Genomic DNA, 71,449 nt, shown 5'->3' on the forward strand with positions numbered 1-71,449 from the left:
CACTCAATGAATGTACTAATATTGGAAAGAGCAGGTGACTTACAGAAACCAAATAAGGTAATACACTGTCTACTTAAATTACATGTTTTGTTGTTGTATATGAACAAAACTTGGTGCTTTCCTTCTGTTTAAAGAATAATAAAGTTTCTGAAACCTTTCCATCACATCAAAGCTTTAGTGCTATATTTTTCTGCCAGGCCAAGAGGGCTGGAATTTCCTTCATTTGACAATGCTGAAATATTCACATAGGCACAAAGCTTCAGGAGCTGGAGTACTCTTAAATTTCAGCAATATATGTTAATAATACAGGTATAAGATATAAATACTACAGGTATTAGAGGTGGCAGAACTGTACTTCTGGGATTACGTGCCAAAGGGAATGATACAGTCTCTTAACTTCATTCCAAGAAACTTTAAAGGATTTAGGAATTAGTTGCTTTTCTTGTTTTTAAAAGAAAAAAAAATAGAGCTCCCTGCAGCTCCATACTGTGACTTGCTCTATCTGCAGTTCACCCTAACAGAATTCTTCATTTGGTTAAAGAACAGAGCTATATGTAACAGCTCCAGCTCATTGCTTTATGATAACGGGGAGAAATAAGCTACTGTCAGGTGCAGCAACACAATGAAAAAGTGCTGCTTTGATTTCTCTGAATCTCACTTTGCATATACTGTTTTGTATTTTTGTATTTTCCCTGGTTTTAAATCAAAGCTGTAAGAACCATTGGGACAAGTCTTATATCTCTTCTTCAGGCCAAGCCCGCACAGATTTGGCTTGAGTTTTAATGGAATAGATTACGAGATAGCAGTCCAGTTCCCAACACCCCTGGTCCAAGCTCTCCCCTAGCTGGGAAGATCTCAATACAGTTCGGCACAAAAAGAAGCACCTCATCTGCAGGAGTACAACTGGGTCATGTTCTGGAGTGGCATTTTTCCATAGAGGGGGTTGCTTTCATGCTTAGAAAGGCCACAGATTTATTACATAGCCCTAAAAGGAAAAAATATTTTTTGTTCTGATTCTGGCTCATGTATCACCTACTCTTTTCATAGCTGTTCACAATGAGAGATGAGAATTTGCTCCATGATGTTCTAGTGTCTTGATGTCTAGGGTCTTGAGCTATTCTATATATCTGGATAAGTCCCATATTTAATCTTTAGTAAAAGTGGACATGTTTGAAATTTTACAAACTGTTTGAGGAACTAAAGAGTGTGTATAGAGGTGTTGTTGAGGGGAGGAGGAGTCCAAGAGTGGCTAACATCTTGAAGCAGCAGTATGCTGATCACTGGGTATTGTGTTTCTTCTCATGCAGTTTTAGTGAGCTTTCACTGAGGCAAAAATAGGCCTGATATGTAAAACCATGAGGGAATCAGGCCATATAATAGAGGAAAGGCTACTGGCATGTAGCTAGGAAGGCTTGTGTGGAATCCAGCTGTAAACTGCTTAATGTGGTTTCACTAGCCATGGTTTGAGAATCACGAAGGTAACGTGGCCTTTTTCAAACAGTTACGGACGGACTTACTGTGATTATATGATGTGCACATCAAAGTATGTTCAATTTATAAGTGTATATGATAGTTTTCAAGGATGTACCTTATAGTTAACATCTTTTGCAAAGAAAAAAAGTAATGATTGCATGTCTCCAGTGAGCCCCGTTAAAGACAAAAACAGGTTCAACTGGGGTTGAACCTCAGTTCCCCAGAACCCTAATAAGGGTTCTTCAGTTAAGCTTTCTCTCACCCTTTTTTTTTTCTTTTAATGTGGATTGTTTTGCAGGTGTTAAATAGGCAGACTAACAAGTCCTCAGATTCATTAATTTGCCTCTTAAATGTCAAAGACTTTTCAGCTGATCAGCTAAAACAAGTCAGCTGATCGAAAACTGCATCTTGCTGCCACCAAGAAATGATCAGTGACTGGCAAATGTTCAGTGTACTGAATAGTGACAAATTTTAAATAAGCCTGTTATAAACAACGTATGTCAGAGCAGAGCACCTAAACACGTGACTTAAATGTTACATAGATGTAAATACTCTGAATAATGTTTTGCCTTCCTGGAGGATGTTTTTCTAACATATGAAAGAATGACACATAGTTACTTAAAGTGGCATATTTTGCAGTAAACTGCTTCTTTCCCTTCCATTTGGAAGGAGATTTAAGTCAGACTAGAGAAATGGCAGTGTTTTAAGTAAGAGCTATACTAGTGTAACTGCTTTCTCCGTTAAGCAAGAGCTAGGAAAATCTTGCTTTGTCTGTGGATGAGGCACACCCTGGTCTTCCGATTACCTGCTCCCCCCTCTCCCTTCCCCTTCAGAGGCTGAAAGATTTTATGGTCTAAGAAATTTTCAAAGTTACCTTCATCCCAAAAGGCCCCACTATCTCACACTTCTGCGTCCTTTGCACAGTTCTATGCCCTTTTCCCCTGCCGCCATGTGAATGCTGAAGTTTAGTAAACTATCCCTGTAGGCTAACCAGCCTTAGCGCAACATCCTTCCTGCTTTTCCCAACAGGATGTCGATTCCTGCGCTCTTGTCCTTCAATGTATCCACCCTTAGCCAAAAGTAAACTCCAATTTTCAATTCTCTCTTATTTTTAGTACAGAGAGAAAATGTGTAACGGCTCTTCAATATAAAAACCAAGTTTTATTAGCTCCGGAACATCTGATGAGTAAGTGGTCTGTCTTTAATTGTAGTGTTCATAAGGACCAGCTAACCAGCTCTTTCACTGAGAAGTTTCACAGACCGGCTTTACATGGAGTTAGCGTAGCCTTTGAGTAGGTCTGTGTTGAGCACAGGGCTGTGCAACACAGTGTGTTGCTGTAGGCTGGGCTGTGCTGCCATACGGTCCTGAGGGCTAGAGGAAGGGTGGGAGATGTTACAAAGTCATCTTGCTCCTGTTTTATGATGTGAGAGATTCCTCAACCTTTTATTTTCAATTTTTTTTAAAGACACCAGGCCTTGTCTGTAAGCTGTGTTATTCCAGTATAAACTAAACCAGACAGGATGCAGATCGGCCACTTGAAGTTTGTATCACGAAGCTAGTCCTATGCAAGCCAACTCTTGATAAGTCTGTGGGGTTTATTTTTTGTTTTGGAGGGCTTTTTTTTGACGGTTACACGGGTGACATTTTTCACACGCAGACCAGACCTTCAGAAACGACAGAGCAGCGCAAGCAGGTGCCTCTACTGCGGAACGCGTCGCACCTGCTCTCACCCCGCCAGTGAGGCGAGCGCGGGCCGGGCCGCGGCGGTGCGCGCCCGGTAACGGCGCAGGGGGGCCGAGATCCCAGCGCCGGCCCCTTCCCGCCTCCTCCCGTCGCGCGGCCGGGGGCGCGGCTCCCGTCCCCTCCCCTCCCGTCCCCGCCCCCGCCGTCGCCTCTGCGGGCGCGCGTCGCCTCGCGGCCGCCGTAGCCCCTGCGAGTGGAGCCCGTGGCTGGCGCTGAAAGGAAGAGAAAGGCAGCGAGAGTCGGGTTACAAGATGGCGGCCGCGCTCTGGTAGTGGCCGAGGCGGCGGAGCGGCGCCAGCCAGGGGCCGAGCCGGGGCGCAGCGTCGCCCTCTCGCCGTCGCGGAGCCATGAAAAGCGGCGCGTTAAAGGCCGCACGCTGTCCGTGAGTGGCCCGGCTCCGCGCCCGCCGTCTCGCCCTCCCTCGCTCCATCGCCCCCCGGAGGCGGAGCGGGCCCGGGGCCGCGGCCGCGGCCGGGGCCGGCGCGGAGGCCCGAGGCCGGGGCTGCACCATGTCGGACACCCGCCGGCGGGTGAAGGTCTACACGCTCAACGAGGATCGGCAATGGGACGACAGGGGCACGGGGCACGTCTCCTCCACCTACGTGGAGCGGCTCAAGGGGATGTCGCTGCTGGTGCGCGCCGAGTCGGACGGTGAGAGTGTGGCCGCGGCCGCGCGGAGGCCTAGGCCGCCCCGCCGCGGCGGTGGCCGCCGTGGGCCCGCCCCGCGGCCGTGGGGCTGGGCTGGGGCCGGGCCCGGTGGAGGCCGCGGCGCCCCGCTCTGCTTCCCGGGTCCCGCGAGCGCGGCCCCTGCCGCGCAGCCCAGCGCGCTCCGCCGCGCTGCTCGCCAGCGCTGACACGGGCTGCGGCGGCAGCTGCGCCGGTGGTGTCTTCCCCGGCGCGTTTATTAGAGAAGACCCAGGAGGATTTTTTTCCTTTTCCTTTCTATGGCCTGTGCCTTCCTTCAAAGTTACCTTCTCCTGATAAGTTGCAGCGGCGTTGATGAGTGTAACCCTAGGCCTTTTGCCCTTACGGCTACCCTAGCTGCAGCTACGTTTGTCTTGACTGGTAGAGACAAAGCTGTTATACGCGACGACATCTTGCTCAGTTTCAGAATAATTTTGTTCTGTTCTGAAGTGCTCTTTCTTTCCACTTCTTGGTACTACAAAGTTTCTTATAAGAAATTCACTCATCATGTTCTGAAACGATCAATTTGTGTTACATTCTCTGTCTTTTATTGCACTTTGAAGCCGTCTTAGGGGTCTTGGGTGGTGGTGGGGAGAGAGACACTCGCCACTTTGTCAGCCAACAGGTGCTAATGTGCTAAATAAACCACTTAAGACTGGTATAAATTACTCTGGAGCTGTTGTCAGGCTACATACACTACTTGTATACACAGAGTCTTTGGGTTTATAGCATCTAGATGATTCAGTTCTGAAGGACAGTTCAAGGAAATAATAGCAGAAGGACCACATGTTTTTTGTGGACAAATACATTTTTACACTGTGCAGCATGTTACCTGGTGCAAGCTTGTATAGAACTATTAAATGGCCTTCAAAGATATTAGTTGTCACACCAAGTTTCAGGAGAAAAAAAACAGTGCTATAGAGAATTTTGGTCTAAAGCAGCAGAAGAAAATACATCTTAAACTTAATTTGGATGTTTTTGTTGAATTTGGTGTTTTGCCTGGCTTATTTGGAGAGAATTATGTTTAAAAATCTTGGGCTTTCTGGAGGATGTGGACTAAAGTGAGCATATGTTGGCTGGCACGTGGGCAGTTGTAAGATCGATGGAGACGTGTATTGTATTTCACTTGACGAATTTGTCTTGATACCTTTTTCAGGTTCACTACTGTTAGAATCGAAGATAAATCCAAATACTGCATATCAAAAACAACAGGCAAGTATTACTTTTTTTTCCTTCGGCTTACTGACAATGAGAAATTGTTTAATGCTCTAACTAATTGTGATTTCCAGAAAAAGGCAAAATAGCATCGCATGCAATTGGTGGTGGTGTTTTCCAGAGAGGTAGCAACTAGCTTAGAAGCCTATAGATGCTGTACTGTTTGCATTCTGAAAATTTAAATGTTGGTCTCCTAAAAAATACTTTTGGACTTCAGGTTTTGAAGAGATTATGTGCAATGTGGATAAGTATTGAGCTTATTTACAGAAAAATAGAAATGTGTTAGGAAGGGAAAATTTTGGCTAACTTACAATGTATTTGTTTCTTTAGTTCTTTTTTGGATGTAACACCAAGGAATTTGTCTTTGTGGGACTTCTGTTATTGTTTTTTTCTTTTTTCTTTTTTTAAGCCTTGAAAAGTTCTACTCTCCTAGGTAAAGTTACTAGCCATGGTGAGACTCTTGCACAGTTGCCTTTCCTGGGGGTAAGCCTTCTGCAAACCAATGAAGTGAAACAATTGGGAGCTACATTAATAGGTCATCTTTCTTAAGCCACTAAAAAAATTAGCCTACTAAATCTCTTTTGCTTTTATCACTTCTATTGCTTTTTCTTCTTCTGCACTCATTTTTGGTGTCTCTATCTACATTGTTCTCATGATTTACTATTGCTGGTTTTTTTTTCTGTCTGTTCTTTTGTCCCACAGTAGATTCTCTTTTTTTGTTGTTTTGTTCAATATTTTATACTGCTTTTCAACACTATAATATCCAGACATCTTTCAGCACTAGAAAACAATAACTTTGTTCATCCTAAATCATGAACAGACAAATCTCAAAAGATTTTGTTTGTGGGTTTTTTTTTCATTCAGTAGAAAGATTTAACTCTGAGCACAGGTTGGTTGACTTTAGTTTAGGAGGGAATCTTAAAGCCTTGGGCCTACCTTTTCAGAAGGCTCCCTTATCTGTAGTTTTTATTTTTCACTCATTAGATATTGGTGTATTTAGTCAGATGGATGATGGTCATCAGTGTAGTTTGGTATGCTTTGCTTGGGCCGGCTAGGTTGAGGAAGGAGAGCTTTTATGGAAGCTTTGCAGGGTTCTGAAAGTCACAAGCCTTGAACTGCTTCCTGTTTGTAGAGGGAGTTAATACATAATGAAATACGAATGCAGATTATGTTGCTGAAAAGTTAAATTGCTTCCTTTTATAGTCTGTTTTTTGGAATTTCATACTACTGTTTCTTATTTGAGAGCCTTCTTTACTTAAATGGTAACAAAGTTTCAAATGACTGAAGTAGCTTTATTTCTCCTTTTCTGTTTTGGAGAAGTCTTTCTAGGTTGAAGTTTTAAGAAACTCATCTTAGTTTGAAGTTGGTTTTGGTTGGCTTTTATTACTGTTTCTGATGCTTTTGAATTATTATGGCTGAATGTTTGCTTCGCTGTTTACTTTCACTGTTGTGAAAAAGTTTGGGATTGTTTTTTGAAGAGGAAGAATTATGGATTATTTCCAGAGACAGGTTCTAGATTTGTCTGGTCTCTGAAGTGTCACTGCTTTTAGTTGATGGTGCTTTGTCCTCAACTTATGTGCTTCATGGTGAGTACCAAGTAGTAAAGAGCAGAAGTTAGATAGCAGTCTGATGCCTGCTTGTTTTTTTGAGTTTCAGGCTCTGCTCTGAAAGATTGCAGTATTGAAACCTGGGTGTCTCAGGAGCAGATTCTTTTTTAAAATGGTAGAAAGAATTAGGGAAAGTATTCTGGTTAACCAGAGATGGAGGAAAGGAGGGTGGTCTTTCCTTAGTATGCCTAAATGTTGTATGTTGAAGTACCTTATAGAGGTAGCCTGAAGACTCAAAGTATATATTTATCTGCCAAGGACAGGTGCTTTTAGATGAATGGCATTGTGGAGGAAAGTTCTTTCTTCTGTATTTCAGAGTTCAGTTTCAGATTTTCATTAAGGTGCTGATCTTCGTTGGGCTTGAGGAAAGCCACAAGATGGTGCAGTAGGATGAAAACATGTCCGGCTTACACATCTATCATCTTATAAATTACCTGGATGACTTAAAGGATAGCTAGCACACATACTGTGATTTGCATACTGTCATCCTGTGAAAAAAGTCTGATTACTACTTTGCATCAGTACATGATTCCCAATATTACACTATTTGTGCTACATTCTATGTTCAGCAGTTATAAGATAAAATTATGAGCAGTTTTAAGGCCACCCAGACCTTGTTCATCCCTGCCAGCACATGGATATCCTTTTAATTGGACAACAGAGTCTTTCTGTGACCTGTTGAATCTTGAGTTAATATTTGCCAGATTTGACAGGAGTCTCAAAGTAGTAGTCTGTTCTCTCCTGTCCCAGAATGGGCTCTTGCCAGGTGGTTGGGAAACTCTCTGGAGTCATGGAAGAGGAGGATCTGAAACCCTGTAGCTGTATGAGCACACAGAACTTCTTGGGCTATATTCTAGGTTGAGTACTTTAACTGTTGATTAACCATTTCATAAACAGGGCATACCTGTCATGATTACCTCCTTCAGTCGTGTTTGTGGTCACTGGCTTCAGGGTGTTAGGTATACTATAATCATGACCTCTTTCTCCAAAGAAACAGGATTTAGACTGGACATAGATGCCAGGCTGCTCAGCGTACCACATGAAAGTGTCTCTAATTCCATGTATGCAAATAACATTAGACACCTAAAGAGCTTTAGATGCCCCTGGATTTTGGACATAGCTGAGGAGAGTTACATACCTCTACTGGACACCCTATATTTACCAAAGGGCACGGTGAGATGGCTGTAGCCGTCTGGAGGCTCTAGCAGGAGCAGTTTCAAAAGTTGTTACCACACCTTGATGTTCCAGCCTCTGCTTGAGGTTACCATTCCCCTGGCTAAACTGGCAGAAGAAAGCATATGAGTGCTTCAGTGAAGAATCAGATGGATGCATCCATACTCTGTGTTCCTGCAGCTCACTTAGGAGAGTAGTAATCTTCAGTTGTGTGGCCATAAGACTGAACTGCTACAGAATTTCTATTTTGATCGCCATCCTCTGATGCAAACTCTCCTTTAGGTGCACCATGTCCATTTTTAGATCCAAGATGGAGAATGTGTGCAAATACTCTCTTCCACGTCCAGTTGCCATCGTTCTTGTGACAGCAGAGCAATTTGCTTCGGGCAAAATCAGCAGTTAGTTTAAGGTGTGGTTTAATGCTTTTCCAGGGGTGCTGTTAAAGCTAGAGTGAGCAGTTGCCAGGGGGCCTCCTCATTTTTCTTTCATGCCAGCATTAATATTTATGTAGCTGTGTAACAGGTTAGATCTAGGAACTGATTCAGTTAAAATAGTTCCTTTTGGTTGGTTAATTTTTCATCTGCATCTGTTCCCCTCTCTGGTTCACTGTACAGCATACAGTGCTGACATAAGGGCGATTTGAGGAGCCGGAGCACAAACAGGGAGAGGTGGAGTAGCAGACATCATGTAAGCCAGTACTGACACAGAAAAGCAGTTTGGAATACTCTTTTGGAGTTTGAGTTATTCTTCTGAATTGATTTCTTTCTGTTTTGTTGTGTTGTGTTTAAGCAAATTAGGGAGCATTGCTGTTACTACTCTGGTAAGCAGATAGGACTGGTAGCCTCTTGAACCAGCTGTGTCTGCAAGACATCTGTGTGTGATCTTTTTGGGTTGTCTTGGGTCGTACAGGAAATGTACTAAATTTTATATTAGTATTGGATAATTACTTCCTAATGGAGCTATCTTTTAATAAAGAAGGTTAATAGGCAACATCTTGCCTGTTAACAGTGAATGGAAGTGTTTGAAAGGGAGCAGGAAGGATACCGATTGTTCAGCACAGTTCTTCTATGTGTCTGTTCATTGGAAACATAGAAGACAGTAAATATTTCAAAGTCCTTCAGCAACACTCCAGGAGAAATTTACATAATTTGTACTGTTTTGGGCAGTACAGATTATAAAAAGTACTATTAAGTAACCATAGATTTTTTTTTTGAGTGTAAAAGCTATATATGCATGCAAACGTTTGAGTCACTGCAGTGTACCTGTTCTTTAAATCGTTCTTGGCTGTGACTTCTTCATATATGTATCCCTCTTTGTTTGGATTTGCGTTTTATCCCAGAAGCGTGTTGACTTCACAAGTGTTAGAAATATCAGTAATTTCGTAGATCATTTTTAGGTAAGCTCTTCAAGTTTTCGATTTTGAGTTTTGAAACTGCCATGAAATTGTATTTAAGAATTCTTATTTTTGGACTAGCCTAAAAAGATAGGAGCTGTTAAGTAGGATGCTGTGTGAAAGACAAGTTGATGCTGCTGATGCACAGTTTATTCTTTAAAATATTTATGAACTCCGTTTAAACTTCCATTGACTGATTTTGTGTTGACCTGTTGTAGAGGAAAACATCTTCAAATGATAGTGAACACAGGCATCCTTCAGTGAACTTTTGCTTTACTGAAAAGATTCTGTGCTTTGCTAAAAACCCTATATCAAAACAGAATTTCATATATTAGTAAAAACCTGCATGTTTAATTTGTTCACTTGCACTTTTTGCAAATGGAAAGTGCTTTTAGTAATACAAAGGGGTCACTTCAGAGCCCAGTCTCTTCTATCCTTGTGTTTCAGTTCTGTGCCATTCACTCTGAACCAGATCAGGAAGCTGATCAGACCTTTCAGTTCCTGCAGGTTACAGTATGTATATCATAGATATATGTGAGATATATATATAGATATATATCTCATACTGTAACCTGCAGGAACTGTGTGTGTGTGTGTGTGTGTGTGTGTGTATATAAATACACATTCATTTATTCCCTCCCACTGCCCCAAGCCTAGCTGAACTGCTCACTCTAAAATGGCACACTGTAAACCTAAGTGATTCAGCTGTCCATGAATCCAAGATGAGGGTGGACAGCTGTAAGCCATAACCTTGTCAGCTATATGAAGCCGTACCATTTGCGCATGTGAATCAGAGCCCAAAAGCAGAGAGACTACCTAATAACATTTGTGACTGTAGGACAAAAGTGTATGTGTAGTATGTGACGCTAGTATAAACAAACAACTCTCATAAACAGCATTAAGACTGCAATGCAGTGAGCTCAGTTCATTCTGTAAAGGGAAAACTGTCTCTTTAAGCAAAAGTGAAAAAAAGAGAAAATTTAAATGAAAATGAACTTGTGCAAATGCTGTTATTTAGTGTAGCTTGTGGTTCTCTTTATCTGGAAGAAGGAAGCTGAGCTAGTGGTAGGCATTTGTAAGCAATTGTTGCCGTAAGAGTAAAAAGTTATGGTAAACAAAAAAAATCCCCACACAACTACATATTGTTACTGAGAGGTTAAGATTATTATAGAAACAAACAGAAGAATTAATGGCATATGAGAATACTTATTTTAGCAGCTGATAAGTTGTGTTTGCTGGGGGTATAGACAGATGCGTATTTTTCAGGTAGCTGCACTGATGGAAGAGTTTACTTCCTACTGTCCCATGCCAGTTGTTTGTCAGCATTCCTGTGCCGAGCAGTCCCCTCGCATCTGCCAGTGAAAATACTTGCGCGTGCTCCCTAACCTGTTTAAGCCCAGATAACTGGGTTAAAGATCTCTTTAAACCATCTAAACTAATGTGATTTTGATTGAAAAGGATTCAGCAAAGCTGACTAAGGCAGCAGCCTCACAACCAGAGAGGATCACTTCTTCAAGGCAGTAATTTCTTCCATAGGCACAAGATCTTCAAGAGAATGTTTCTTCCCACTCTTGGATAGCCTGTACCTCTTTTTATTCTAGTTGACTCAAATTAGTAGTGACCTGAATCTCAGTTGACAAAGATGTTGTGTATAGACAAAGGCTGAGTATAAGTACTATTAGAACTATAACACAAGCAAGAACTGTGCTGTAAAACTGAGTTCTTGAAGAGAATACAGCTAAAGAATGGAAGAACATTAATTACACTTGTATTCCTCTGTCTTTGGCAGATATATTAAGAATGGTGACTAGATAATGTTCTTACAATGCCAAGTCATGGGTTGATCTTTAGTATAGTGAATGGGTCTCAGATGCTAATCAGCATCATCATTTCCTGCCATCTGTTCACAAAGCAAAAATGCTTTTGGGATAAAGAGGTGGGAGAGGTAACAGTGGTCTGCCTCTTGTTGCCTGCGAAGAGTTTCCTCAAGTATATCAGGTATCCGTAAGGCAGCCAGATACTTATTTGGATTTGATTGCTGACCTTATGTGTATCACTTTAGATGTTTTGTTTATGACCAAAGTGATGCATAAGGTAAAGAATAAAGACTCACAAGCCTTCCTAAGTAATGTGGTGGGTATTGACCTTTGCAAATTTGGGAAGTAAATCAACTTATCGGCAGTTAAGGAAGGGCTTGCTAGTGTTAGAAAACTTGCCATAACTGTTCAAAGAGTTGCCAAACGTAACAGGATGTTGAACCGTTTTGCTGGAGCTGGTCAAATGTACTGTGAAGTCAGCAGAGAACAATTCAGTTTGAACACTTTAACGTGAAGATTAGTTTCCTGGAGGAAGCTGAACTTTGCCAATTCTGCTACAAACTGGTAACTTAAAATTTTCAAGCCAAATATACTGGAATTCTCTGCCAGCCTGAGTTAAGTTATATTCATGCAACTTTTCTGTGCAAGTATCCTTATTCAGTGTGTGTATGAATTACCTCTTTTGGGAAGCATTCTAACCTAAATGATGAAAGCTAGTCTTATTTCAGAGTAAGAGATTCTGTATTGGTAGTGTCATATAGCAGAGTAAGTCGAAAATGATGTTTTAGAAATCTGCTAAAAGCAAGCATGTAACTTAGAGCAGCAAGTGCCCTAATAGAACCATGACTTTTGGGCTAATACTAAGCTGGTCTGAGAAGTTTTGTCTGTCGTTGGGACTTCGCACAGTTTTTGGAACCTGTTTGTATTTGTCAGATTCTGTTTGTTCTGCAGTTGAACAAGTCCTGCTTGCCTTGAATCATTGCAAGAGAGAAACTCTCAGGGTGCCTTTCATGTTTCTACTGTTCTTTTTCTTTTTTTTTTTCCTTTTTTTTTTCCCTCTGTATATACAGCTGTGTAGTGCCCTAAATCTTGCTGGGGTTACTCCTGATTTATACTGAAAATTGTTAATGTGCTTTCTGAATTTGCCATTGTTAGAAAAGCTTATTACTTTTCCTGCTCTTCAGAGGAGCTGCAAGATGCCAAACAAAAATATTTACTATTATAATACGAAAAATCAGCCAATTTGAGTCATAATAAAGTAGCTGACAATCTTGCAAAAGGAAATTAAGGACTGATAGAAATCTTCAATGTCATAAATAACTGCTATAATTTTTTTTAGTCTGTTCAGAAATTTTGAAGGATCTTCCAGATTTACTGTGCAAGTGTACAGATGGAATGGGTAGAGGAGGTAATAATGAAGCAGAAGGAAATTTTGCTTGAATGAAAGTACTTGTTGGCAAGATGTTGGTAACTTTGGTAGTAACTTACAAATTTTATATTATCCAAACTGTATTTATTTTAATCCAGAAAAACTATTTTAAGTGTTTAGATTTGTGAGACATTTCTCAAATGGTTAAACTTCTATTAAATCCCTTCTGAGAGGGAAACAAGGTAATTTTATATTTTTGTTTATACTTTAAATATGAAAAAAAAATTTTTTTACATTGCCAGTTTCTAATGTCCTGTGATGTGTGCATTCCCTTTTTAAGACTCTTGGCTCAGAAGTATGTTGCAGAAGGATGCCGTTATGAATGTTCTGGATTTTAAAAAAGTTAGAGATTTAAATGGATAATATGTAATGTAGCAGTTGTAAAAAAAGAAAGGCGATCTCCCTTATGGGACAAGTAATTTAGTCTTTCAGTGGATTATGTTCTTTCTTGACAAATATAACAATAATTGTAATAATTCCTTCTTTATAGGTGTGATTTAACAGAAGACCGATGAATATGCAATGTTGACCTGTACTATATTTTGAAAATAAATATTTTTCTTATGCCTTAAACAGGACACCTTGATTGTTTGGTCAGAAGCAGAGAATTATGATCTAGCACTGAGTTTTCAAGAAAAAGCTGGCTGTGATGAAATTTGGGAAAAAATCTGCCAGGTACAGTAGCTATTAATACTCTTTTTTTTTTTTCTTTTTTTTTTTTTTTTTGCAGATACTTTACTGTGTTCTATGAGTTCAGGTATTTCTGCTGTAATTTTTAAAGCTATGCATAAAATAAGCATGTATTTGTCATTATTTTCTGTGGCTTTTCTGTGTAAGATCTAAAGTTGCTATAGTTTAAACTATAAGCCAAATTCTAATTAGAGTTGTACTACTTAGAGCAAATTTTGTGTTTTTTGTAATTGAATTTCATGCTTTTCAAAAATTAATGTGATGGTGAAACTGAGGTGTAAAGTTTTTTATATTATTGATTTTTTTTTTCTCAAAGGAATCCCACAGTGCCAGGCTTCCAACTGGCCTTCTCCAAAGTGGCCCTAGGAGGCTGGCTTATGGGAATGTGGTAGATCTGAAAATCTATTCAGTGCAGAAGGAGCTAGGTATTTCACTGTGAAAGACAAAGAGGTGGCATTGCTGTATAAGCTTAAAATCTTACTGAAATTTTTCATCACGACCTAAGTCTTATGGACTATCCATATCTCTGCAGATATTTTACCAATCTTCACTATTTTATTACCAAACAGAGTTTAGATTTATACTTAAAACTTTAGAAATAATAAGTCAGTAGAGTTGCACCTATGTATACTCGAAAGCAGAAGAAACTCAGGCTTTCATATTGTAATTTATAACCTTGTCAGATTTTGAAATGATGCAATGTAAAGCTGTAACTGAAATAGTTTGAAGTATCATTTTAATGCATTACCCAAACTATTGAGACAACTTGATTCCATTTATCTTATTTAGTTGTAACTCAGGAATACTCTAAAATTTGTGTGCTGTTCTAGCAAGCAGTGGACACAGTTCTGTGGAGCTAGAGGAAGAAAAATTGCTGGGGGAGTGTGGGACCTCACTCAGTTAGTTAGCCAAAGTGTGGTTTCAGCCAATTCCATAGCAGTCTCAAACAAAACAAAACAAAAAACAAAACTAGATAGTAGCAGAAGTTAATGTGATTTTTACTAGGCTAAAGCTCCCCTGCTAGCTTTGCCTATTTCCTAATTGCTCTTAAAAAGTAGAAGAATGGTGGAGGGATATGGGCCTTCAGTATGAAGAAAGTAAGTACAAAGGAAAGTGTGCACAACATTTTGTTTGAAGAAGAGAATGGGTACATATCAGGACAGTGCCTAGTATAGGTTTACTGTTTCTAATAGAGTCATTAGATTTAACCTAGTAGTGAGTTTTCTACCATTGTATGTATCCTTTCCCCTTTCTCAGGCTTATTCTCCAAATGATTGTAGTGCTTAGTACTGATATGAGTAGGAAGAATTTGTTAACATTGCAACTCCCTGAAAAGATGGTAGTGGCTTGGTTTGGTTTAGTCTGAAGTTCACATGGAAGGTGGGTATATGACAACAATTAGTCCACTTCACAATCTCAGTTTCATAGTGGAAATTCTGACATTTGTGGTAAAAGGAGTGAATTCAGTGGAACGTAGTAGATAAAGTGCATTGCCCCTCAGCAGGCATTGTGACAGTGATAAGAAAACTTTGTTAGCTGTTTGCTGATGTTTATGATGTCAGTTGGTATTAGTCTGGATCCTTTTTTCATTTGTTTGCTTTTGACAAATGTTCAGAAAGAAAGCACTTTAACAATGTCAGCTAATCTGGCTATCTCAGTAGAAAGCCCAGCGAAGGAGTGGTACAGAAAACTCATTACTATTCTCATTTCTGGAGGTCTGGTTTCTAAAACATGTGTTTGCAAAGTGGTACCGGACAACGAATATTTAAGGCTAATTACCTGAACTCCTTTTTTAATTACTAAGAAGTGTTTGTAGGTTCTGGAATTTAAGTGTAGTAATAGATTAGTGAGAAAGTTTGTTTGCATAGAGCCTGAATTTCTCATAATAAAATGTTTGTCACTGTCACATTTTTCTACTAAATACGTATTTGGGATGGCTCAGTTGCTGATGCATATGACAGGAAATTCACCCATAACTCTTCTGAAGCAATTAAACTAAGTGTTCATTTAATTTTAGCTTGTTAGGTTCAAGAGCATCTTCCGAACATAGGTGCCATTTTGTTTTCCTGAAGTCATGGTTTTGGAACTACTAGTTCTATTCCTATACCCGGAACTGATTGCTAGTGGTCTGTAGAAAATGATGTCCAAAAGGACAAAAATGATGTCAAAAGACCTTTCTCTATGAAGAAAATAGCTTTATTGTCAGTAGGCTAAAACTTGTTATAAAAAGCTTGACATCTCCACCGAAGGAACTGTGGAGGTCTACAGATCAAAATATTGGATCAGATCCAAAAAACCCTGAAGCAATAAAGTAGGGAGTTCAGTTGGAAAGGAAAAGAGTAGGAGGGAGAAAAAGGGGTTTTTTATGCTTACCAGTTTTTGATTTACTCTGATATATATATATATTTTTTTTTCTTTTTTTTTTTTTTTTTTTTTTTTTTTTTGTAAAATGAACAAACATTAAGAACGCTGAGAGATCTCAGAGTTATAAGCAGTTTCCTTTGAAACCAGCTAGGCAATTTAGAAACATTTTTAATCTTAGCATGTTTTGGGATATAAGTTTTCTCACCTGGTTCTGAGATACTGTTGTTGGAAGGAAGTGAGCCTATTAATTGCAAGCATGTGTCTGATAAACAGCCCAGTTTTAAATTGGTCTAATTTGGGGTTGAATTGATCAGCAGTCTAAGAGGGAAGTCTTTATGGGATCAGATAATTTGAATTAGTGGCATTAGTCTCTTTCATTGGGTTCCAAAAGTCTGCCATTTTCTCCTCTGAGAGTCCTGTATATGATCCTTTGTGACTGCAAACGTAGAGATAGGAGTTTTTCAATTTTTGGACTGCATTGGTGAAGAGAATGGAAAGTATAAGATTTGTGAGAAGATTGGGGAAAGAAGTTAGAGGGGCAGGAAAAGGAGTTAGAGGGGCATACAAAGCAGAAGGAAGGTGCAGAGCAGGAGACAATTGCTTCCCTCTTTTCCTGTTCAGTTTTGGCATCTATGGCATCCTGCCTTTGTATTTGGTCGTTTGGTTATGTTTCACTTAATACTACCATAGCTGTGGGCTCTTAGCATGAGTTGAAATCCTCATACCCTGCTGACTGAGATACTGAAAGAAGATTTTGTTATGCCCTTCTTTTCTTTTAATATTTTATGTTCATCTTCAAGATGCTTCAGACAGAGGGTTTTGTGGTTGATTTTTGGTTTTATTTTGTTGGGTTTTGTTCTTGTTTTTTTTACCATGCTATTGAGGGTAATGGAAACTTGTGTAGATCTTACAGGCAGCCAACTTGCTTTGCTACATGACTAGATACTTTCCAGCCAGCAGAAGGTATAAATGTGCTTATGCACATAGTATTTAAGTTATCAATTTGATTATTCTCATGTATGTTTTGGGATGAGACAGTAATTGTGCATACTCTCTTCTTAGGTTCAAGGTAAGGATCCTTCAGTGGAAGTCACACAGGACCTTATCGAGTCAGAAGAGGAGCACATAGAAGAAATGCCTGAAACTAGTCCTTTGATCGACCTTCCTACTTGTGAACTCAACAAACTTGAAGAGATTGCTGACCTAGTTACCTCTGTTCTCTCCTCACCCATCCGTAGAGAAAAGTTAGCACTGGCCTTGGAGAATGAAGGCTACATTAAAAAACTCTTGCAGCTTTTCCAAGTCTGTGAGAATTTAGAGAACACAGAAGGCTTACATCATTTGTATGAAATTATTAGAGGAATTTTGTTCCTCAATAAAGCAACTCTGTTTGAGGTGATGTTTTCTGATGAGTGTATTATGGATGTTGTTGGATGCCTTGAGTATGATCCTTCTTTGGCTCAGCCAAAACGGCACAGGGAGTTCTTGACCAAAACAGCAAAATTTAAGGAGGTTATACCTATAACAGACTCTGAACTCAGGCAAAAAATCCACCAGACTTACAGGGTACAGTATATTCAGGACATCATCTTGCCGACACCATCTGTTTTTGAAGAGAATTTTCTTTCTACCCTCACTTCCTTTATTTTCTTCAACAAAGTTGAGATTGTCAGTATGTTGCAGGTAAGTGGTTTTTAATATGGTATAGATGGATTATGTATAGATTCTTCTAGCTCTAGTTTTGAATGATTACAGCTTTTTAACATGTTATTTGCATAGTGTTTTGAAAGCTTCCCCTTATTTCTGATATCTCATCTTTATTTTTGATTTTAAAAAATTTTGTTAGATTTCAGGTGAGTGTTTAATGTTTTTAAAATGGAATGTAAATAGTTAAAGAAGACTCCTCTCCTTGATTCAGAAGCAACAATATGCATTTTGAGATGTTTCACAAAGATATTTAGGCAACAAGCAATTTCCTGTATTTTATATAGCAGGTGACATTTGTGACATCTTTATAACAAATTGTGAAGTCTGTGATTCAACCAAGTATGTTCAGAACATTTATATAACTGCTCTTACTTTCTGGTACTAAGTTCAAATGTTGTAGTATAAAGTAATTAATTCATTAGCTTTCTTCATATTGATATCTCAAAGTGATATTTAATAAATGACAAAAATGTTACTGTATCAAGGACTTGAAAAACTTACTGAACACTTACTGAAGTCAGAACCAAGCTCAAAGGTAGCTGGGTATGACAACCAAGCTGGACTATAGAAAGAACCTTCGTAAAGAGTTGCGCATGCGTTTCATGACATTTTGGGTATTCTCTGTTCAGTTCTTACGTTATTATGAATGTTAATGGATACCTGAGTGGTTTTATTCTGTTTCTGACTCTTTTCTTTGGGAAAATGGTATGTTTGTGTAGAAAAGACCCTCACTAAACTGTCAGTTTGGGGCATGGATAGTCTATGAAATAGGAAGATGTATCAGGATGAAGAGAGCAGTAAAAGAGTGGAAAGAGGGAGGCATTGGAGAAATGATGTTACAGCAAGGAATATTTCTAAAGAATGGAATAGAAGAATGAAAAAAAATCAAAATTCTACAAAGTTACAGAGAATTGCTTGCTGTACATGGATGGGCTTTTGGACTTCTTTCTACTTTGGTTGAATATCAGGAAAAAAAAGTAAATCCCACTTGCAAAAAAGACTGTGTGTTAAATAAATATTTCACTTTTTATTTTTTGGACATACCACTTCTCTAAAATTAAAAATAAATTCAGTGTCTTTCTCCTGAGGGCACAGTTCTGCTTCCATGTAGAGATTTATTTCATTTTTTTTTAACTCTGTAAAGTTCTGTTTTTTCTATTTGGGTTTTACTGTACTGAATGTTTAATTGTGCCTTAACCGAAAACTGTGATTTCCTGATTAATTCATATTTCTGGTACTCTGAAGAAAGTTCTGAAATTTTCTGTCAGTTTTGTGCTATTCTCAGTCACTACCATCTTTGCCACAGTAGAAGGAGTAGATGGCATATGATTTATCTTGTTTTAAAGATGATAGTTGGGACACACATGTTGATTTCCAAATGATATTGGTACCTACATCAGTTGACCTGCACTGAGAATTACAAGCTGAGAAGATAAATGTGGAAGAGATGCTGCTGGGTAGCGTGCTTGAGAAAAAAGAATTCGTAATGTGCAGCTTGGTTCCGAAGGACTCTCTTCACAGCCCCCTGGTGTGAATCAGCTTTTTACTGTTATGTGACAAAAGAATCCTAAAGCTCTTTTGAATAGGTTGAAAAAAATTAGACGTCTCATTACCCTAAATACACTGGCAAAGCTCCCTGGGAGCGTGCTGTTTATAGGAACAAAGGATTGCATTTGCTGCTGAAGTAGAAGTCCCGTGCGAGCGGTACAAAGCAGTAGACCCCAGCGCTGCTATAGACAAGGGGCAGCCACATGGGAAACTGAGGAAACATGAACAAGAAAAACAGATCCAGCCTGTGCTTTAGGGCATCAGGACAACGCTCTGCGGCTTTATACAAGCAAGAATCTTTCTATTGCCAAGTATTCTGTGCGGGGGGATTTTCTAGCCTATCTGTTGTTGATTGCGTTACGATTTTTTTAACAGGCTTAAGCTGTTAAGCCAAAGCCAGCAAAGCTTAGAATAGACTACTAAGTCTGTGTAAGTTGCACCCTTTCTGTTGTTGATTCCAGGGTTTTCTTTTTTGTTTGTTTGGGTTTTTTGTTTGTTTGGTTTGGTTTGGGGTTTTTTTGTGTGTAAAGCATTGTTTTCCAGCTATCCTAAAATTTTCATGAAAAAAGTGTTCTGACCCTTTGGTTTACATTCCTGTAACTAACAATTCTGTACTATGTGAGCCTAATGAAACTCATGCATTTTAGTGACAGGACACAGAAAACTATAGAAGGAAGAGCTAACCTACATAACGCTATGTAATATTTTTGTATATTTATTGGAATGCTTCTAGTTCAGTTCATGTTTGTTCAATAAGTAAAGTTTATAGAGTCAAGTCAGTATAGTGATGGATAATTTTGTAATGCTGTAGGATAATGTAACAGTTCGCTTTAAGATTTATATTGTATTTGGAAGGTAACAAAGGGACGTTTTGATTTGATAGAAGGTCAGCGCTATTCCTCCATGTGAAGGACTGCAGAGAAAGCAATGTATAAAGAAAGCGGGAAATGCCCAAACTGTTGAGAGGAGATGTCATTCATGTTGATTTTTCTTGTACTTCTTGAGTAGTAAGGAACGTTGTGAATGAAATGTTTAACAAGAAGTGAACTGTTGTCCTGTATGTCTAAAAACAAATATCCCCTGATAGAGATGGGGGATCTCAATGTGAAAAGCAAATAAAAATCAAAAATGTTTTTGAGAGGGGAAAATTGAACTTTCTTCAAGTGTGGGAACCTTGTTTTAATGAGAATGCAATTAACAGGGGAAGTGGCTGTGCAGGAAACTAGATGTCAATATAGTTACACTTTTAGAGGTGAACTGACAAAATGTTCGCAATAGTGCAGATCCAAAATAGGGTAACTGGATACATGGTCTGATGCTAACTGTAGAGTGCTAACAGCACAGATATGGCATGGTAAAAATTGTACCTTGATTGGCAGTTCCTAGCGCAGATTTATATAGGTTGCCTGCTAGTAAGTTACATGCATGGTGCTGTAGGGAGGAAGCCTGGGACAAAAATTGTAATTTTTGCTCATTTTGGTATGTGAATGTGCCTGGAAGATCGTACAGTGAGTAAAATGGGTAGGGCAGAGTGATAAAGCGTGGAGAGTGGCGTGGCAGAGATCAAAAGGAAGCAACACATTCTTTTATGATGAGCCCTTTAGAAAGCAGATTTAATAATCATCATCTATTCTCAGCTTACCATATGATTCTGGTCTCCTAGACCTGTTTCTGAAATACAGAATGAGTGTAAAGACAGTACATTGGAAATTATACTCCTGAATGTGTACATCTAATTTCCGCCCCCCCCCCTTTTTTTTTTGCAATGAAATGTCAGTGTATGAAAAATAGCTTATCTACCAAATTCACTAATGGATGTGTTTTTGTTTCTAATGGATAAGTAAGTAGTTAAGCATAAAATTGGACTTTTATACAGTTTTTAGCCTATAAAGATTGACATTTTATCTCTTAAGATGTCTTGTGTAAGCTGTATTCTTTTTACGTGTGTTATACAGGAAGATGAGAAATTTTTGTCTGAAGTTTTTGCACAATTAACAGATGAAGCTACAGATGATGATAAACGATGTGAACTGGTAAGTCATTGGTCTTGGTAGTTTCTTTGAATGCTTTAAACTTCAGAGACTAAATAGAAATACTGAGACTGCTCTACATAGTTCTGCAGTCATTGAGGTATTTGTTATAATCCTAAAATGATTTCTGATCTAATGAACTCTTTGGTTTCATACTCACTAGAAAATTTTCTTGCAATATAAACTGTGATTTATTTGCTCCAAATAGTTGTTTTATTATTGAGAAAGCATTAGCACTAAAGTCCTAGACTTCAAATGCATGCATTCTTCTAAGTATTCTTCCTTATACCATATCCTTACACTCATCATACAAATGTTGCTTTTTTCACTACTGCTTACTCATTCAAGAAAATCTCCAAATCTTACAGCTGAGGATTATCAGTAGTCCATTAGTGTAAATATATTACAAATGTTTATCCCTGAATGTGTTTATCTGCTTAGTGTAAATGGCTCTGTTAAAGTCTAGACTGTGCTTTCAGCAAAGGAAACATCTTTGTTATTTCAAACAAAAGGCATACCAGACAGAACTATAAATCCCTCATATGCTACACATGATAAAATAGCTAAAAGATTAATGTATTTATTTCTTAGGTAAATTTCTCTCTCTTACATATTTTGGGGGCTTTAATTGCTTTTGTTTTGCTTTCACACCTAATGTCTGCCTAATTGATGATTGGAGGAGGAAGGACTAGAATAATTCCATTTTCTAGGACGGCACTTATTTATCAGTACACAAACTCTGATATAAATTGCAACTATTGCCTACTTTTGGAAGAGTTTACAAAACTGGTGGTATGATAAAGAGTCTTCTTTGAGGCTTGTTACTTTGCAAAATTTCTTTCAAGATCACGAAAGAAAAGATACCTAATTGTCCAGATGTATCTTTTCCTTGTGGAAAGTATGGATGTTGTTTGAGATAAGGGTCTTATTTTCAGCTGACGTAACAATTAGTAATAGACTAGGACTTTGATTCTATACAGACATGAATTTGCTTATATAACTCAAGTTATACAAACATGTAATTTTGTTTACCAGAAAGATGGACAACTGTTTTCTTGATGGGTAACTATCCTTGATTATACTCCTATCTTCCTAGTTTTTTTATCAGTCTTATCACAGAATAACCAGTTTCTTCAAGTTGTGTTAATAATTCATTGTTTTCTGTATCAAAAGCATCTTACACTATGTTTTCCCTTATGTGATAGGTTAACTTTTTCAAGGAATTCTGCGCATTTTCTCAGACGTTACAACCTCAGAACAGAGATGCATTTTTCAAAACTTTGGCAAAGTTGGGAATCCTTCCCGCTCTTGAAATTGTAATGGTAGGTGAAAACTTAAAGCTGATTTTATTTAAAAACAAAAAACCACACACACAGAAAAACAGAAACACATCCTCTTGGCCAGTTTTTCAGATCTGGTAGGCATCTTTATATCTAAGTTTCATCGGGCAGCTTTGCTCCTGTGAAAATTGAAGTTTATTGTAAAGTTCAGAACCCAAGAAATGTTCACACTTTTCTAAAGTGGACTAATTTTATATATATATTTATTTTACCTTGTATGATGGAGAAATCTGTGGTAAATGTAGTACTCTTGACAACATAGCGTAAAAATTAAAAGTATGTGGCTTCTTGATTTTTGGAACAGTGCCAAAGAAGTACTTTTAGATCATCTTAAACTATTACTTTGTTCCTATTCTGAAAGATTGTGTAATCCTGTCTTTTCAGAGGTATGAAGCAGATTATTTTATTCTGCAATGTTGAAGCATACTTTTTATCATTCCTTCAGTTGAAGGTAGCTACTGCTGCTTGACCATTTGTAATTTATATATCATCACTATTGTTGCTTAGAAAATATAAATTCAATTTTTTTTATATTCTAGAGTAACAATCTGTCAGGTTACCAATTTGACATTGACTGCCAAAAAAAGACTGAAGTAATATAGATGTTAAGTGACTAGATGAACCCTAATCTCATTTTTCTCCAGTGCTAGTCTAATGTGAATGTTTCCTGTCCCATTTAATTTTTTAGGTTTAAAATTGTGCAGTTATTAGAAAGAAAAAATTACATGCCATAAGGAAAACGATTAATTCTTACTGCCTGTGAGTGAGTGTAGAACCATTTGTATGTACCTGCAATTAATTCGTAGTTGGTCCTTTTGTACAAATCTAATTAACCTGTGGATAACAGGTACAGAATATTAGCATTTTAAATATTCTGTCAACTAGTACCTTATTAACTTTTTCTTGCTTAAATTGTAGCTATCAAATTCACAGGAATCCTTACATTCTTTTTCAGGAAGAGAAATGGTGGTGAAAAGATTTTGTTCTACTTTATCATTTTTTTCTCTATCTATGTTACTGCATCTGTGGTAGATTTTTTTTTTTTTAAATAATAAAATGTTCTCAAATACCTCTTCTGATTCTCTGCAGCTGTACCTGAAATGGTTTATCTGTAATAAATTGATCTCATTTTTATTAGGGAATGGACGATTTGCAAGTTAGATCTGCTGCTACAGATATATTTTCTTATCTAGTAGAGTTTAGTCCATCCATGGTCCGAGAATTTGTAATGCAAGAGGCCCAACAGAGTGATGATGTGAGTAAAAGTATTTTAGAGCTTTTTTTAAATATCCTGTGTTTATTTAATGTTTACTGAAGTTTTATGTATAAATTATATCCTAGATGAAAGAGTTGTGAAGTTTTTGTTTGCTTGTTTAGTGTGTGAGAACAAAGGAAATGTAACTGCCACTTGCTTAGTGGCTAATGTAAGCTTGGATGCCTGTATCAGGCTTGTTAAAATAGGTGCCCAGTAGCTGCTGTCTGAAAATCGTTTTTTTTTTCTCAGGTAAAAACTTGCTTAATATATTTCTGAGTTTGAGGGTGTACCTCTCCTGCTTCCGGCCAAATAGGACAGTGATTGTCCTAGCTGCTTTATTACAAAATCTCTTGATTCGTCTTTTGTTGCTCCCTGTTTTTTGTTAGACTGGAATTTGCCAAATCTTGGAGGCAACATGTGTGCCTTTGAGCTGGGTAGCAGTGCCCTTCCATGTCTTTGGGGGATAGCTGTCTGGATTTAGAGAACCTCTCGGTCTGCCTTTTGAGTCGTGTCTCTCCTGACAGCTGTGCACCTAGCCCTGTTGTTGGCCTGGAAGCATTTGAGACTCTGGTCAGAGTGTCAGCATCTGCATCTGGCATTCTTAAAAAGCAGAGCTAGCTGTTCTTCTATGTCTGCTACGGGTCCATACGCCCTGTTTTTTTTTAAAAAAAACCAAATACTTCTGTGTTTGGGATACAGTTATCCTCAAAATGTAGGTATTATAAACGTAGGGAAAAACAGACTTAAGACTTAAAAATTTCTGAGCATGGTAGTGCTCTGTGTATTTACATTCCTAAGACCATAATTTTGCCTAATAGTGATGTTCAGATGAGAAGGGATGTGCCTGACAGAAGTCTGGTGTCTAGAAGCAGCTTCAAGAGATGGTTTCATTTGACTTGCAGTTTCCAGTTCACTTAATTTTTAAAATACTGAAACTCAGTATGGAAACTCTAGGAAAAGCATTCCACTTCTGAAACCTTGTGTATAATTGTTTTGGGGATTTTTTTGCAGGATATCCTCCTCATCAATGTGGTCATTGAGCAGATGATCTGCGATACCGATCCTGAACTTGGGGGAGCTGTTCAGTTAATGGGGCTCTTGCGTACTCTGATAGATCCAGAGAATATGTTGGCCACAGCTAATGTAAGAAAATACAAAGGGGTAAAGACACTTTACTGTCTCAGCTAAATTAAAAGCCTGATATTCTTTCCTATTCTTATTCTGGTGGGAGGATAAGAAAAGAGGTGTTTTTTGACAGTGTCATTTTTGATCCAGTATTGAATTTCATGAAGCTAAAAAAATAAGTGGAAACTTCCATTAACTGTTGATAACAAAAGGCATGTCTATGTGGCGTTGTGTAAATATTTATTAAAATGAGCAATCCTGTGCTTCAGTGAAATAGTACTAGCCTAGTCATAACTTCTGCTGGCTGGGTGATAAATGCTGAAATGTAAAAAGAGTCCAAGAGGGCTTTGTGTGAAACCAAATCAATGCTTTAATACCAGTGTTGTAATAAAGAGGCAACATCATTGAACTAGTCCAAAATGAGGAAGTTATTTGTATTCTAGAATCCCAAATTGTACACATTTTCAGATGTCAAAGGAAAAACAGAACATTTCTTGAAACCTGCATTTAAAACTTTGCTGATTGTTCCTTCCTTCCTTTCAACTGCTGTCATACTGAATTCAGACCTTTCCAAGGGCAAATTATTATGTGTCCATTACATTTTTGGCGCTTGTACCAAATGTTTACTCTTTTATGGGGTATAGTTAGTTATTAATTTCTCAAAATAGGGCTCTCTGAGTACAAGGTACTCAGTATTTAATGCATATTCTACTTAAGGATAAACATTGCTCATATTTTGATATGTATGTACTATGAAGCAAGATGGCAAGATGATACTTTGATGTAAAAAGTTGCAGGTAACATGGGTAAAATTACTGCCTTTACCTTTCAAAGTGGTTCAGACAAACTTTGTGAAGCACTTTGAGATATTTCTGTCTCTTCAGTATGTATTTGCATCCACAGTGTTTTTTTCCAGTGATAGTTAAGCTGTTCTGATGTCTCACAGATTTTCTGCTGTTTTATTTAATTAAATAAATATATCTTATGCCAGTGAAGTCAAAGAATGTTGCAGGTCCAGCCAAATAGATAGAGGCAAACCTAAGGGAGTTGCTTAGAATTTTTTGTTGGCCTTTATGTTACTACTGTTCCTTACTTAAAAGTATACAAAGAAATACCAGTATTTAATAAAGGTTATATTTGTTTTAGAAAACAGAAAAAAGTGAATTTCTCAATTTCTTCTACAACCATTGTATGCATGTTCTTACTGCACCACTTCTGGCTAATACATCAGAAGATAAATGTGAAAAAGGTGAGGTTATATATAGATATATATTTAATCTTGTAATATTTTCAGCTGACTTACTGTACTGGTGAAAAGATTTGTGATGTTAGCTGGGAATACACTTGCTGAAAACTATTGTTCCCCAGTGGCAGGAGATCAATGGGCAGAAGTCCTAATAGCGCTGTAATTTTCCTTTTATTAGATTAGTTGCAGCTTTGGTAATACATCTGCATGCCATACTTTGTTTAAAAAAAAATCGCTGATACACATCATTAATTTTAAACTACTTTTACAACTGCAGTTTTACAAAAATATTTGCTGTAAAGCAGAGTGTCTTCAGTTCACAAGTGCTTTCAGAAAAAAATATACAAAAACATTGCAGCGTTCAACAGAGTGATGCATTGCATGATTCTAGGCTTCCAGTGTCTTCATGTGATTAACTCCAAAAACTAGTTTTCACTTTGTGCTTTTCACTTTTATACTTTTCACTTCAACAGTATAGAAATACTGAAAGAAGTCCAAGAAATACATGTTGGAACTCCTTTCTCTTGTTTCTTTCTGTTTCTGTTTTTTTCCCCCCCCCCCACTTGGACAAGAATAAATGAATTAAATTTCTCATTTTTGTCTCTAGTGTTTTACAAACAGATATTTAACGTAACAGCCTCTGAGTCAGACTTTTTTTTAATAAAAACTCAAGAGATGAAAGCATTAGGTGAATCAGTAGAAGTTAAAAAAAAAAATTTGTAGTTTATGCATTTTATACATAAACCTTGTAGAACATCTGTAGCATTCATTTCAGAATGTTATATGAAAAATTTAGAATAAATACTTTCTTTTAGCCTAGGGAGGAATAATATTCCTAAATATTAGATTACATATTTTCACCTAGTTGAATTTGAAATTTTGTAATGTAAACTGAATACAGAAGTATCATCTGGCATATTCTGCTATGTTTATTTCCCTGTAGATTAGTGAAGCTTTTTATTTGATTTAAAGTTTGAACAATTAAAAAAAAGATTATTTATGCACATTTTAAAAATATTTACTTTACAACAGTTTAAAAACCTTTTCCTTTATTTTTTATTTGCCAGATGCAGTAGTTGGGTCTACTAAGAGTAATACAATTTGTCCTGGTAAGTTTTAACTCGCCTTGTCTTTTGAAACTTGTTTCATACACTGTGTATGTGTTTTTGTTTTTTTTTTTTAAGTTAAATATGTCCATATGTTGGGTTTTTTTTTAAATACTTTGTATTAGCATAGATGTAGGTGTGTTACTTCATTTGAGACACCAGGATGCTGGAAGAATAACATTTTCATCTGACTCTACTTCATCGGGTTTTCCTTTTTTATATTTTTAGGTTCTCAGGATGCAAGTTCAGATCATTGTTAATGGAATATGTAGTGAGCAGACATAGCTGAGCTTTTTTTTTTTAATCTGTGCTGACTGCTTCTTTGAGCGTTATGAAAAGACTAATGCTAATTAGGTTTATTAATTCCAGGTTTGATCAGCTTTCTTCTTTTAACACATACTGTTAATTTGGATAGCTGCAACCAGTAAGTCCATGATACTGGAGGAAACCCCACTTCCAGTTTAACATACTGGTGTGGCTGTAAAAAAAAAAAAAAAAAAAAAAAGGACTCTTCTGTTTGTTTGCTTTTTGTTTTGGGGCTGAGGGGGTGTTTTCTTCTGACAGAATGTCCAGATTCCTAAAGCAATTCCATAAGCGGGTAAAAAGATGTCAGGAAGCATAATAGCATCCAAGCTTAGTGACAATTTGGTGTGTGACTTTCTTCTTTCTTCTCTCTCTCTCTCTCTCTCTCTCTCTCTCTCTCTCTCTCTCTCTCTCTCTCTCTCTCTCTCTCTCTCTCTCTCTCTCTCCCTTTTTAATCAATGCATTTATTTTTCTCATAGATAATTATCAAACGGCACAACTACTTGCCTTAATTTTGGAGCTGCTTACTTTCTGTGTGGAACACCACACATACCACATCAAGAACTATATTATGAACAAAGATTTGTTAAGAAGAGTATTGGTCTTGATGAATTCAAAACACACCTTTTTGGCCTTGTGTGAGTATGGAGCTGCTGTTAACTTCCTTTTTCAAAATTTTTGTGTGTGCAATGTGTGTAGATATGTGTGTATACTTAAGTTAAAAGTTCATGTTACTTTCCTATTAATTACTGGCTAGTTGTTTAGTATTTTGGAAAAAAGGTGGCAAATATCAGTTAACACAGAAGAATGCAATTTGTGGTGGAAGGAGATTAGTTACATCTTTTGGATTCAACAACGATCCATTAAGTCTTTATGGCAGTAAGAATCATCTGAGGTTGGGTATCAAATCTCATCTGTGTGGGAATACTGTTGTTTCTTAATAACATCGTAAAACTAGTGCTCCTTGTGGAGAAGGAGTGGGATTTTGTGAACCATGATATTTGAAGAATAATGACTGGTTCTGGAAGGTGAACACAGAAGAGCACAGGAGTGAACTTGATGGGAATAACTTAACGGGAATAATTGAAGTACAACAACAATAAACTGAAAAGAACTGAGTGGATCCTGATCACATTCAGATATGCAGAAGAGTCAAAAAAAATAGGAAAAAAAAGATCAACTTTCCTCAAATGTTTATTTTGAACTTTCAGAAAATGCTTTTTAATGCTTTTGGTTTGGAAGCATATCTTGCTCTTTGTAACATTGGTTTGGTTTTTATTCTGTTCTCTCGAAGAGAAGCAGACTGGAGCCCAGATGAATAGTTATTAAATACTTTTAAATTTCTTTCTTCATATAGGTGCTCTTCGCTTTATGAGGAGGATAATTGGCCTAAAAGATGAATTTTATAACCGTTATATCACCAAGGGAAACCTGTTTGAACCAGTTATAAATGCTCTTTTGGATAATGGAACTAGGTACAATCTGCTCAACTCTGCTGTGATTGAACTATTTGAATTCATCAGAGTGGTAAGTTAAGCAGCTTCTTCAGCTCCTGTATGTATGTGGTATCTTAGACAGAAATGCAAAACAAAAATAAATATTCAAATAGCAAATAGCCAGTAATTTGCTTCATACTTTATTTATTTGATCACCCCTTCCAAGAATACTTGTAGGCTCTGTGTGTGTGTGTGTGTGTGTATAAAAGACAGTATGTGAATTCAGCATTAGCAGCTAAAAATATGGCTGCTGTTTCATCTCATCTGAAAAAAATGTGCAGTGCTTTGAAATCTGGAGGATTCAAGACCTGCCAACAATAAAGATTAGTTGTTACTCTTCCTAACAGAAGGGTGTCCTGTGCAGTCACTTACTGGGCTCTGTCTTGCAGTAGTTGCTGTTTCTTGAATAAATGGAAGCTGTTAATAGTGCATAGGATTTTTTTTAAGTTAACCTTTCCTCTCACACAAAGGACATTACTTTAATACGGCCTTTTCTGATTAGGGGAGGTATTTACATTGATTAGGAGAGGAGAAGGAAATTAACCATTTCATTCAGACTATCGCATTATTGCCCTTCAGTCTCTCTATACATGTAAATTGTCATCCTTGACTCAGGAGCCAGAATAGATGTGTCAGAGATGCTTTACAGCTGCAGTCTGTAAACGAAATTCTTTTAAGTGACTGACTGCAGTGTCACTGGTCTGAACTCAGCAGTGAGGAATTAGGTGAAATATGTTGCATGTGAGCAAGTCTGGGTCTGAATGAGATTGATTTGACTAGAAATTGGAGTGAGCATTGTTCTTTAAAATCCTACACACGTGCTTTCTCAGTGTCAACTTTGAATCAGTAGCTTTTCTGCCAGCAAAGGTTTTGGGAACAGTGTTTGTGTGGACAGGACAGAGGACAAACAGGAGCAACCCATCTGTTGTACTACTGGGGTGGGAAATCCAGACTTTGTAACAGCTCCTGAGCGACTCACTGTGAATGCCTTTATGTGTGAGAACCCTCTTGGTGGATCTATGTTCCCCAAAAACAGGGCAGTTTTTAGTTTGATGCTATGGTAGCAGCTAGCTTTTCCAACAAGAGGAAGAAGTCATTGTGGTTTTTGGATGATTTGGATACAGGTATTTTGTTACTTACTTCCTTTTTGCCATTGTGATATGAAAGTTAAGATTTACCTCATAGGGTGAGACTTGTTTAGAGGATGGCTGATGAAAAGGTGCCTCATCCCATGTGTGCTGATATAGTTATGGAGGGCTAGAAAGAGAGCTAAAACTTGTGGGAAGAGCAGGGTGTAATTAAATTCTTCCTTATTTTTCTCAAGAAGGCCTAATCCTAGATAGCAAACATCATGATTTAATTGCTCAAAATATCACAAATGGGAATGGGACAAGAAAAAAAGATTATTTTCCACTTACATGGGAAATTATAATTATTTCTGTAGACTTCAAAAAAATCTTTTTAATCTCTTCACATTTCTTTACAATAATCTTTTCGCTCTGGAGAATGGATCAGTTACTTTTTAAAATGAAACAACTGTAAAGCTTTCTGAATTTCTGCATGTTAATATTTGAGACTTAAAAACTGTTTTGTGCTTATGCAGGAAGATATCAAGTCACTTATTGCACATATAGTTGAAAACTTTTATAATGCACTTGAATCTATCGAATATGTTCAGACATTCAAGGGATTGAAGACAAAATATGAGCAAGAAAAAGACCGACAAAACCAGAAACTGAACAGGTACCCCCCAGTTTGTGTGCTAAGGCTTTTATTTAATGTCATTATGTAATATCTTTTTATTGCTGATTCCCCCAAAGAGGACAAAAAAAAGGCAAAGGCTGGATTTTTTTTTTCTTTCATGATGAAAATTTCTTTAATTAGAGTAAACCCCCATTTGGGCTTCCTTGTGGCCTACTGTAGTACAATTCATATTTGTTAATATATTAAATGTTAAATTCAGAAAACTTTTAGCTTATGAAGAGTAGAATCTTCCTTTGTCATTCAGAGTTAGGCTTCAGTCTCCCTCCTTGTCAGTTGACGTTTTGGTGACGCTTATGGTCGGACTGGGCTGGGTTGCCTTCTCTAGTGCATTGAATTCTCATTAAAATTCTGTGCCGAGCTGACAGTCTGGAAATGGTGAGCAAAACTTGAATCATTTGTCATGTGTTTCTTACAGTGTTCCATCTATATTGCGTAGCAATAGATTTCGCAGAGATGCAAGAGCCTTAGAGGAAGATGAAGAAATGTGGTTCAATGAAGATGAAGAGGAAGAAGGTGAAGCTGTTGTACCTCCAGTTGAGAAATCAAAACCAGAGGATGATTTTCCAGATAGCTATGAAAAATTTATGGAAACTAAGAAAGGTATTTACCAAATATCAGCTTGTCAGCGTGGCAAGCACCGTGTGTCTGATCTACGAAGTGTCATGTATCGTGTAAACAATGTGTCACTGAAGCATAAGCAGGAGTAATGGTATTCTGTGAAGTAAGTGGTGAATTCTCAATGTGCCTTTGGAAGCCAGTTTAGGATTAAAATGATCAGTTAAATTGCTCCAAACATACTGGTAGTTTAAATCGCCTTCAAAAATAAATCTTTTTATGTACTTCTGTATCCCGAGCGAACACCATCCCCATGTCGAAAGCAGCTGTGCCATTCTCTCATTTTGAATGCTTGCATGCTTTGGGTGAGGGCCGTAGGTGAGTCGCTGATTTAAACCAAAAGAAGAAAAGGCTTCTTTTGTCCTGCAGTTGTCCTGTGATGTGGATTGTACTTTATGGTGTACAACTGATATTTAAGTATGAATGTTTGTCCCTCAGCTAAAGAGAGTGAAGACAAAGAGAATCTTCCAAAAAGGACTTCAGCTGGGGGATTCAAATTCACTTTTTCCCACTCTGCCAGCGCAGCTAATGGCGCAAACAGTGCAAACAGTAAATCTGTGGCAGCTCAGACATCACCAGCAAGCTCCAATGGCTCCTCTTCCAAGAATGCAACCCTGACCACAGCCGTGACAGCCACGAAGGTGGGGCAACTTGTGTAAGAGTACAACAGTAGCGGTATCATGAAATCATACTGATCGTAATGTAGTAAGGTCAGCATTAGTCCCTAGGTAGAATATCTTATTTATGAATAAATTGATACAGAGCTCTGTTCAGTAAAAGCCCTTACTAGTTTTGGGGAAGGTTTAAAGACGTGTTAGGTAGGACTAGGATCTTTTGCTAATCTGATGGGCACAATCCTGTATCTTCTGCATAATTCTAACTTCCCACCCTTCAATTTTGTATAACTGTCTGGTTGCTGCTTTCTGTTTGTGATACACATAAGGGGTTGGGGGGTGCCTTGTTTGCTTGCTTGCTTGTTTTTTGAATTAGTGGACCCACAGTCATAGAATTAGTAAGTTTTTAAGCAGCTGAAATACAGTAGCTAATTGATACTTTTGTTTTGTCATATGTGACAGTGTATTAGTTTAATCTATAGCTTGAAAGCTCTTGAGAGGCTTCAGGAAAGTGTTTTAGCTTGGCAAAAAATTTGCTGCACAAACTTAAGACTTCTCAGCAAAACACGTATGCAGTGGACACGTTAGGTTTTCTAACTACCCAGCTGGAAAAGACTGGAGCTCCTGCTATGTTGTGTAGTGGGATGGTTGAATAGCTGGAAATATTTTCAAGTATCTCATGTCTTACCTGGAAAGTAGTGGATAGTATAAAAAGATCAACAAAGTATTTCAAAAACACCTAACTGTAGGTTTATTGAGTGCCATCCTAAGAGAGGCTTGACTTTTTGGAGGTTCATGTCCTGCACAAGTTGATTGGGGGTTATGTACTGAAACTGGACATTCTTAGGTATTTTTTTCAATGTGAAGTTTTTGTTTTTGTTTTTTTAATTGGCAGGGAAGTCTAGTTGGCTTAGTGGATTATCCTGATGATGAAGATGATGATGAAGAGGAGGAGACATCTCCAAGGAAAAGACCTCGTCTGGGTTCATAAAAGAAACCAAAACTTTGGAATAAACTTTTATTACGGGGTTTCAAATGCTGCAACTGTTTCAAGAGCTAAAAAGAATCTGATTCAGAAAGCTTTTTCCCATGAGTATTTAAGATAATACAAGGAGTAGCAAAAGAAACTCAGTATATCAGCTAGAAAGGGTTAGTTCTGTAAACACAAGGCATCCAAGGAACTTGATATCTTTCTAGTAAATAAGGAGTCTGCCATTCAGGCTGCAAAATAAATTTTAAAAATTAAAAAAAAGGGGGGGGGGGGGTAGTATTCAGAACCTGGATGATGGCTTCTCAGCAAGGAAAGTCTCAGGTTTTGGGAGGGCATGGGGAGGGAAATGTATGGTAAACAGTTTTTTAAATATTGCAGGGTTTCCCCAGTGTTTAACAGAACTAGGAAAAAGTGTCAAGCTTAAATTTTGAACCCAGTAATCTTAATTTTGTAATGGTGCTGTCAGTTGTGTTCTTTTAGCAATGCCTCTTTTAAAAAAAATTTTTAAGGGAAAACTAATTGTATTTGCATAAGAACAATCCAGATTTTGGGACCATTATTACAAATTAAACCATATTTCTCATGGTTGGAGGGAGGAACACTGCAGTTACAGTGCATGTTGCATTGTTTAAAGCAATTAAAAATAAATTTTAATTTGTATTTTTCAAGAGGAGAAAAAGGAAGCTGGATTCAAAATGGACAGTTTTGCTTGTTTTTTCAATTAGATATCCAATAATATCTATGCCAAGGAACGATAGCTTCCAAAATACCTCTAGGAACTGCTTGTGTCAAACTCGTGCTTTGAACTGCACACCCGTACAGCTGTCATTTTCATTTTATGGATGATACAGAATTGAATCATTTTCTGCTTTGTTAAATTGAGCTGTCTCCTCTCTGAGCAGCAAGTGTATTTTCATATTTGCAAGTTTAAATTGTATAATTGAGGTGGTAATAAGAAACACTAACAGGTTTTTCATAGGGATGAATTTAGCGGCATTTAACACCAAAGTCATTTTGGACCAAGATGGAATTATTACTAACAAGACACCAGTCTTTGAGGCAGAATCAACAAGCAGCACCTGAATCTGGGTGTAACATGAAAGCTGCTTTTTTAAAAGATAAAAGCACATTCCATGTAGGTAAGCAAATGGCAACAAAAATAGGTGAAATGATAGAGGCAAACAGGCTAGGTTTTATTTTCAAGAGCAGCAAGTGAACTGTAAATACTTTAATGTTAGTTTGCCCATATGTGATCTGAGATCATGAAGTGAGAGGAAATTTCCCAACAACAATTAATGTGTCAGAAATGTTAAAATACAAAACCAGCTGCAATCCACCACATAGATCACTCTTGTAATATGTGTTATGGGTCCATTTCTCCTGGAATAGTTTAAACTGAAGCAGTTTCTCTGTTTTGGAGATTTTGTAGTTAATTTTAATTTTAGCTATTGTTTGGAAAAAGATGGGCTGTCTGTGTAGATATGAAGTATAGTTTTTTCCATAAAACAGAAGTTTATTTTGTATTAAAAATACCACTGTACTTGTTTTACACCATTTGTATACATGTGGTGATATTAATGCTGAACTGTAAAATTCAGGAATTAAAATGTGACCCTGTAATTCCATAATTATTGCTCTTGTTTGGTTTGTTGTACATGGTAAGTTAACTCAAAATTTTAAGTGTGGCCATTTTAGAATATTCTTTAAGACTAGTTATCCATGCAATTTTAAAATAATTATATACCATTAGATCAAATACCCAACAGAATGCCTGATTTCTTACCAGCTAGTAAGCGAGACACAAAGCATTCTGATGGATGACAGTTCATGTGAGTGGACCTGGGGAAAATGATGTTGCCCTTTGTGGGCTCCAGGCAACCAAGAATGGGACTCCTTATTTTACCTGTGCGATGAAAACACCCTGTAAACTCTTAGCGCAGTGACTGAGGAGGTATTTTGCTGGTAAAGTGTAGTTGCTATGTCATCACCATATGCTCACTCCCTTGCTGATGATCATCTGTGGTCTTTTGCCTTTTTTGGCTTTTTTTTCCCCCTCTGATGAGTCTTCTCTCCATCAGTAAAAATGATTAACTTCCTACAATGCCATACGTGCTACTCAAGCAGCTCAAAGTTACGCAGTATGTGCCTTTACTAACCTGAGAAAATCATGTTACCTGGTCTGTTGACCTTGGTGCTCCCAACTCTCCCTTTAAGAGCTACCCAAAATAAGTTCTCTGATGGTCTCTGACAGAAGTGTGTTAGTTCTTGTTTGATTCCCTCCCCGCCCCGCCATGATCCCCAGTTCTCTTTTCTGAAGTACTGTCAGAAGCTTTAAAATACATTCAAACCAGCTTGTCTTTTTTCTACAGCAAAAACAAGAATGTCATGAATTTTTATAGTTACTAGAAAAAGATTGTATGAAATGGCATTAGATGTCAAGTTTGATTTTTATTTTAAATGAATTTTTAAAATCCCTGTAGAAGGTGACATATGCAGCTCTCTAACTGGCTAATATCTTGGGTTGTCGCCTCCCTCAGGCAACCAGAGATGCTTTTCCCATCTGACTTGGTAGGTGCTGCCTGGGTTCTGCTAGTGGGCAGTCCACATTCTCATGCCTGGGGCCCTTCCACTACCAATCTTTTTAGAAAAGAAAAGAACATCTGCCAACATGTATCAGTTATAAATGCTATTTTAATAAAAAGTTACATGAAACTTGAATTGGTTGTTTTTTTTTTTTATTTGAGTTACTATTGCAGTCAAATGTGTAATGAGGTTGTGCAAATTATAGGCTCTTCTTTTTATGTCTAAGCCAAACACTGGTGAATGAGGTTTCTATGTGTTTTAGTTTTTTTTTTTTTAAAGAGTGGCTTTGGAACTTTTAAACTGCTGTTGTGATTTTTATAGTATTTACTCTTCAACTAAAGCAATTACTTTTATTTAAAAGTTGCATTCATAGCAAGATTAGGCCTAAGGCACTGGTAAACTGCCCCAAAGGTACATAAGATAGGATAATACTGAGTTACTGTGTAAATGTTTTGTCTTCTGACTTCAAGCTGCATTTATTGTTTCTCAAAAGGAAGATGATTATTGTATCACTTTCTTGTGAAATTACTTTATTGCATTTCACAGCTGAAAATAATTTGTTTATAATGACATTCTAATAAAAGGAAAAGAACAAAGTTCTATATTTGGAAAAAAATCATTCACATTAATAGGTATTATTTTAACAATTATTTTTTAACAGTAATTATTTTAATCAGTATCTGATTTTGTTCTACTTTAATATGGCTGAGGCCAGTAGTTCACAAAATTTGTATGCTGAGGTGATGTTAAATGGCCTCACTTCTGAGTACATTCCAGTGAAAGTAAGTCTCCAGCATTCTGGAAAGTACATGTGTTTTTAGTGTATTTCAATGTAACTTCAAATATTTATATTCAAAGAACTGAGTTACTTGTGTGAAAGCTCTAAAAAGAATTAAGTGTAATACATTTTAAAACATCCATCCAATTATTGGTTAGATAATTTATTCTAAAAGAAACTACTCATGTTCTTAAGTTCTGCAAGGAGCAAGCTTCTTAAAATTACCGCTTATTAATAACTTCTTCTTTTAGTTTTTCTGCCAGCATTTTCCTCTTCTGGAGTAGTCTTTGTTTCTCTTCTGACATTGTCTACAAAAAAAAATGAAAAAAATACAGAAGTAAACTGCATGGCTTTTTGGCACATATCCTGCCTTCCAATGCTGAATACTAATTAAAAATGTATGAGCCAAATCAAGTAGCTGACAGGAAATTTCCTCTGTAAGAAGGAGCAGCTGAGTAACCTCATGGCCAAACCTGAGGCTGCAGCAGCTGCCCCTGCCCTGCTGCCTGCACTCCTCAGCAACAGCCCCCTGCCCTGTGCAGCACCCAGCAAAGGGGAAACCAGCAATGCCACATCTTTACTGTGCCTCTGTTGAACTCTTTGACTAAGGTAAAAGTTCATGGTAATGTAGCAGGACTTAAACTCTGAATTGCTCAGTCCTTGCCAAAGCTCTCAGTTACTCCAGGCCTACCCTTCCCTGCTCCCCAGCCCCAGGCGCCCCCCCCACCATCCCATAGCTCGGGCGTGCACTCTGCTGGGGATGGCAAAGCAAGGGGATTTCAGGTGCTTGAATCAATGCTCACTTCATGTGTATCTGTTTCAACATCATGTTCAATATTAATTTCAACCTTTATTCTAAGATAATTATATATATTGCATAAAAAAAGTTATAGTCTGTTACACAGCACAATTTGTACTGAAGACTATTCTAAATAGGAATATTCCTTTCTATTAAGTGTTATCTACTGCTAAGGAAGATTAGATGAGTTCTGGTGGTGCTGACAAACTATTTGTTCGTGAATATGGTCTTTCAAAGTCATTCATTTTCAAAAATGATTGAAGGAAATTAAAATTATGCCATTTCTTGGGAAGTGGATCCTGGAACTGACTCTTTACATGTGTCTGCCTTTTTTTTTTTCTACTGCATTGTACCATCTTTGTTGTACCCATCTCCTTGGAAGAGGAATAACCTCAAATTCAAATGTTGCTGCTTCATTGTCTTAGCTGTTCCCCAAACAACAGTATTTCTGACATTGTGCACATAATAAAATGCTTAGTAACTTTGGAAAAATTCCTGAAGCAACAGAAGGTCTCTAGTCTTCAACAGATGTTTTATATAGTGGAGCACTGACCTTTTCAAAAAATACACAGTTATATCATGTTGGGGTTTTTGGTTGTTTTTTAATTTCTTCAGATAGTTTCCTTATTCACATTGATATCAAAGACAATTTTCAAGCATTTCTTGTCATATAAATGCAGATCAGACCTACTGTTTGTGGCAAATGCATTACATCATATGAGTCACAACAATGATTAACAAAAGGAAAAAAGACAAAAGTTTGTCTTTTTTTTCTGTTATGTCCTTTACACGGGTAGGGCTTGATCCTGTCATGATTCTGGTTTTTATGACCATGGTTTCTTTCCCTGATAGGATTTACTTTTCCTTCTCATACTAGATTTCCCATGACCCACCTCCTGCAACAATTGAGTTTTTTAAGCACTTCTTGTAAATTAAACAAATTATCAGAGGCCCTGCCTTTGCATTTGCCTAAAGGCCTAGGGTACTCCCTCCTTTTTTTGTTGGTTTTTTTTTTGGTTTTTTTTGTTTTAAACAGTGGTTTATGACTTGTTTTTCAGAAGAAAAAAAGGACTTTAATGAGCTACATAGTTCAGAGAAAATATTTCTTTTTCCTTATTTTCATCTCTTCAAATACTACTTCGAGAAGGATTAGGGTTTGGGAGACTAGTGGCCTCTATATAGCTTTTAAACGCTTATTAAGACTTTCTATAATAATTCTTCTACTTTAGCATCTTTTGCTCCATCTCGTGCTCTGTGTGAATGGTATGAAGATTATGCACTTCATGCACCTTTGCCCCCCCCCCCCCCCCAACTGAGTTGCAATGCCTGTAGCGACATCCAGAAGCTCTAGTTCTCCAAAGATAAAAAGCAAGAGCCCTCCCCCTTTTTGGCATTTTTTCCTGACCAGAGAGCGCAGTGTTAGGTGGTTCTGCTGACTCAGGTAAAACTAGAAAGTTTTAGACTCCTTGAAAATGTGCCCCATGGAAACTCTGCTATTACTGGCTACGTATTTCTCCTCCCTGCACTGTAATTGTGAATACAGTGGCAATGAAAAGTAGTCTTCTGGATAAATTCAAATGATTTGTAATGGTTTTAAGGTTATTCACTGTAACAAATATTTCAGCTGTATTTTTCAAGTATTCAGTGCTGGAGAATGGAAGAAAGACGGTTGAGCAGTGACTGGATGATTGGTTGAAACACTAACAAGCACGTTGTGACCGAATCTAATGCCACGGTATTTTAGTACCCATAGACTGGAATATCTGGGATAAAGATCTCAGGAGAACTTGACCTCAGTACTACAGTCATGTAGTTCAATAATACAGTCTAATTTATTCTGAAATACCCAACTATCTTGCAGAGCACTCTCCATGATACATGTCTCTGAATAAAGGAGACTGTCTTTACAGGTAAGGTCAATTCAACATTATTGTTAAGAGAGTGCCTAGATGTGGGAGAAGGAAAGGCCTCGAAGAATGAACTGGCAGCTGTACCGTTACATCTGATGTGCCATTCCCTCTCTTTCCTATGATTCCAACCCTCTCACAGAAGCATTTTTTTCTACTAGAGGCAACGGGATAGATGACAGCAGCATCCACTTTTCAGATTGCCCTTCTAATGTCTTTCTAACATTTAACTTTATCATAATGTGTTAATCGAGGATTTCTTCATTTGAAATAAGAACAAAACTCTCGTAAGACTCAAGACAACTTGGCAAATTTCTCTCTGCAAAGTAAGACTTTGCAAAAGAAAAATGTTTTTCCTGTATTAGCTGGAAAAACACATTCAAGAATTTAAGGGAGGCCAAATGGTAGGTCATGGACTAGGAGCAAGCCAACATTTTAACAGTTCATAAACTTATATTAATCATGAAGATTTAATGATATAGAACCAAGATAATGCTAACTTAATCATTAAAACTTCTTCTTGCACTACAAACTTCTGCAAGAGCAGTAGTCTGAAAATGATCTGCCACTACTTCCACTGCTTTTGTCCTGCTACAATATTCAGCAGCAACACTTACATCTTCACTGAAGTTAATACGTGCTTTTTATAAAGCGGTGAGGATGATTAAAATTTTTGAATCCTTCACCTCTTTAGGAGATAATTCCTCATCTTTCTGGTCAGTACTTGTTGGCGACAGTATGTTGTTTCTTGACTCCTTCTTCGTAGCCATCAGCATATCTCGTTTTTTCTTTAAGTAGTCCTCTCGTTGCCTCAGGTTGTATTCTTCAAGTTCTGATAAATTCTGGAATTTTTTAGATACCAAAAATTAATTTCTAAATGTATGTGTATTATTACATATATGTGTATTTGAGATAAAAATATTTAAAACATATTAGCCTCTAAAATTACTATCTGAAAAGAAATCCAAGTCTCAAGCCATAGCTGTCTATTAAGAAATTTTCACAAGGGCAAAAGCTGAATTCTATTCTAAAACTAGAATGATGTATCTGAACTTCATGCAAATTCAGCTGTTGAATACTCTAAAACTGTTTTCATGTTGATAATTTGGTTCAATAATAGGAAATATACGATAACATAATAATAGGAAATATATTCTAAATGTAATACTGTCCTTTCACATTCTAGCTGTATGTTTGTTTATTTGTTTTTTAAACTTACGACTCCTTCGATCCCAGCTTCTCGTGCTGCATTTGCTGAATGTTTTCCAGCTGCCCTTTTCTTGGTCTCTTCTTTCATTTTGGTACATGAAGGTTGAGACACGCTCTCTGTTCCTTTTGGTAATGGGTGCACTGATTTTAAATCTCTCCTTGCAGATTTCTGTGATTCCTCTACACAGCAATTTTGCATAGAAACCAATTAGAAAAAGTAGGCATGTATTTAAAAAAAAAAAGTTTATTTCAATATCTGGATGTCTCTGGTTTTAAAATTGAACACTTACTTAAAAAAAATCATGTTCCTCCCCTTTTTATTGACTAATAAAAGCTTCTTTCAAAAACATTGTTAAAATACTGTCTTTGCACTAAAAATGCAATTAAACAATGTTTGACATTAGAGTAAGTACCTGTGTATTTATGTCAAATGGCTAGAATGTAGTTTCATAGTCAATATTCTAATAGACCAGTTTATATCTAGATTGTACTTTCAATTTCCATCTTAGTTATCAGTGCCAGTAATCAGCAGACTACAAGGCACACTTTAGCCAACTTGTACTGGTTCAGTTTTCTTTCAATTGCAGAGAAATGAATCAGAAAATGATGTGTTTAAGTAAACCTTTAGTTGGGAGAAAGGGAAGTGAAACTCAAAAGAGGTGCAGAGCATTACAGTTAAACACAGGGAGCTCAATTACTCATCTTCAGAACAGCCCCCCCCCATGTGTCAGGACCTAACGGGGATCCACCACACTTCTATCCCAGGCTGGCTGGCACGTCAGGGGAGCTCGGGGCAGCACTGGTTCACACCAGGTAAGGCTCAAATGACTTCTTGTCTCTTCCATTCTCTACCAACTCCCTCAGCTTGTGCAAGACAACATTTCTGCACGATACTCTGTTCACCTGTTGCTTTTTTCTTGGACAAATGCTACCCCCTTGCTGACAAGAAAAGTACAATTAAACCATGTACAGATTACAACCATGCTTTTAACCTCTCTGCAGGTACCAAGGATAATTTTGCCTTGGATCGCACTAAACTCCATGGTGTGCCTTTGATGGCATCACAGCTATTGAGCAAAAGCCTTTCCAGCCACTGGACTGTACAGCAGGGTACGGTTCCAGAACTTGATTAAGACTTCTCTTGACCTGACTGAGAACTGTGGCAGGTAAGGCAAGTTGTTGCTCCTACTATACTTTTATTAAAAATGAAGATGCTTTGGACTGTTTGAAGACCCCTTAAAACATCAGTATAGATACAATAGTACAGGTAGATGGTGCAACCTGAATTCTATACTGTATTCGGTCAGTTTCTATCAATAATATCTGAGCTGATCCAAGTAATTGAGTATAGCTAATTATAATTCTACAGTGCTGGACTTCAGATTTTTGCTATAATGTTATTTTGAGAAATAAAACTTGCATGAATATTAAGGTAAGAGTACTTTCCCTGGACTCTACCAGACCACAGAAACAGATGGCAAAGGCTGGCCCCACTAAAGCTAATGCAGGATAAACACCACTCAATTATTTTTTTTTTTTTAAGTTAAAGCACATCATAATATACATTTAGCTCTTCAATGATGCTGCCTTTTCTAGTTCAGAAAGTTATATATACAATTTTTATTTTTTTTATATATATACACACACACATATATATAAAAATCATGAAAAGGTAGGGGGAAAGGCAAAGAAGAGGAAATGCTATTCCAAGTATGGAAAACAAACCGAGACAGAAATGTAAAACACAGGCCAAGTTGAATAATTTCCATTTCACTGAAATATGACTGCTAGAAGTTTTGATGATCCTTTAATGAAAAAATGTCTTTTTATTTGACAGACAGAAGTCCTCAGAGGTACTGGGAGAGGACAGAGTTAAAACTGCTAGAAAAAAAATCCTGACATCAAATCTGTCCTATTAAAAAGCAGAGCAAAAAAACCTACGCTGCCTGCCAAATACCTACCCCACAATCAACATTATGATTAAGGAAAGCTACTTACCAGAAAGTAGTTCTTTGAAATGTGTTGTGTGTATGTATATTGACACTGTGTCTGTCCATATTGCTAACACTCAAGCTGGAGATGTTTTTGTCTTAGCAGTACCTGTAGGATGTGATCATAGGACCCTCAGTTTCACTTAACCCACGAACCTGAAAAGATACTGAGAAGAGAAGGGAAGGAAGGCGGACAGTGAACATACAAATAGACAATCCATCTCAAAGAAATATAGTTACTGGTATGTAACCTTTTTTTCTCCTTTGAGAGCTTGTCTATATGTACACTCACACTGTGGGTGACTCTAAGCAACATGCTTTTCCACGAGGACACTTAATTCAGAATCTTCTCAAAATACAACCGTCCAGGACCACTCCAGCAGATGCTGCATCCTTCTTACATCTGTGTGATAAAGACTACTTGGTGCAAACACGAGTGGAACTTGAAGTAGCTGGCCTGCAGGTACGTGGAAATGGAAGTGTTCACCAGGAATGCTGGAGGGGTTGCTTGTGCTCTGACATATTGCGCATGACCTTTACTACGAAATCTGTAGTAGTGCAACGAGTTGGGTGGTCAAAGTGCTCCTGGAAAACTGGTTTTGCAATCTGTAATCTCTAAACTATTCCTAAGGAGCTCACCAAAGTGAAATTAAGAAAATCAAGTTAACTGACATTAGATTAAAATTCATCATACAGTGGAAAACTTTAAGGGATCCACAAACTGAAATCTCAGCTTTCAAGGTGAAAAGGAACTGGCAAAAATCAACGAACAAGTTGGATAGTTGAAGGAAAAAAAAAAACAAACATATGCCAGCGAAGGGAGGGAGGGGGAGAGGGAAAGAAGGTTTTCTTCTCCTCGCTATAAGAATTGGTTCGTGCAAAGGCCGTATTGCCCAGAGAGCCAAGACTCCTGGGTACGAGACTCCTCCCTGCTCTGAGGTCGAGAAGGGCTAGCTCTTCTGTTCCTCAGTAGTGCAACCCTGAAGGGCAGGAAACGTGCAGCCTCAGGATCTGAGAGCAGGTCTGATGGCAGTGAGGGTCAGGGACTCATCAAGATGAGATTAGAAGACAGTTATTCTACTACTGTAGAAGCACACAAGCTCTTAGTGGGCAGTTCTTGCTGAGTCCTTTCCCAGCACTGAATCTGGCACCAAGAGGAAGCAATTCAAGCAAAGGAAATGATCCCATTATCAGACGTGAAGTTTTAGTTTGGAGCCCATGTTTAGGAAGCAGGTAATAACAGACCCTTTTGGAGGCCGTTCCTCAGTTCTGGGTGAGAAAGGGGTCTGAAAGATTTCCAGGGTAGATTCTTCTTGATTTTTGCCTTCTCTATCCAAAACAACTTTTCTAAAGGGTGATACTGAAGGGTAAGCTCAACAAACTTTCTCAGTAGCCTCTTCGGACAGGTATATTGCCACAATATGCCAATCCTACACCGATGAAGATCACTTGCAAGGTGCTAACCTGCTTGTAGACCTGTCTCTTCTTTGTCATTTAAAAAACATCAAGAATGCTCAGCGCCAGTGTGAGTGGGCACTTGGACAGCACAGAAGAAAGGCTGCACTCAGTGCCAGGAAGTCTTGGCTCCCAAGCTCCATGATCTCCTGTCTCTCAATAACGTGATTAACTCCTGCAGAGAGAATATTTGCCAGGAATGCACCTGTCTTCTGAAACAGGAAAACAACCACTACAAGATAGACATAATTTCATGGTGCCTTTGCAAGGTGGCATGACTACACAAAAATAAGACGAATACGAGCAGGTTAGAAGAAAAGAATGCACGTATACCTGCAGCTGAAACTAAGAGGCCTTCTGCATACTTCTGAGGGTGAAAGAAAGAGTTCAAACAAAAGTAACAAAACTTCAGAGGAACAGAAGGGATAAAAAGGAAAGAAAGATACTTAAAAGGTTAGTGGCTTTTTTTTTTTTGTTGTGCTTTTTCTTTTTTTTTTCCTGTAAGTTCTCTGATATGAAAGACAGTAACTCAGTTAGTTTAAAGGGACAGAGGGTCCTACAAACACTTCACCTATTTATGGCCATAAAATAGAAAGCAAGGAGCAAGTATGTTCCACAGGTACAACTAAGGCTAAAAGTATCCATCTCGAGTGTCTGCAATATGAAAAATTTCAGTGTGAATGCATACAAAGACAAGTACTAGAATCAGGGAAAAAAAATGAAGGATGTACGGGCTGTTATTTTCCATGGCTGGAGTTGTATTCTTGGAAATTATCTTAGAATATTAAGCTAAAATTTCTTCATGAGCTCATAAAAGAGAGCCCAGTGAGATGCAACACTTATTTTTGACGACTGTATTTACACATACCCATATATACACATATATGTATGTACGTAGAGATATATGTATATGCACACACATAAAATACACACTCTCTACAAACACACACAAATATATATGCTTCATATTATCTAAGAATTTTCCTGCTTTATTGGAAAGATCAGCCTCCTTTGTGCTTTAGCTGGAGCACAAATATACCAACACCTCCTTCACAACTAGTGATTTTTTCCTCACTGTAAAAGCACTGGCTTGGTCATTACCTCCAGTAAAGAGCCATCTACAAAATAATTCAGACAACTTTCACTGCATAACTTGGGTAAAAATTCAAGTCTACTTAAGAAAGTTCCCCTTGGTAATACATTATTTTGTTAAGTGTCACAATCCTATTCAAAAACAAAAATGTAAAAATTAAAAAAGGTAACAAATCCAGTATGAACCAAGGCAAGAAGATTCATATTTACTTACAGGGAAAACATTGTTCTTTGCAGTAACAATGACATATACACATAAACTGAAAGATGAAAACTGCTGTTAGACTCCCTTTTTTCCTCCTGTAGTTAGAGATGGTTTATAAACGTTACTGAATCATAAAATAACTCATGTTGGAAGAGACTGCTAGATGCCATCTAGTGCAGACATCTTCCTCCAAGTAGGGCTAACTTCAAAGCTGGATGGTTACTCAGGGCCTTGTCCAGTCAATTTTGAAAATCTTGGTATGATTTGACTCTTCATAATTTGAAAATAATGTCATATTGCATGCTCACTATCACAAAACACTTCCATAAAATTACCTAATGAAAATTGTGGAGTTCCTTCAAAATCATCAGCTCCCTCAATGGACTCCTTAACTTTTACAGCTTCTCTGGAATCTCCTGGAAAGCTGTATGTAACATCTGCCGATTTAAATTTATCATGTGCCTTAAATTAAAAAACAAACAAAAGCAGGCATTACATTTCCTAGAACCATACTTTAGGCACTAAACTATCAACCCACAGAAAACCGTCAAAAGAACTTTCAGTTAAAATGGTGTTGTTTAAGCTACATACTGTATTGTTAAAGCAAGCAAAAGAAAACCGCTTATTTTGTTTTATTAATAGGAACGTTCACATTGGCTTATAGTCATAAATCAGCACTTTTTAATTTTGGTTCAAAACCTCTTCTCTAATGAAGAGCCAGAATTTAGTACATTAGGTAAACTGGTGTTTTGCTTCCCAGATACAAATAGATAATGGGGTTTTTTTTGTTTTGCCTCATGCTTTATGCGTGACTTTCAAGGACACCTCTGCCACCAGAAAAATATAATAGGAGACAGAAAGATAACCAGGAACATATACTGAAGTTAATACAGAAACAGAAAAATAAATCAGCTCAATGGCAACAACAGGTCTGGATAATATCTGACACTTACTTCACTTCTACACTAGTCTGACAAATCTTGACAGTGCAACTCACCTCTCTGGAAATAGTAAAGCCAGATAGCATTTGCCCAGAAAGTGTCTAGGCTTTACACCAATCATCTAATTCATGCCAGAACCTTCTAGCGTTCATCAAAATAACAAACTATTTTTTATTTACAAAAATATGTCATTCAGCAATTACCATCACCTTTTCTGTCCAAGTGAATTAATCTATTCAGTGGATTCATACTGCTTCTGGAGCCAGATTTGCTGAAAATGCATACTGAGTAACTTTTGCACTATTAAACTATTTTAGGGCAGATACTACAACTGAGGGGGAGTGACAGAAGACATCTTGAAGGGACCAGTCATGCTAAGGTAAATTTAAATAGCACTTTCCACATATTCTTTGCTACAACTTTCTTTGGACAAAAAAAGAAAGAAAAATGAAGAACTCCACCTTTGATCAAATAATGCCTAAGTACAAAAGGTAAGTTCTGTCTTTACGAAATATGCAGTGAGACTCATGTTTTCTACTAATGAAGGATACATTATTCTGCGTCCCAAATTATTAGGAAGCATGTCTTATAAAGAAGTACTACCTGAAATCAAATGCTGTTAGCCCTGAAGGATAAATTGAAGTATTACAGCACTGTGTACATATTCCAGGCCAAGAAGAAACAGAACAGCTGGACTGAAGAAATCAATAGGGAGAAACAGTAAACAAAAGTAACTACTCAGCTATGTATGTATACACACACACATACGCACGCGCACGCACGCACACACACACACACGCATTTTTTTAATCTGCTTTGTCAATTAAGGTTTTAACTTAAGTGGCTCAATAATGTTTGTATAGGACATAGTACAACAAACCCTTGAATTTGGTTGGGCCCTTGAAGGTATTGACTAGCGCTACTGTACTCTGGCTTGTTTTGAATAGAAATGCCAGAATATTGATATTCCTGTCTGGTCTATGAAGATTTGGACAAGTGTGCATCTAAACACAATGTCAATTCTTAAAATGAGCCAAATCTTAAGTTCCAGATTGTTTTGTAAGAAATTCTGTAGAACAGGCGACTCATTTCCAGGAATGTATTATTATAATACAGGAAACAAAGAATTTTGCCACTGCTTTTCTACAGCATCCTTCTTCTGCAGGATGCAGGGTGAGACGTTTGATTTGGAGGAATGTCCCGATTTGTTTAGGACTTCAATAGCAGGAATTCAATAGTATAGCAATCATCTGCACTGATTATGGGTTTGAATTCAGGAACAAGACTGGAAATAAAGTAACTACCTCTGTGGTAGTTAGGTTTGGTATCTAGGCAGTTGCCTCTGTCGGTTCAGGCCAAAGAAACAGAGTGCTTTCTCTTTTCAAATTTACTAGGCTCAATTTCTTAATGGCAAAAAAGAATAGAAAAGAACTGTACTCCCTTTTGAAACAGCCTATATTTCCACCTATTTTTTAATGTGTTTTCCTAGTGAAGAAAAGCCTTATTGCCACATTTCCACTGGAGATACTACTGCTTCCCAGAAGCAGCCTTGCTCAACAGATTTCAATTTGCTTCTTAGTTGTTTAACCATTAACAATTTAGCCAGTCCACTTTTACATTCAGTTACCTTTCTACAGGGTTTACTGTGATGGAGACCAAGTGACATTCTAACTCAGAAAGGATTTCTAGCTCCTGATGATTAAATTCTTGCAGCATTGTGCAGACTTAATGAATAACTATGCTGTCTGTGAAGTGATCCTTAAAATTCCTGAAGGATTATGAATGCTATCATCTCTGAGAAGCTTACACTTTGAAGTCTCTTTGATCTTGACAATATTGGTAATTTAGATGTTCTCTGGATCTGAAAGGTTGACATCCATTGCCAGGATTTCAGAATTTTGATACTGAAGAGGGAACATGCTTACTATATGAGCTCCACCAAATGACTGATGGTTAATGGTATTATGTATAATACTAATGTCAGTAGCACCATGAAGAAAGATGTAAACAACAGAGCAGACTCTTCAAAAAGAGAAGGCAGTAAGAGCTTCCTGACAGACCTTTTATTTGCTTTGGATGGTACATACTGGATGGTACATATTGCCTTACAGTAACATAGTTGACATGTGAGACAAAAGTATCAAAGTGTTTCTTAATCATCAGCATAACTCATTTAGAAGAATAAGATACTGACCTCTTCAGTCCTTTTCCTTTCTTGCTCTATTTCATATTCTTCCTTAGACTTCCTGTAACACAAAATACAGGTAAACTCAAGACTTCTTTAGTATCAGTAAATATAAATTCAGCACTGCTTAAATACTTGAGGACTATCAAGATGATCTTAATACAATGTGAATTTGTTGAAGTGTCCAAAATACTTTCATGACTTAAATGAAAATACATTCTTAATAGACATAAAGAACTATGATAAACATATACACTGAAAACTGTGGGTTCTAATTTGCCCTGTGCTAAAATAACTGTGTAAGAATTTCTAGAGTATCTATCTCTTGTTTCAATTGCCGCTTTAAAGATTGGAAGGAAAATGTTTGCAGAATACAGAAGGAAAATAGCATAATTTAAAATAACCTGAATGGATTAATTTGCTATTATTTGTTTATGATTGTTTATGTCTGTGTGAACTGAGAGTGGAGGAGAATCTTTCTTGCTGTATCAGTCCTCACGCACCTCCTGAGATTATAGCAAGAGTTATTGTATGCAGCTAGAAAGAAGCTGTGGGAAAGAATAAAGCCTACTGCAAAAGCAGAATTTGTCTTTCCAAGGCTTTAAGGGACACAGAGCAGGGCACAATATTCTAGTGGTGCTAAGGAGTAATAAAGCTGCTTTAAGCGGACATACAGCGTTGATCCTGTCTCTCCAGATCTGTCTTTAGGGTGTCCCCAGAAGAGGGGATTACAGCTAACATGCTCCTATTGTCCAGAGCCCATGCCGGTCTAACCTAGGTCTAATTTTAGGTTTAACTCGGGATTCAGGAGAGAAGGGAAATGACAGGGCTTATAAAATCGCACACTATTACAGGCGTCACAAAGACAGTTCAGCATGACAGAGTGGTTATCCCTGTGTCTTTAAATCTCCCTAATCACACCCACTCTCTAGCACTATTCATTTTCTCTCAAGCAGGATTTTGACAAGAACATTCCTGTCACCCTGAAGATGAGGAAAGTTTCCTAGAAAAATCTGGAGGAGTTAGGCCCTATATACGTTTCTCTGTTAAAATACTGTATGAGCTAGGACCAATTCATTTTTACCTTAGAACCTCCCTGAGGATTTTCATTTCTTCTTGTTCAATTTCACTGAATACATCAGAACCATCTGTCAAACAGTCAGGCAACACACCTATCAAAAAATCAGGGCAAAATTTATGCATTACTCTAAAAAACATTATTTTGTATTCCATTTGGCATCATTCTTCAGCCAGAGCAGAGAAAGAAAAACTACATCTAATTCATCCTCTCTGTAGCGGTCTCCAGAAAGATTCTAAATCCTGGGTATCAAGTTAGTGGTAGCAAAAAGGCAAAGCTCTCTGAAATACTAAAATTTGGACATCTAAAGATAAACCATAAGCCATACTCTGCACTGACCATCATACAGTATTCCCTACAGACTGCAGAACAACAATGACTAACTAAACAATCATTTTCATAATTAGCTGCTGGGCAAAACTTCAGATTTAAAAATTAATCTCTCTGAAAAACCATACATGCAGTAAGAACATAAAACAAAATGGTAAAACTGTTGACATGGAATAAAGGGGTGAGTAGATGAAAATCCTCTCAAACATCATCAGAGCAGCATTGCTGGGTATAAATTATTTTCTCTTCCTTAAAGGTAAGTATGTATTAAAATGATGAAGGTCATAACTTCTGCTTTCTATATGGATTTTTCATGTGCAAATGTGCAATGTGAATTGCAAGATAAACGTGGCAGAATGTGAACAAGGATGTTGATAGTCTGTATTCTGCAATCCGCATAGCAATGATACGGTGCTAAGTGATATAATTACTTAAACACTCCCAAAATTATCAACAAAATTCTTTAGCAGAAAACTAAAGCCAAATTTCACAGAAAAAGTTTAACTTTTCAGCCCTATTTTTCTATTTATTAGAAAGGAATACAGACAGCAGTGGCTGAGAATAGAAGCCAAGGACTAAGTATTGAAATCCTGGTCCCACAAAAATCAACTGAATGTTTTTCATTAATTTAAACTGGAACTGGACCAGAACTCCATACTCATTATATACTCATTACTATGGATCACATAGTCATCAAAACACATAAAAAGATGAAGTGAAACCCCACAGTTACCATTTCTTACCATTTCTTTCTTTAATGATTCTAATAGCTTGCAATTGCATTTCAATATTTTTCTGTACCATCATTTCTTTAAATAATCTGAAATCTTCTGCTGCCAACACTGTTTGCAAAATGGCCTGCAGGAGGGGAGATAATCACAAATTGATTAAAAATCCTACAGAAATCACAATCATTTCAGTCTGCTTGAAATTATTTTAAGATTTAAATTCTGTTGAAGATATGTTTTCAGTAATTAGATTTAAATTTCCTATCTGTCTACTTTTTCTAGTTACATAAGTTAAGCTAATGGAAAAAAAATTTTTAGAGTTCTTTTCTTGCCTATGTCCTTAAATCATTGTGGCTACAATAATATTATCACAAAACCTGGAGGGTTTCCCAGTATAAATTTACTGCTGCAATTCAGTTGACTTACTGAACAAAAACTGTAAACTTGACTGAGGAATACACACTGAAAAATCTTTTTATACATTTAAGAGGAAGTATGTAAACAAAGCTCAATTTACTCTGGCAGCAGAAGTGCCTACTCCTCTGCCCAGCAAACCTGAGACAATTCTGAAAGGTACCTTTGATCAGATGAAGTTCTATAGAATCATGCCTTGCCTTCTCTAGGCCAATCTTTGTTTTGCAGATTTTATCATTTTATTACAAAATTAGAGGAAAATATCATCTTTTGCCTTTACTGAATGTGGCTATTGCTTCAACTTTTAAGTTTGTCTGCTATCGTAAATGGACAGAAGACTAAGGAAAAGCTGACACATCTGCAACTAAAGGTGACTGACACACCCTAAACTTTGGGGGTTGTTTTAGAAAAAACAAATCATAGAAGACAAATCTCTGATAAAAAGTTTTGACATCACACAAATATCTGTCATTAACTTAAAGATATCACTTTGCTGGTCATAGTTTGTTATATGAACAAATACATTAATTCAGGTTTTAGAAAATTAAAGTTCTAACAATAAAACATTTCAAAATTTCATCTCTGCCCTATTAGTGAAAATATAATGAAAAAGTAATTAAATCCATACATTTCTTAACAAAGAAAAACATACCTGTGAAGTGTGTGTCTTTGCAAGAGGAGACGAAAAAGCTTCTTGAAATTTCTCTTCGTTAATTCCAACTTCTTTAAGATAGCCTTCTAGTAATTTTTCAACCTGTAAGAAAGTATATCCCTTACCTCCTAATAGGTTTTTCCCTTGGAATCATATGAACTTTTTTCATAATTCTATATTCTTTTCTGCTGCCATTTAATTTTTTAACTCACAAGAAAAATCACTGCAAGACTGATTTTCTGATACTTCAGGCTTGATTTACTTTCATTAACTGTTAAGATTAACATCAAGTTTGGTTGCTGAATTTGGTTACGACTCAATTTAGCTTCTCCAGTTTCCAAGAATCTCATCTCTCTGCCTTTTCCCTTTTCCAGAGTCCTGCCTAGTTTTTCATGTTATTTTTTACCTCCTACATAATTTCAGTCTGACCCTGAAGGGTAACAGGCACACAGGAAAAAAAATGGATGTTGATCTGCATTTAACTGTTTTCTAATATAAACTATTACCATGCCTTATTACAAAAAATATTTTAGAAATTTGTGTGCATTGGTTTATAGGTATTTTAAGAATGTGCCAAAAATATTCTGTACCTTTTTTTAATACTTAAAAGTTAACTCAAAGATTTATCAGAGCCAATAGTGCACAAAATACAGGTTATATGTGTTTCCTTTCAGTCATCATGTTGCTTGTCACTTTTAACTTGACAGAAAATACCAAATTTATATTATTTTAGCTAAAGAATATAGCAATATAACTGAAAAATATGTAATAGCACATAAGAAATATGACTGTATGTTAAAGTTTCTTTTCTACATATCTGGTGTCCAAGCATAAAAAAAAAATCATATGGCAAGTATGACTCAAAGGATATCTAAACAAAACTTTTGATGGACAACAGTAGAAAATCATAGATAACAGACAGATAATAACACAATTAGAAGTTCATCTAAATAAATACTACTTAAACATTTTTAATTATATTATTTTTTAGAAGTCTACCAAAAGTAGTGAATAATGCTCACCAAAGCTTGGTACTCCTGATAAATTTCTGTGTAAGACAACTTGCTTTCTTCTTCATCATCAAAAACTTAAAGACAGATATTCCTGAGTTAGTGTTTCAGGTACTAAAACATTAAATACACACCACAGAAATTAATTTATTCCTTAAAGAGAAAGATTAACCATATTTTGAAAGATTAAAAATATTAACTATAATTTTAAAGGAATACTTAATCATATGGCGGCATAGGGGATGATGAATAATAATAAAATATTCTGTTTTTCACATGTTCCAGCTAAGAATGTACTTTGACAATTTAATGTTCTGCTTTAATTAATGTTCAAGGTTTCAGATTTTTCCTCTTGGAAAAAAAAAAAAAGAAAAGTAATAGCTTAACAACTAAAAGTCAAGTATTCATTTGGTCACAACACACTGTAATTAACTAATATGAATAATAACAAAAAAGTGTAACAGAAATGGATTTCTAAGCAAGTTGAGAATTCAGCAGATATGTACATGAAAAACAAAGTGTTAGTATTAGAACTATCATGTGAACTGGCATAAGGTCCTTCTAAGACTGCAAATGATATATATAAAGAAGGAAAATTGTCCCTCTCTACATATACTTAAAGAGAGGGTGTGTTACCATTCACTTAACATGAAGTCAGTGTGATGCAGGAAAAGGAGACCCTGCCTACATAAAAACAGATAACCCCCCAAAAAAAGGAATCTGGCGTAGGCAAATTATTTTTTAATTATATCCATCCTGGTTTAGACAAAATCAGTATCTCTTTAGTATAGGCCATCCTAAGACCATATTAACGACTCCTGACTGGAAATATCAAGCAAATAATCTCAGTACTGTAGAATAGATGGAAGCAGCAGAAAATAAGAGAAATAGAAAAACAGCTTCCTTTTTTGAAAAATGTACATTTTCAAATATATATTCAAATTTAAATTAAATTTTTCATCTCAACAATGAACACAGGTAATGTAAAACCTAGTGATTAAAATGTAGGCTTAGAAGTAAGATATCCTCAGTTCCCTTCAGGATTAGCCACTTTGATACACTGGAGAAGTCACTTCCCATTTCCATCTTTTGAAGTCATGTGAAGAATTGGAATTCTGCTTAACAAATTAATGAATGGATGTGATTTTTTTTTTAACAGAAAAAAACACATGACATCTCTGATGAAAGATTGTACCAATGTGCATAGAAGTAGCATTACTTTCTCATAAACTCATAATGACTTAAGTATCATTTCCCAGCTGTGATAGACATGAGACAAGGTCACAATCAACCTTGATAAGATGTGATCTGAGATGGCTGTTTCTAAAACAAAAAACACTTGTATCACTTTGTAACAATCTATAGCAATGCAACTATGAAAATCTAATCAAACAGTTCAGGCCCTCTAAATAAGCAAGGAAAACATACTTTTTAAATGACATAATTTTGGAGAACCAACATCACTTTTGTTTCATTTCTGTACAGGCAAAACACTTTTTTTTAAGTGAAAAAATTAAAAAAAAGAGGAAATGCTTTTAAAATATTCATCTAGCACATTTAAATAGTAGTAAGCATTTGTTCAGCTAAAAGGTACTACAAATCGCATTCTTAAAAAAAATTCAGCTTCTGTAGCAACCACCATATTACTCAACCCAAGAGGGTGAAGATATTTAACTGCCTCTATTGTCTTCTGCATCTCTTCCCCTTCAGGGGATCTCTATTATAGTTCTTGCAGGCCCTAACCTTTTTGTCTTTGTTTCTCTGCTCCCTTATACTTCCTGCTGTTCCTTTCCTCCCTGAGCACCCAGAGGAGTGCTGATAACGGGCTGGCACTCCTCAGTTGGTTCCAGCCAACAGCTGCCCTCACGCACACGGTGGACAGGACACCTCTGAAGTCCTCGTGCTCCTTCTACAGCTGGAGGACAACACAGAAAGCAAACTGGAAAGCTTGTACCAACTGCTCTCAATTTTCAGTATTTGAGCCAAAAGATGATGAAAGTAAGTGCCAAAAGAAGCGAGTTCCAGTCAACACCTCCTCTGATTTAAGCAGTAGTAAAAAAAATACTGTGTTTGAATGGGGATCTTGGATTTTTCAGAGTCGGGATTCCTTGATCCTGCAGTCATTATCTTTCCTTAATGTTTTGGTACAGTCTTTTGTCAACCAACAGGAACGAAGATCTGGAAGAACACCAAATGAAGGTAATCCAGGGGACCCAGGTATCCTGGAAGCCAAACTAATTATTTTTCTGTTGAAAATGAACATCTTTGCTAGGAACTCTCTAACAGGATGACAGTTAAGTCTGAGTTCTCTCTCTAAACTGAGCCACTGACTATCTTAACTCATGGACCACAGTTGGTAAGCAAACTTGAGAACTCTTCTACTTTTTTTCCCCTCCTCTCTAAAGTGACCACTGAAGAGGTTCTCTGTCCTAGGAGGTAAGACAGTCATAGGCAGTGATATCTGTTTATTCCTTTGATACCTCATCTTTATCTTCTGGCACTCAATACTATAATCAAGCTTACACAAAGTAATGTTTCAGTTAACGCCTTAAAACATCTGAAAAAAATTGAAAATCCCTCTCACTTTAAAGACATACCTATGGATTTAACTTCAGTTTAACAGCCACATGGAAGAAAATTAATCAAGCCACAATAAATTAATCAAGTCCCTAGAAAGTCAGATGGAGAGAGAGAAAACAAACTAAATCATGAATAAATAGAAAATTGCTAGGATCATTTATAATTCAAAGTGCAAGGACTTAGCCTAACTGACTACAGTTGCAAAATAAATTCCTTACATACCAATTACAAAGAGTCATATTCTGTTTTGGAGGAATCACAGAACATTGTCAATTAATCAAAAATCATGCTAATTTACCTGTTCAGCCCAAACACTAAGTGTTTCAGAACTAAAAGAATTCTGTCCTGACACAATATTTCAGTATCAACAACAGTGACAGAAATGTTGTGGTGCATTTAAAAAAAAGAAAAGCCAATAGCACAGGTAATTGCAACTATAACTCCAAACGTCTTTAACTGTGCTTCTTAGGAACTCTAACACTACAGTAACACTTCTTTAATCCTTTCTTAGAGAGCTTTATTCTCAATAGCTTCTGAAATTCATCCAACAACTCTCCACAGCACAAATCCTAACTTAAAAGATCATTTGCTGTAAGGACTTTCTCTACTTTATTCCTCTTATTTCTGAGGTTAAAACAACCTGACAGGAAGAGACCATTATCTAGGCATGCTTCAGACTAAATGCAGGTTTACTGAAGTTCTATAAATCTTCTTATTGCCAGTAAATTCTATCCAGCCTTCTACAAGAAGGACTACTCTGGAGTGGGATAATCCATTCCTCCGATTCCTAAAACAAGAAAAAGACAGGTCTAATTTAGACTGTTTGCATAATAACTGAAGTGCTTGAACAACTGGTCCTCCAGTTTAGACCTCCTTCCCTAGAGAAAACTTCTACTTCAGATATCTCTATTTCTTCCATGCTGTAAAGAGTCCAGGATCTTTACCCATATTTCTCATCAGTATATAAGGGAAGCGCTTAAATACTCACAATGATCTTGCCTCAGACTAAGACTGGAAAGAATGGAAATAATTCAGGATGACTGAAACGGACCTGTTTAGAAGCTGTGATCTGAATCAGCGGTATGTCTGTTTCACTCTAAACATGAAATAAAAATTCCTAATGGACCTTAACAAGAACTACAGCACAAGAGGGACTGCCCAATTGAGTCCAACCATTACAGAAGCTGTTCTAGAGCCCTGGGCAGGATGGAGGGGAGGAAAGAATAAGTACAAGCTAGTAGAACAAACTATGGCAACAACCATTCTGCTTTGGACTTCATCTTTTTAAACCTCTAGAAATAAGATACTATTTGAAGGTCTTTGCTTTACAGCTTCAGTATTTTTGCCTCCATATCATGTTACTCTGCTTAAAAGAAAGCACGTCACTCCAGTCTTCAAAAAGGGCAAGGAGGAGGACCCAGGGAGCTACAGGCCAGTCAGCCCTACCTCAATCCCTCGAAAGGTGGTGGAGCAGATAATCCTGGATACCATTTCCAGGTACGTGGAGGACAAGAAGGTGATCAGGAGTGGTCAGCATGGATTCAGAAAGAGGAAATCATGCTTAACCAATGTGATAGCCTTCTATGATGAGATGACTAGCTTGGTGGATGAGGAAAGAGTAGCGGATGTTGTCTATCTTGACTTTGGTAAGGCTTTTGATGCTGTCTCCTGTAAAATTCTCATAGGTAGGCAAGCTGAGGAAGTATGGGCTAGGTGAGCAGTGAGGTGGATTGAAAACTGACTGAATAGCAGAAATCAGAGGGTTGTGACCAGTGGCGCAAAGTCTAGTTGGAGGCAGTAACTAGCAATGTACCCCCAGGTCAATACTGGGTCCAATCCTGTACAACTTATTCCCCAATGACCTGGATGAAAGAACAGAGTGTGCCCTCAGCAAGTTTGCTTATGATACAAAACCAGGAGGAGTGGCTGATACACCAAAGTGTTGCGCTGCCATTCAAAGGCACCCCGACAGGCTGGAGAGATGGGCAGAGGGGAACCTCATGAAGGTCAACAAAGGCAAGTGCAGAGTCCTGCACCTGGGAAGAACAACCCCATGCACCAGCACTGGGGGCTGACCTGCTGGAGAGCAGTTTTGCAGAGAAGGGCCAGGGAGTCCTGGTGGACAACAAGCTGACCACAAACAAGCAATGTGCCCTTTTGGCCAAGAAGGCCAATGGTATCCTGGGTTGCATTAGGAAGAGCGTTGCCAGCAGATCCAGCAAAGTGACCCTTCTCCTCTACTCGGCATTGGTGAGGCCACACCTGGAATGCTGGGTCCAGTGCTGGGCTCACCAGTACAAGAGAGACATGGAGCTACTGGAGCAAGTCCAGCAAAGAGCTACTAAGATGATTAAGGGACTACAGCATCTCTCACATGCGGAAAGGCGGAAAGAGCTGGGATTGTTCAGCCTGGAGAAGAGAAGATTGAGGAGGGATCTGATCAATGCATATACATATCTGAAGGTAGGGTATAAAGAGGACAGGGCCAGACTCTTCTCAGTGGTGCCCAGTGACAGGATGAGAGGCAATGGGCACAAACTGAAACACAGACAGTTCCATCCGAACATATGGAAAACTTTTTTACTGTGAGGCTGCCCAGAGAAGTTATGGAGTCTCCATCCTTGGAGATATTCAGAAGCTGTCTGGACACTGTCCTGGGCAATGTGCTCTAATCGACCCTGCTTGAGCAGTGGGGTTGCACTAGTTGATCTTTAGAAGTCCCTTCCAACCTCAACCATTCTGTGATTCTGTGAAAAATGGTCCATGCTTAAGGCAAACTACAACTGCTTTGAATAAAAGAATGGTTCAACACAAAATCTTATGCTCTCTCAGGTGATACTATGGGAACAGATCTCATTCACAGTAACCATGGAAAGTTATCCTAAATTAGTTTGTGGCAACACGCTTTAATATTTTTCATGTGTGAATGTCTGCAGCCTTGGTGGTATCACAGGCTAAAGTTTCGAAACATGATTTTTCAAAAATCATAAAAGAAGGCTTCCTTTTTTCTAGAGGATTTACGCATATATCAAAATTGGACTGATTTTGTACCTGCTTAAATAAGCATTCGGGAATCTACCAATGGACTCCAAATTGCAATTATTTTGCTACCATAAGGAGCCAGGTGTTTCTAGGCAGAGGAAACAAGCTGTTCTGTAAGTAGCAGAATTAATTTAGTGTGACTTTGTACAGTAGACATTTATTTCCTTCTCTCTTCTCCACACATGTAGACTTAACACAGGTCTCCCTAGCAGCTTGCACACAGACCTACAGATCTATCCTAGATCTAACTCCCTCACGCTGCTCGTATGTCCAGTTAACCTTGGGTGCTTCCCCAGCTTATTCCACGATTCTCAGTTCTTTATCCTGCTGCTACCCAAGGAAGAAAACGTAACTGGCTGTTTCTGAGCTAAGCTCATGCACAGACCAGCTGGCCTACGAAACATAAATAATAACCATTGACTTCTTACTGCAGACCATCATTAAGGTTTCTCATCTCTACCTGCCAATTTTCATAAAACTGCAGGAATTCAGTTTTGGGACTTCTACTGTTCTGTTGCATTTGCCAAACAGCGATTTTAATAGTATAACCTTGTTTTGTTAGGAAAGAAATCTTTTTAAATAGCTATAGAAAAGTATTAAAGGTCTCCAGATGGTCTCTAGACACATTACATTATGAAATAAAGTGGAAGGAATAACTCAGTTGGCATAAGTGAACTGCAAGTTCATGCCAAAGTCACTTGTATGAGCATATGAACTAATGAACGTAAATTACCACATCTTAAAAATCACCTCTTAAGCAATGAAAGCAAATCCACTTTGGTAGGTTATGGGAGCAGAGACTTTTTTCCAAGAATAAAAGGTCATCTCCCTAAAAAAAAGGTATAAATGCTGCAACTATAGCTTTGTAAAACCTGAAGGCCATTTAACAAAGAACCACTTTTAAACAGAAACTACAGGGCCTCAAACGTCCTTGTAAACACAGAACGCTGATGTGCAATTACAATTTTATATGCCAAACGCACACAGCACGCCCAAAGAGCAGTGGCTTAGTGTTCCTGCCGTACAACGAAGGCCTTGACCTATTTCCGACGTCTCCCTCGTTTCTGGGATAGCCGGTAGGGTGTCAGCCGCCCCCACCGGGCCTGGCACCGCCTCGGACGCCCCCCGAGCCTCCCAGCCAACAGCGCAGCCCTGCAGCCTTTCACAGCCCGCTCGTTTTAACGCTCGTTTTGGGCCCGCAAGCCCCGCGGCAAAGGCAGCCGCCGCCTCTCACGCGGCTGGAGCAGGCAGCCACACACACCCCGCCTCGGCCCCCGGCCCGCGCATGCGCAGTGAGGCAGGATTCCGGGGGCCCCCGTGCGCCCCCGCCGTAGCTCTGCGGGCTGGAGGGGCTGGCCCCCCCTCCTCCCCCGCCCCGCCCCGACCTCGCCGCCTGCCCCCGCGGCTCACCCTCGCACTTCTGCTCCATGAACTCCAGGATGGGGATGGACCAGGCCGGCCCCCGCAGGAAGCCAGCAATGCTGTCCACCACCCACTCCACGTCGGCCTCCTCCTCTGCCGCCATCTGCGGCGGCCAGGGCCGGCGGCTCCGCGGGCGCAGACTGCCGCGGAGGCGCGGCGAAAGGCCCCGGATGCCGCCGCGGCGGTTGGAGCGGCCGCGGCCGTTGCGGCGCCCGCCTGTCGCTATAGCAACCAGCGTCACGGGGGCGGGCGCGCGCGCGCCGCGCGTAGGGCTACGGCGCCTCCCGAGCGACCCAGTTGTGGTGGTGGTGGGGGGAGGAGGGAGGGGCTCGTTTCCGGCCCGGTCGCTAAGGAAACGGCGCAAGCGCCGCCGAACGGCTGTTGGGGCGGGGCGGAGGCACTAACGGCCAGGAGGCTGAGAACGGCAGCGCGCGGGGGCCGCCGGGCGGCCGTTAGGGCGGCGCTGCGCTGCGCTGCCCTGCGCTGCGCTGCGGCGGCGGCTGTTAACGGGCGGGTCGAGCGGCGGGAGGCCGAGCTCCGGTGTGCGCCTCGGCCCCGCTTCGAGGCGAGCTCCCGGGTCCTCCCCGCGCGGGGAGGCGGGGCGGAGGGCCGGCTCCCCGGCGGTGAAGTAGCCGTCCGCGCCCGGGCTGGCTGGTGGTGCCGTCTCCGCTGCTGGTGCTCAGCCCACACGAAAGCTGCGTTTTTCAGCGTGCCTTGCCGCTGTGGAAGTGTGCTCCTCGGTGCTCGTTGAAATCTCCATGCTAACCAAGGTTATTTAAAGTTTGTTTATGTGATGTCCATTCATGCTTAAGAATTTGACATGTGTAACCCAAGTAGGTATGTTTTCTTGCTTTGGGAGATTTTGGCTGGGAGAGGAATTGTCAGCCCAAGGACGGCAGTTAAGAGCTACAGTAGCTTGCATGGGGTCAAGGACTGTAGTGCTATTCCGTGTAATCAGATCATGGTTTAAAGGGACGTGCACATTATCCACAAGTACGTTGGCATTAAAAGATATACTCGAAATTAGATCAGATGTTAGATAATCATTTAATGCAGCATCTCAGACTAGAGAACAAAATAATCACAAAAATAGTTTTGTTAAGCTAAGGACAGCGTGAAGTGAAAGATCTAAGTGTAATGCTTGTAATTTTTTCTTACAAGCCCTTTTTAAAAAAGCCTTTTAAGTATAGCGATGCTAATATGGTCTTTCTAATTTAATTGACGTAAGTGGGGACTAAGCCCTATAAACCAGGAAAATAATGATTTCTGCTGGCAATCAGATGTTGGTCAGCTGACTGTGGACAGCTATTCAGAATCCACCCTTGGTTCGATAAGGATATACACAATACTACTGAAAATCTAAGGAGGTAGACACTAACTATGCTGCATATTATCTACCAGTTTCACGGTGAGGGTTATGAAACACTGGAACAGGTTGCCCAGAAAGGCAGGTCTCCCCATCTCTCAAGATACTCACTACACAACTGGAAGTCCTGAGCAACCTGATCTAAGCTGGCCCTGCTTTGAGGAGGGCTTGGACCACATGATCTCCAGAGGTCCAATCTAGCCTAAATTATTCTATGATTCTTCTGTCAATCATATATTAATTTTATATAACAGTGAAGGTTTGGCTTATATTTTTGGTTTATGTAACAGTAAAGATGTGGATGGTAAGCCTGTATGTATGATGGAAAAAAAATATTTTCAACCCATGTTTTATTGTGGTATTACTTAGCAAACAGTAAATAAAACTGGAGTATTCCTACCTAGCTGCTGTATCTAGTGCTCTAATTCCAGATACCTGAAGTGTTATAAAACTTAAAATGTTACCCAAACAGGAGGTGTTGTAAAACTTATTTAAAATGTTAACTAATCATCAGGCCTTGGTAGGAACACAGACACTTTAGCATAATTTGTCACTTAGCAATTTTGTAAACACCCTAAAGTATGAGAATTAGGAAATAATTTCCAAGGCAAAATGTATGAAGGTTTACATTAAAACTTAATTGCTTGGGTATTTTTTGTTAGTGCTGATATTTGGGGACACATTTCTTTTCTCCATTAAAATTAATGTAATTTTTGTAACTTTCCTCACCTATTTCACTGCTGAAAGAGTGAAAATTTTTCCTAATACTTAAATTTATTCCCCTCATAATGTTGGATGACTCCTTGCTTTGCTTGTGTGTGTTACTGATAAGAGAAAAAAGAACTATTTTAAATACTCTTTTTATGCAAGCGAGGAACATGTGGTTGTGACAGTTAGTCAACTGAGGGTCTCGTTCTTGCTCAAGAAAAACTCTTGTTGACATTAATGAGATATACCTGCATAAAGGTACAGCACTGGGTGTAGACGAATTCATTTCCATCTCAAAGGTAACCACTACATGTTATCTTCACTATAGGGAAGTGTTTGATCAGGTGCACTTAACTTTGTCATTTTAATCAGATATTGCCCTGGAAAACCTTTTGATTTTTCTTTTGCAAATCACTTACACTCCTTTAGATGATCAGTGCTTCTGTTTCTACAGCCATGTTCTGTGGTTTGAGACATCAGTAGTATAAGCTATTACTTGCCTACTGAACAGCTACCTCAAATTTATTTTGAGTGTTGACATAATTTAAATACTAATTCAGGCTCACATGATTGTAAAGTATGTTCACTTCTTGTATATATAATCTGCTATAAATGATTATGTAGGATTCTTGGAGTAGTATTTTAATTTTGCTCAGTAGCTGTCAGTAGTCATTCTGTGTTATGTCAGGTCATGCTAGCTCTACTAGCCCTGTCAGAAAATAATGTTTCTCCACTGTGGTAGTCTCTTCCTCCCTTAGCATTCTCATGAAGTGTCATACCTATTGCACACTGGCTATGTTTAAGGGAATCCCTTCCAGCTGGTTGCATGGCTGTCAAGACTGTCAGGGATTTAGCTTTTTCCTTTGGAAGCCAATATATTACTTTCATTCTTGGTTTAAGAGCTCTCTGAACAATAAGCTAGGAGCTCGAGAACTGTCATGTGAATATATTTTGCTAGAATTCTTCTCTTGTCCAAAAACCAGATGGAGTATGTGAGAGACTATTGAGGGAATTTATTGATTTAGAGTACCAAAAACCTTAAGCTATGTCAGGCAGGTATCTTTGAATTCACCGGAGTGAGATAACCTCACAGAGAGCTTGCTTGTAATACTTTTGATGAAGATAGGTTGGGATGGAGGGAAGCAAGATTCTGATTAAGTGGCAGCATTCTGAAATTGCATGGGTATGTCTGGCTTTTGTTCAACTGGAAAAAAAATCCACTTTGTTTGTAAAGAAATAAAATATTTGTGCTTATTTTAACTTCTCATGATATAAAAAGTGTGCATGAGTGGAAAAATGGGTAGAATCCATATAGCTGACCATGGACTTGCAGTACTTAAACACTGTTTAGGCAGTGATAAGTAAGTCAGGCCTGGAGGCAGCAGTAGTGCTGATCAGTGAGTGACTCTGCCATTTGTCTACTTTTCTGTCATGTAACTGAGAGAATGCGTGTTGCAGCTATTAGTGAAACCCCTGCAGTCCTTGTCAGCCCTTCTTGCCACCCTCTGTGCTGACAAATCTCTACCTGAGAAAAAAAAATTACAAGAGGCAATAAACACCCAATATGAAATGGTACTGGAAACTGGCTATATGAAACTGGAAAACTTGAAGGGAATGGGCTAGGGCTTAGACCTCTGGAGTTTCATATTTTGCTTCTCCTTTGAATGAATTAGGTAAAAACGTATGCTTGGAAACTAAATAGCATCTAACATTCAGATGTGACGTCTGAAAAAGAATAGCACATATTTGAAGACACACTGTTTTTCACATTATACTAGAGAGCTCATGAACAATACTTACAGGAATTCATATGAAACCTTAACAGTTTTATAATTTTTGTAATTGCTATTGATGAATTATAATGAAGAGGTCATAATGCAAAAACAATTTTATTCTTTGCATCGCACACTATATATTGGTGCACACAGCTGTATTATATGACATGCCAAAAGCATCTGACTTTTCTTGCTTATGGTAACTATACTTGTCTTTACTGACTTTAGCTGAGATATGTCTAATATAGACCTTTGACACTGAGAAAAATCTATTTATTCTTTCAACAAGGGTAATATTTTATTTTTCACTTTTTATTAGTTGCATAATATGTGAAGTGTTTCCTATTAGTTACAAGGAAAATTGCTAAAGTAATTAGTTTGAGGGAATTGTGTCCACTACAATCAAAACCATTTGTCATCTCATATGAACCGGCCAAATATTATTATGCTCTCAGATGGTCAGAGTGAACACTTGAGTTAGTGTTTTGGGTTTTGTTGTTAATAATATGAAAGCTAGAGCAGGAAACGCTCTCCTGTCTGATTCATGAAAGAGCAATTATCACTTAATTTTCCATCTTCTCTATACAGGTTACTATATTGGACATTTTGACATACTCTTGGTTCATCACTTTATATATACACTGACAAGCAAATTTGTCAAGCCTTTTCAGTCTCTTCACTTACCAGAGAATTCTTTATGGCAGTAGCCAATTCTTTTCACCTCCAATAAATTCCACTCATATGCATAATGCAGCAAATGTACACAAAGTCCAAAGTATCTTTTCTTCAATCTCTCTTTTATCAAAGAATTTCTGCACTGATAGCTTTTTTTTTCCCACTAGTATCTGCAAAAATATACTAATGTATCATTTTTATTACTTTATTAATACCTCCAAAAACTTACAGGCATCCTAATTTTGTATTAAGTATAAAATTAAGTTTATAAACAATTGGTTTTCATTTGTCTTTAGAACAGAAATATTTAACAGTTACAATCACAATATAGCCCTACATCTGAATATTTCAACATATCAGTCCATGAGCACTTTACTGGATTGCATCTCATCAGTATAAGGGAAGCCTTCATTAAGTAGTTAGAATAACTGTTCTCTGGCATCAAAATACAATATTATAGTAGACAGCACCACTTGTAACTAAGAAATATTTTCCCCTGGAAAAGATGGCCTTGAAAAAGCACATAAGTTTAAGAGGAAAACAGTTGTGTTAACTGTCCTGATTGAATCTTGGCATCTTTTCATCCACACTTAGGCCTATAGCACAATAACAAGGACAAAGTCTTGAGAATATATGACTCATCATTGATGAATGCCATTGGTGATCCTTTGCTACCTTTATGAATTCATTTATCTTTGGGTAAAAAAAAAAAAAGAATTATATCTCTTTTATTAGGTACTGTTGCACAGTATTCATTTCACCATTGTATACACTCAGGTCCTAAGGGTATTTACAAGACAGGCAGTCCAGGCATTGATCTGTGCTAGTTTTGATGTTTGAAAAATTGATACCCATACAAACAGTTTTTAGTTTATTGTAAATGGTCAAGATTAATGAATTCAAAAATGTTTTAAAAAGAAATAAAAAGTGAGGCAGGTGAGCTTTTAACTATTGGCAAAACAAAGCTAGTTTTGATGCCACCTTTAATTTCTTCCTTTTAATTTTTCACTGTGGATAACTTTGTTGACTTTTGAGTGATTCTGAGGATATTGGCAAAAGTGCAAAATATAGATGAAGGAATTAAAGTCTAAACAAATAAGTAATAATAAGACTGTTTATGGTAACTGTAAATCTACCTAATTTGTAAAATCTAATAAATAGTCTTGTAACAGTTATAAATATTTTCACCTTGGCAAACATTTTCCAATTTGTTTTCATATGTTTTATTTTTTGGAGGGTAATTTTTAGGGATTAATAATATCTCTGACAGGAAATTTCAGACTTGTTTTATGAATCTCATCTCAAAGAGAACTTTGATCTCAATCAGTCTTCTGAAAAGCTGTGATTCAAAGACCATGTTCTTCAAGGTAACTAGGGACCTGTAGGGCTGGGACAGGCCACAGGAAGCTGTGTAGTCCTTCCCACTTTTTCTGCATAGCAAAAGTATACTTAGACTCTCCTTGACATATTTTTGTCTAACTTGTTCTTCAAAACTTCTAATAGAAGGGATTCTACAACCTTCTCTGTATCCATTTTTTCTACTAGGTCTACAAATAAGGGTTACTACATGTAATGGAAAGGCTATGGGAACACAGTGTAATTGTATATTTAGTAATGTGGAGAAAAAAGGTACATCATATACTGTATTTAAGATGTATAAAAATACTGTGCTTTTCTGTGTTACCTTCTAAATTTCTAAAAAGTTTTCTAATTCAATTTGTGACTTCCTATGGCCTCTAAATTTGTGCATTTCATAAATTTTTAAGCTTTTGTTTTTACTCTAGCAAAATATGAACTGTTCTGCAAATTGTGGGCTGGAACTTGATTCGTATGACTATACCATGCAAAGATGGGCAGAGCTTCTGACATCAGCAGGATAGCTCTCTTGAGAATTAGTTTTCAAAATTAAGCCTTACAGCTCCAAGCTTGCTCAGATTGACATGCTTGTGTGCATGCACTTTCTCTTTCTTCATTTTCTACCTGATCCTGCTAGAGAAAAGCATCCTGAAGTTAGCAGCCAGAGAATCAGAGTAACACATCTATTTTGTCTGGGAACCCAGGGAAGATTTGTTTCCTGACTGCCCAGCTACAAAATATTTGCTATGAGAAAAAAGAAAGCATGAGGGTCTGCTTTGTGACAGCATGACTGCTCTTCCAGGAGAATCTATATTTATATAAAACAATGAAAACAAAATCTAACAAACACTGTCTTCTCACATGTATTTTGATTCACTGGGCAAACATTATGGTCAGAGCTAAACTTCTATCCTGTTTATCATATATCGGTCTCACATGAATGTCAACATACATATTGCTTGACAATTCCTTGCACATATTTTTCATTCTCCTTTTTTTATACAACTACACATGCCAAAAGATACTAATAAATGTAAATGTATATGTTTATTCTTCTTCATTTTTCACCAGGAAGATACTGAATATGTTCTAGCAAGTTTAAGTATTTTTTTAATTTGTACCATTTAACATGCACTTAAGAAAGTTCTTTGTACTCTGCAGTTCTTACATAAAATGTTTAATTAAGCTGTTTGCCAACATCGGTAAGTTTGTACCACATAGTCTGCCTCTGGCACCTGGTTTAACACATGTGCATTGGTTTTTTTTTCCAGGATATTCTTCAGTCTAATAGGCAGAGTTAAATGCCACTTTCGGTTAAAAGGTGAACAGTGAAATTGCTAATCAGTTGTTTTCATTTACCATTATTCATTGATTAGTTTTTCTTCAAAAATTGTACACTTCAGTGTCTTTATTGTACTTTAGTCAAAGCTAAAATAGAAGTGTAATTGGTTTTAGAAAAAGCAAATGCATTGAAGACTACTTAAGTAAAGTCAAATAAATGCCGTTAGGAATCATTTGAGTTACCTGTATTTTCTTTTCCTCCTAGGAATATTGAATCCTGCAGGAACTTCTGAAGATCTTTCTGTTCAGGACTTTTTCTTTCATTTTATAAAGCTTTTCTTTTCTCCTCTTACATGAATGTTTTATACAAATGTAATGTTCTGTTGGAACAGAATTCATCCTGCATAAGATGCTGTTTCTAGCTCTGCTGTTCCAAGGGCAGGGCAGGAACCAAACTGATTCAGATATGTCACAGTCCAGCCACCAGTTTCTTTGTGCCCCTGGGCAAAGCAAGCCACCACTAGACCCTTGTGCAGGTACATTGTCCTTCTGTGTTTGTCTATACACACCTCGCCTGTGTTGTGATGCTGAAGGGGGGACCAGAACCCCTTTCTACCATCCACATGAGGTATGAAATAGCAATTTGGCTCCTTTTCCCCATTATAGCTGTGCATGAGTCCACAAGAAGGATTTATTAGAGACATAAGTATTTTTAACATAGCCCCTGCTCTCTTTTGTCCTATATTTTTTTCTACTGTCTTCTCCAATAAAAATGTCCAAAATGACAGGTGAGTATTTTCACTAAAAATGAGCAGACTGATTTATTACATAAGAAACTACCTGACTGCTGACTCCAAACCCCCAGCTCTATTTTAAGAGCCCATATCATTCATATTTTAAGCTTTCATATAATGATTATTATTCTTAGTTAAATTATCTAATGTTAAAAGTTGCAAAGTCCAACATCTAATGCTTTCACCTGATGATATGTGGAAATAAAAGATATTAAAAAGTACAAGATTACTTATTTATTCCCTCTTTTAATTTTCTTTTTTTCATTTATATACTTGCCCCAAACTGTAAACTATGTGCATTTTATCCGTACATTTATCCAAAAGCCTGTCCATACATTTGATTCCACATATTTTTCCCAAAGCAAATTGTATTATCCATTTACCAAAAATATGATTTATTGACATATATACAAGTATACTTTTCACAGGAATTTTCTCCACACATTGACTAAGTACTTCAGAGTAATTGCGGTAGGGCTTTTACCATTCATCTGAACATTTTGAATTCTAAAAGCCCTTCTAATGCTTTAGATTTTTCTGTCCAGCTTCAGCTGATTGCTATTGAAGGAAGACTAACTAGGTCAAGGTGAATGCTATGGTTTGATTTGAAGACTGTGAGCTTTGTTATTCCAGTCTCTTCTGGCAGTAAGTTCTGCAGCCGTGAGCAAGTTAACAAAATAAAAAGAATAAGCCATGTCTCCTTCATTTTGAAGTTGACAGTTTCATTGAGCCAGGAAAGGTAGCATGTGAAGCCATAGCTATGGAGGATGAAATGGTATCAGTAATGGTATGAGATGGCCACAGCAGGATGCGATCACATTATTCTCCCTTTCATTCCCTGTGTGTGACAGAAAGGGAACTCCTCTGAAATAGCTTATGAATTCTGTTATGGTTACTGGAATCTTTGCTGTCTAAATACATGAAATGATTTAATAGGAGGCCATAAAAATAAAAAGCAAGTCAGAAGAGAATGATAGCTCAAAATAAACCATGTCCTTGGCTACCTCTCTCCGCTCCATTCCTCTTTCTTCCCCATAGACAATCAGTATTATTAAGACAAAATGGCCAAACTGCTGGCTTGGAAAATTGTGTGAGTGACCAAATCTGAGCACCTAGGTCAGGTCCTCACTTCAGCTGATGCTTGTTTATCAACCACAAGATAGATCCAGCAGGAAACACACATTAAAAATAGCCTGTCAGTTAGTTTGCACAAAAGATCTGAGACACTGCTGTTCAAAATCCCTGAGTTAAGTCAGAAAAAAACATTTTCCTACACCTTTTGGAAAGGTTGTTACCACTGAGATAGGCTCTCTCACCTGTTTTGATAAGAAACTCCATCATAAAGCAGAGAAAACTTTGCTGATGAAAGTTTTATCAAAAGTGAAGGTAGGTGGTTTAAAAAAAATAGGTATTGTCTAGTTGTTTCAATGGAAAAATCAGAATCAGTTCTCTGAATTGTCAGAGTTCTTCAGACAGATGCTGGCAATCATGAGAATGGAGGCAGAAAGGGGTGAGAGCTGTCACATGTGAAATTACACCCAGAGTGACAAAGAATGTAGCAAAAAAGTAGTTCACCCTGTGGTTGTAACACTGCTGTTTTATAAATCAGACAAAAATTCCAAAGTTAATGCTTTCACTGCTTTATAGTATTGCCATATTCCAGTCTAAAAGTTAAAAAATGCATCTAGTCATAGCCAAGTCTAAATCTAAATTCCAGAAATACATCGGGTTGAGGCTGACTGCTGTTATAACAATTCTCACTGCTTCTGAAGTGTTTTCTTCTTCTCATGAGTAGCACCTCTTTTGTGCAAGAGTTACTTTTGGTCTGATTTTTCAGACAGTAACTGATCTCAGCCAGGCATTCACAAAGCTGGGAAATGTTCCCCATGACTCTTCATTCTTAATTACAAATTAAGACATGGCCCTTAATGAGAATTTATGTGGAAGAGTCTCCCTGGCATTTTGGTCAGAGGATCTTCCACTGCCCAGCTGAAACCAGGAAGGCTGTCAGCACACTGTTCCTGAGCCCACAGAGACGGAGGGTGCTGCCACCCAAGAAAAGGCATGGACTGGTTGGAGTACTGGTATCGCACAATCAGAAGAAGCATCTCGACCATGCTCCTGTGGTTGGTAACAATTTGTAGCATGCAGCAAGGCATCTAGCAGTCCTAAAGGAATTTGTGATATTTTGTTCATAGTATTTCTCTCCATGTTTACACTACTGTAAAAATAGCATACAACTTCTCTATTTTAATACTACAATATTGTATTTCAGGCTCACCAGCAATTTCACATAATCAGTATAATTAGATTAGGATTGATTTTGTGTAATGGATTACACAGTTAAGTGTACATATAAATATATACTGAATACGTATACTATTTGTGCTTTTTTAACATATTTTAAATCTAAAATGTGATGCTTTTCTCAAAAGCTTTTCTGAATAGTTCATAAGTCTCTCCACAAACAAAACCCACATCACTTTCATTACTTGACTGATTTGACTGAAACTGAAAATCTGCTTGTTCTCTGCCATAAAAAAAGATTCCAGAGAGTTTCAGGAGAAAGAAAAACTCAGTAAGAGGTACTACTTCTGGGAATTCAGGCGCTGAAAAATCACAGGTCATTCCAGAATCTATTGGAAGCACGATGATACTGTCCTAGGGAATTCAGACTATTTTGCCAGTTCTAATACAAAATTCAAATGCGAATCCTGAGTTTACATAGCAGCTCTATATTTCCTTGCTAAGTTATTCATGGCATCCTTTCTCCACTGGAGTTGACTTTCCTACACAGTTTTAGAAGGAGATTTTATCTGAAGCTCAGCATAGAGACTGAAGCTATAGCACAGTATGGTGGTTGAAGATAACTCAGCAATTTATTTTGTCAGATTCTGGTGTTTATCTAATCTTGACATTAATGAAATATCTAGTTCATTATTACAAACATATATATATATATATAGCCTTAACTGAAATAGCCTGAAGACAGCATATGAAAACACTTTAATATATCCATATCAATATCAAACCCTATCGGTAGGTCTGGAATTGGACAGCCATCGATGCCACTTGATATTGAGAGCGATTGATGTTGATCCCCTTTGATGGCTACCAAGAGCAAAATCAGCCCAAGAGCGAAAGCCACAGATGCCTGTTGAGAGCGAGAGGTATCGGCTGTCGGCAGGGATGGATCTCGACAGTTACTGATAACTATTGGCACCTAGTGCTATGGATCCCTGTAAGTAGGGATGGAAATCCACAGGCCTCAAGGCCTCTCAAGATCAAGAGAGATGGATGCATACTGAGAGGGATCAGTAGTTGCAGATGTGGTGCCCTACCACTAGGCAGAGAAATCAATGCTCATCAAGTCCTGTTGGTATGAAAAACAGTCAATGTTGGTAGTCAGCTGTGCCTACCGAGAGCAACAGCAGCCCCAGAGCAAAAGCTATGCATGCCTGCAGAGAACGAGCGGCTTTGGGGCCTATCAATAGGCTTCGATATTGATATATAAAATCTTTGTTTGAAGTCAGAAACCAAATTATTCATTTCACTAATGCAATATTATGATGCCCTAAGATATTCCTAGATATATTACTGTCTCAGGATATGTTAATGTCTTTTATTTACCCAACATCATGGGAATATGTGAGATACATTCTAATTTTAGAATTAAAACACTTTTTTAACATCTTCCAGAATAATAATCAAATAGTGTACATACCAAAACAAAATTAAAGCAGAATGCACAACATACAACTACTGTCACTCTCCTAATCTAAACAACTTCTAGAGTTAAATATATTTCACAGTAGATAACATTGATTTTAATTGCTTTGTCCCTGTTGTCAAGGCCCTGAGTGCACCTTAATCACCATGCCCAGCCTCATCTGCCCCTCCCCCCAAAGCACCTTCTGCCCAGGAGCCCTGTTTGAGCTCACTCAGGCCCTTGAGCTATGTTTTGGGCAGGTCCGTGCCAGTCTTGGCCCCTGAGCTGTTCCCTGGACATCTTGGATCTGCCTCATTCCCCAACCTTGTCTGGTGCTTATTGGGCTGTTGGCAGAACCCGTTGCTATCACCAGCTTTGCCCTGCCTGGATGCTTCGGTACATGCCCTGGTCGGTAAGGTCCTGCCCCAGTCACTGCCTGTGCCGCGCTCCCCTGGGGTGCCTCACCTGCCTGCCCGTGTGGGGCTGCCCCACTGCTGCTGCTCTGGCACCTACGTCTTCAGGTCATGTCCGGTTATTGTGACGGAGCTCCCACTTTGAAGGAAACAATTCAATGTCTGTGTGATCTGAGAGCAGTTTCAGACTGTATGTTATGGCTCTTCTGATCTTGTTTATCTGAAATAAAAATCTAAGCAAG

General features: G+C 37.9%; 2 protein-coding genes across 4 annotated transcripts; one reads left to right on the forward strand and one right to left on the reverse strand.

Annotated features, from left to right (window-relative positions):
• The first annotated feature begins 3,589 nt into the window (after positions 1-3,589).
• PPP4R3B (protein phosphatase 4 regulatory subunit 3B) lies at positions 3,590-35,447 on the forward strand. 2 transcript variants are annotated; one of them, XM_064509734.1, is made up of 16 exons: positions 3,590-3,868; positions 5,058-5,113; positions 13,112-13,210; positions 16,652-17,272; positions 20,800-20,877; positions 22,080-22,196; positions 23,353-23,469; positions 24,481-24,630; positions 25,741-25,843; positions 26,908-26,949; positions 27,729-27,887; positions 28,607-28,776; positions 30,349-30,488; positions 30,925-31,109; positions 31,563-31,765; positions 32,634-35,447. In XM_064509734.1, exons 1-16 carry the CDS (start codon positions 3,727-3,729, stop codon positions 32,727-32,729), a joined length of 2,478 nt encoding a protein of 825 aa, XP_064365804.1. In that variant the 5' UTR covers positions 3,590-3,726; the 3' UTR covers positions 32,730-35,447. The 2 variants fall into 2 exon arrangements, with proteins under 2 accessions (XP_064365804.1, XP_064365805.1); XM_064509735.1 differs by having other exon boundaries at positions 24,481-24,612.
• On the reverse strand, positions 35,403-59,460 carry CFAP36 (cilia and flagella associated protein 36). 2 transcript variants are annotated; one of them, XM_064509736.1, is made up of 10 exons: positions 59,119-59,460; positions 52,099-52,163; positions 51,077-51,178; positions 50,026-50,140; positions 48,959-49,046; positions 47,884-47,935; positions 45,084-45,210; positions 40,016-40,185; positions 39,414-39,638; positions 35,403-36,398 (listed from the first exon to the last, which is right to left on the reverse strand). In XM_064509736.1, exons 1-9 carry the CDS (start codon positions 59,231-59,233, stop codon positions 39,441-39,443), a joined length of 1,032 nt encoding a protein of 343 aa, XP_064365806.1. In that variant the 5' UTR covers positions 59,234-59,460; the 3' UTR covers positions 35,403-36,398; positions 39,414-39,440. The 2 variants fall into 2 exon arrangements, with proteins under 2 accessions (XP_064365806.1, XP_025963724.1); XM_026107939.2 differs by having other exon boundaries at positions 39,483-39,638; positions 59,119-59,458.
• Between the last annotated feature and the right edge of the window lie 11,989 nt (positions 59,461-71,449).

The sequence above is a fragment of the Dromaius novaehollandiae genome, chromosome 3 (assembly GCF_036370855.1).
Source record: "Dromaius novaehollandiae isolate bDroNov1 chromosome 3, bDroNov1.hap1, whole genome shotgun sequence".
Lineage (NCBI taxonomy): Eukaryota > Metazoa > Chordata > Aves > Casuariiformes > Dromaiidae > Dromaius > Dromaius novaehollandiae.

Bases quoted from the DNA above. Each gene is read 5' to 3' on its own strand.
- PPP4R3B (XM_064509734.1), top strand. From the start codon at position 3,727: ATGTCGGACACCCGCCGGCGGGTGAAGGTCTACACGCTCAACGAGGAT. The intron at 5,114-13,111 runs GCAAGTATTACT...TGCCTTAAACAG, and splicing joins CTGCATATCAAAAACAACAG to GACACCTTGATTGTTTGGTC. The intron at 31,110-31,562 runs GTATTTACCAAA...TTTGTCCCTCAG, and splicing joins ATTTATGGAAACTAAGAAAG to CTAAAGAGAGTGAAGACAAA.
- CFAP36 (XM_026107939.2), bottom strand. From the start codon at position 59,233: ATGGCGGCAGAGGAGGAGGCCGACGTGGAGTGGGTGGTGGACAGCATT. The intron at 49,047-50,025 runs GTAAGAAATGGT...ATTTTTTGATAG, and splicing joins AATCATTAAAGAAAGAAATG to GTGTGTTGCCTGACTGTTTG. The intron at 36,399-39,482 runs GTGAAGGATTCA...TTTTTTTTGTAG, and splicing joins AGGAATTATCTCCTAAAGAG to ACAATGTCAGAAGAGAAACA.